The sequence below is a fragment of the Lytechinus pictus genome, chromosome 1, assembly GCF_037042905.1.
Source record: "Lytechinus pictus isolate F3 Inbred chromosome 1, Lp3.0, whole genome shotgun sequence".
Taxonomy (NCBI): Eukaryota; Metazoa; Echinodermata; class Echinoidea; order Temnopleuroida; family Toxopneustidae; genus Lytechinus; species Lytechinus pictus.
Window position 1 is genome coordinate 11,344,203 of NC_087245.1, and position 65,782 is coordinate 11,409,984.

The window sequence follows — 65,782 nt, forward strand, 5'->3', positions numbered from 1 at the left end:
AAATATTAAAATTCATGTGAAGGTATTAATATGTTTACTTAATGATATTTGGAAAATGCTAATAGCGTTTAATAATAGGACACAAAAATTAATATGCCCGGTGTTCCATTATTAAGACAAAATCCTGTTTCACATTATTTTCTATGTCAATGCCAGTGGTTATTGACCTGTTTACAAAGTTATTCAAATTTATGCATGTTTCTTGTCACAGAACATATTTGCATGGTATATTATAAAGTTGCAACTTTGGTAGCTCTGTCTGTGAAGTGGTTGGGTATTAATGATTCTATGTATTGGAATAGTAACAATTTGAGTTGTATAATATGCTGTTACTAGAGAATTCACATTCTTCCTATTGAAATGCAATTGAATTGTTTAAAGGTCAACAGAGGGGTGTTGAAACAAATTAAATATGTCTACATTTACATGACAAAATCACCTTTTCCACAAGTCCTCCAAGCACATCCAATTTTTTTTTCTTTTTGAAAGAAACAATGAAAAGCATGAATGGCTATAATTTCAAACATTGGTTATTGTATTGATTTATCTCTCACTCCAATGTCATTTTGTACTGAATCTTAACAAAAATGCAAGAGAATGTTCATATTCCAAGCTGTTGGTCAAATGTCCCTGGTGGGTGTTTCATAAAGCTGTTCGTAAGTTAAGAGCGACTGTAAGAACGACTGGTGATCCTTTCTTGTGGAATATTATATATTCATTGGCGATGGTTTAAGCGCGTAAGAAAGGTTTACCAGTCATTCTTAAAGTCGCTCTTAACTTAGGAACAGCTTTATAAAACGGCCCCCAGGTCTTTAAATTAAACCCTAGTGAAATAGACTGGTGACTTGATCCAAAAATTTTATCAAATTTCTATAAGTCTGAAACAGTAATGACATTGTTGTAAGGCTTAGATAAGAATTAGTAGGTCTGTCAGGTCATCAGTTGTTTGTTGTGTTTACAATTCACTTTAATCCATATGGTACACCCTTTTCAAAAGACATTTATTTACACCTTGAACCAGCATTACTGTTCTGTAAGGTTTGTATCACAGTAGGGAATCTAAGAATCTATGACCCCCCCAATATGATTATTAATGCTAAATACTTATTTATTTGTTTGCCACATTATTTATGAATAATATCAGTTGTAAGATTGTTTCTTAACAGGCTTTTTCCTGATAACCTGTTTGTTTCTTTTATATGTATTGTTTGTTTTTTTCAAAAGAAAGAATTATCAATCATACTCGCTGGGTGAGAAAAAACTTTAAATTTTGAGATAAGTGAAAGAAATATGCCTCCATGCACCATATTGGTCACTTGATTCTGAGGCAAACATTGGTGTAGCTGAATTCAGACTCAGCAGTATTCTTGGAAATTCTTTAGCAGGTAAAACACTCAGGGTTTATGAATAACTAGTTCTGATGTAGATTTGGTTTGCAACTGTCAAACCTGACAGTTTATTATATGTTATCAAAGTTAGGATGGGAATGTTACAGTGATCATCCAAAAATACATTCTGGGTTTGGACTTTGGATAGGACATCAAAATAATTTTCCCAAAACTTATAGATGCAAAGTCTTGTCACCCCAACAGGCAAATTTTAATTGTGCTGGTATCATAACCTTGACATACCAAGTTTCAATTTTATCTGAATAAAATGTTTAAATGAGGCTTAAAAACTGGTTGTGATTAATCCATCAGTTTATTTGGTTGTACTTTACAGTTACTATATATATACTTTTGTGCTCTCTGCAAAATTCTTTAAAAGTTTTTGCACTTTTTTTAACAAACTTTTTTGTTTCACCTTGAATGACCTTAGTATTAATGAAATACTGTAGGGAAACTGTGAATGATGAACTAACTCTTTAAGGGATATATTTTCACAGATGACTATACTATTGTGAATGCTTATAGGTTGCATGTAAAACAGATCGTGTATTATCTGAAAAGAAAACCTTGGGCTCAATGTTCACATTATTTATTTAGAATAATTTTGTTTGTTCAAGAACTTGTCATGTTATTAAGGCAGAATAAAGTTTTGGCTCTTGCCAAGTTTTGTAACCAAAGTTTACTTTTGTAAAAGAAGTATACTCTGTTATTATTTTCATAGTTCATGACTTGAATGGGGGGGGGTAGTCCTGTATATATAAGGGTTTCTTAACATCAAATTTTGGTGGGCTTTAGTTTCTACTTATTACTGATGACTTTGGTTTAATCATGGAGTGAAGTATGGAGATCACAAAAAGGAAGAAGAGTGTGTAGGTAGAAAGAGGATGGAAAGGAGAGTGAGAGACAGGTGAGAAGAGAAGAACTATTAGGGAAGTTGATGGCTAATGCCATGTTTAAGTGTTCAAAATCTTTCATAACTAAAGTAGAGCTTGGAAATGGTATAAGAAAATGTTTTAATAGGAGATATAAGGATTGAAAGGGTTGGACATGAACAAATGTTTTGAGACTGTCCAAAGGTGGAGGGGGTGGTCCAAAGTGATTTACAATAATGTACCTTTAGGACTGCGCTAAGAAAGGGCACATTTGCCTCTAAATAAATTTTACTCTTTTTCAAGTAGGTCCTTCCTGAAATTCAAAGTCAAAATCCACTCAACTAGACTGCCATTTTATTTTTCTCTGCTGCCATCTATTGTCAAGTTTCGTTCCAGAGTAACCCATATCTCACTCAAAACTTATTAGCAAATTTATTTGGAAATCTCAGAAAAGAACTAAGAACTATCAATAAGCCCTTGTCCCATACTTCATTTCTCTTTTAATATCTTGGTTTTTCACATTTTTGTTTGGTTTCCATCTGGCCAACAAACCTCTCTCTTGGTCATCATTATATGAACTTGCGTTTATACAATTCCCTCTCTCTTCCTATTCTCTCATGTTCTATAGATCTCTCCTACCAATGTATATACTCTCTCTCTCTACACACACATCCAGTCTTAACTCGGTGAATTATTCTCACCTCTTGTTTGTCTATTTCTTACTTTATTACGATTCTTCTTTGTAGACATGCATAAATCTTTTCCCTGTCCCCTCTCTCTATATCTCGTCATTCTCTTCTTTCCTCATCTCCATTTCCTCTTCTCTCTTCCCCTTCCCATTTCTTCCTCTTTGTCACTTTCTTAAATCAAACAAAGCAAAAACAGAGACAAAGTGCTATTTCCTGAAAAGAAGTATATTTGGTGGGTCAATTTCTTTTCTCTCTCGCTAAATGTCACAAATTCTTGGTTCGCTAACTTAGATGGAATAAATTGTTGACTACCGGTACATGATTTATTAACGAATCATTCACATTCACAGTAAATGTGTCCTTTTATTTATTTTTATTTTTTGCCTTAAACATCATGCACTTATGACAATCTTAAAGCTCAACCATTATATTTCCATGAAAATTTTTGTCAACAAACTAAATTCTTTATTTCAGTTTAGATCTAAAATCCATATTTTCTTTAATACCTGTGTCACTGCTTTTATGATTGTATAAGATAACCAAAGTACAGGTATCAGAAATTGCATATTATTCTAAATGGCTCTGGAGCTGAAACCAGCTGAAGTGTTTGTAGCAACTAATGAAAATATGTACTCATTTGTACAAAAATGTAAGCAAACATTCAGTGATTCCATCATCCTGGTCTAATTTAAATGAACTATGTACCAAAAAAAGATGGATGAAACTTCAAAGAATAAAGTCACTAAATAGCATCACAGGAGAACAAGAAATCAAGGAATTTCTTTGGTCACAAGATTGAATTGTGAAAGAAGCTTGAACTTGAACTCTATCTTATGGAGAGTAAAATGCACTGCACAAATCATGCATGCACGAAACTACAAATAAATATTTGAGCAAAATATGTGTATGTCATTTTGTCATATCATGAATGTAAAGGCAAATGAAGAACTACAATTTTCATTGGATCATTTGATTTTATATTCCACCCGACCCCCTCCGACAAAAATGAAATAAATATACTTTAAAAGAGGCCTTGCAATTCCCAATGGGTTTTTTTAACCTACATGTATCTCCCAACTTCAAATTCCTTTTAAAGTGCTAAGTATCATCTACCTCCTAGAGGGGAGGGACTCAATCATCCCTATGATAAGCTGGTGGTAAAATCCACCATTGTTTGATGTAATCTCACAGCCATTTGTGTGTTTCGATGCTGAAGCTTCAATCCAGATGACATCATCAACCAAAGTAGCAAAACCTCAGCTACAGAGGCCGAGTGTAGGTGGCACACCGGTGGCACACCATCATATCTGGAGGAAGAGCTCATGCTCGTTATTTCTCTTCTGTACAGCAGCAGTTATCATTTCTTCACCTTGCACATCTGACCATAATAAAAGAGAGATGAAAGTCTTGATTGTTTAATTTTACACCAACAAGAAAAATAATGTACTTTAAAGGGAGTTCAAGTGCTCAACCCTAAAATTGTTTGTGAAAAAGGAAAAGAAAAAGAGAATATGAAGCTGCAAAATAAATTGGATAAGGAATGAGTTTTTTTAAGATCACCAAGAAGAACTATTTAAATTTCAAACTATCTATTTTGATTTTTTTAATCTGCTTCTCTGACTTTTCACATTCTTTCTTTCAGACTAGTAACCTGATGGATTCCCTTTATATCCTTTGCTCTCCATGTAGTCTCAAGAACTTCACTAGCTTTAAAAACAATACCTGATAATCTTTATCATCTGGCCCATATTTAGTTAAGAGTACTATGGTGATGGAATAACTATAATCAAAGTAGTGTATGAGGAAAATTTCCAAACTGATTCATTATGGGCAAACATGAAATTCCAAAAAACTAAGTGTCAATCCAAATTATTTTGAAGTAGTCTGAACTCAGAGGTATATTTTCTTATGATGTACATGTAGAAGATTTTTTTTTTCTAAGTTGAATAAATTATCTTAATTTCATTATTTGTTTGTATCTCACCACTTTCTGAAGACATTCCTTGTAGACTTGAAACTCTTTGGCACAGTCATTTCTACCTACATGGTCCTTGGCAGAAACGCATCGACCGTAAGCAAGTGCCTTTATCACACAGAAAGAGAATCATAATAATTTTGGTTACTTAAAAAAGTTGGAAAATGAAACTGCAAAAGCTCCAATACCTAGGTAGAGAGGTAACAAGTAAGCTGAAAATAAGTTGAATGTCACAAACAATAATTGAAATCATCTTTAAAGCTGAATTTGCACACCACCTATCGTAATTTGTGATATTTTGCTTTACAAAACAAAAGAAATATAACATAATTTTTTCAGTGTATCTATTGTAAACTTTTTATACAATGCTATACAATTGCATGGTGTGGCCAACATCTGTGTATTTATTAGGAGTATATGCATTTATCAGATCAGAGCCCCATTCAAGAAAAGTTACTATTAAAGTTCTATTGCCATACGATGGTAACTATCATAGTTACGATGATAGACAGCAAATCAGAATCAAGGATTTTCTGGGAAGTTACTGTTGGATTGGATGGTAACATTGCAAATAGTAACATTATGGAGTGTTATACAGACTCTCACTAAAAGTTGGACGAGACTTCCACTTAATATGGCAGCCATCCAAATTGATTAAAAAAACAGTAGCCTATGTAGATGTTTTGATCTCCTGGTGCAGACAGATGTGGACTAATCAAATTCTTGTAAGGTTTGTGCAAAATACGATTTAATAAGTAGCATGAATTTGTTGCAACTCAGGAGAGAAAATGGCTTTTATTAAGACTGTGCAAAAAAATGTTAAAGGCATTCATTTTACAAGCAAGGGGTGGTTTTTTGTGTGTCATATCATCTGCACAAGCCACAATTTTTTAGTGTGACATCTCACTTAACTTCAAGTATAATGAAGGAAGTTGTGTCGTCACAGATATAATGAAATGTGGTTTAAAAACACAGAGATAAATACCTGTGGGGTGCATTCTGCAAGTGCAGCAGGAAATTGGGCCATTCTTTGCCTGGCTCTCTGCACACTTCCACCAGCACTGTTCATAGTTTCCTCTTATCTTCCTACTTCTTACTGTTTGAACTTGTTACAGCTTCACAGACAGATGTTCTTATGCACAAACCTACAAGATAAAATAAAAAGAAATCAAACCTTTGAAGTTTGAGCCCTGACTGAGCCTCTTCCATTCCACTTTTCTTTGAGGATTATTATTTTTTCTTCAAATGTATTTTCTTTACTTTTAATGTAATTTCTCTTTTGGGACTCAGTTCTTCCTCTCTTCTTTTATTGATTGTGAAAAGTTAATACATTTCTCTGTTCTTTCTTTTGCTCCATTATTCGTATGTACCTTTCATTGAAAATATATATATATCTTGATTACCCATTAATCTATCCATTTCCTCACAGCCATAGGCTTATCCTCAATTTCTATTTTCCTATTTCATATCAGTCAATTTTCTTCCCTTACAATAAAGACTGATTTATTTCCCAATAACTATCCTCCTGATTTTTAAAAGTAATTTTTGCCCTCTAAAAACTAACCTAACTCTATCAAATCAATCAAATTTTGACAAAGAAAGAATTCGAAGCAACAGTCCATAACTAACTAACTTACAAATACTACTACTAATACTAACAACGTCATATTTTACCCAGGGTAGCCACTTCAGTCCCAGCAGCCCTGCTAAGCACATGACCCTACCAGTTTGAGGGACTGCACGTCTATAGACGGTTGGTACAGTATAGACAAGACAAGACCAATTTTAGGGGATGAGAGCTGTTCCAAAAATGATGATCCTTGTTTTCTAGCAGCATCTTTATAATGATTTCTCCACACAAGAAAATTATTTACCCAACAAATGTCAATTGAGAGTGCTTGTCAGTGTAACCGGGAATTACAGGCCACCGCCTTCTTCCTATACTAGATAATGATGATGATGATGAAAATACTGCATGCTCTCTCTAGTCAAACCACCTCTATCAATGCCCTAGCAAGATACTCTTAGTAGATCTATACAAGTTACCAAACCTCCACTTTCTCATTCTGCAACCAGTACCATACAGCCTATGGAATAGCCTTAGGTAATTAGCCTTAGGCATATGAAATCTGCTGTTAGAAGTATGGTAGTCTGCAAAGAATCAGAGACAATTCAATCAAAATCCACACTCTCTTTCTGGAGGAGGAGCATCAACATCCTTACTCCATATCACCTATAAATATCAATGCAATGCCAGTTCTAACTTCCTGCATCAGGCTGTAATGATCTTTGATAAGGGGTCCGTAACACAAAGGTTAGCGTTTAATCGCTAATTTGAAAGAACAATTCCGATTGGTTCCCAGTCAATCTAATGAGAAAAACTAGTAATTCATGATTTAGCGATTGATTGCTAACCTTTGTGTTACCGGGCCCTGATCTCAACTCAACTGCTACCCTGTTCAGGCAAGATTTCTCACCAATAAAATGTCCAATACAGTCACTTGCCAGCTAAATTGTAACAAGGAAGATGAAGATGCAGATCATGATTTTGTGGGATCCTGTCATTCCTGTATATTTCTTATCCCAAAGAGAAGACCCCGAGGGGGGGGGTATTTAGATTTGGTTTAGACAGGGTGTGCAGCTGAAGGTTCAAAACCCATAACCATATTTACGGGTCATTTTGGCTAAAAAGGTACCTATTATTAGAGATTTATTACAGGGGCGGATCCAGGATTTTCAAAAAGGGGGGAGCACATCTTACCCTGGAAAATTTGACAAGCAAAAAAAAAAAAAATAGGTTATCAAAATGTCATTTTGTATTTGCACCTAAGTAGGCCTACATTGGAGGAGAATATGGACCCATGTTTAAGGCCAGTATCTAAGAGTTGAGGCCGTGTTTAGGCAGGCCAGTTTAGGGATTCTCCAGCATAAAACCATACCCCATGAATGAATGAAGTACATTTATTTCCAATAATAAAGGCATCAGTACATTTTATAAGCTTGAACAAAACAATGGAGGTAGCAACTCAGAAAGCACAGCTTGTGATGAGTGCACCGTGACATAAACAATAAATATAGTACATGAAAGAAATTTATCTTATGTTTAGGGATTTCTTCAAAAAAGCGACCCATTCCAGTGGCACATCCCCGTATGCCTTATTTCGTGAGTACCACCACCCCCCCTCCCTCTTTCCTATATTGTTCTTCCCCAACGCACGCGTCTGTAACGTTGGGGAAGAACAATGACAAACAAGATGGCAATGTAAACATCGGGCAAGTCTCCCCCGTCTTTTCATATTTTTCTCATTTTTTTATGAATTCTTGTTTAAACATGAAATCGCTGGGTAGAAATGTCGGAAATGAAGTTGTATCCCATTTACTAGACAGGAATAACCGTCGTTTCTGGGGATTTATTTAACAATTTCTGACATTTTACTATCATGAGCCAACGCAGTTCAGCGGAACCACCAAAATACAGAGACTGAAGCTTTTGGTCTACCCATTAACATGATATAGATCTTTTAGAATGAAAGTAGAAATCTCGGGGGCGAAAGTTTCAGGCTTTTTGGCGGTACCACAGATGGGATGGAATCCCCGACTTCGTGGAGAGTAAGCATACGTTAGTAAATGATTTTTACTCTCTAACGTTAATAGAAGCCTCCGAGTCCTGGCTAGCTGCCACTGCAGCTGTCGAGCATTGTCTAACTTAAAGACCCTGACCGGTGTAAGAACAATCATATATCAAAATAAAGGTAATGATTCATACAATACGAATATACCAAAAATATCATATATATCTCCTTCCAATAGTTAAAAATATTAAATAAAAATCAAAGAAACTGCTCCTCCAAAGTACGCTTCGATTGAGCACCCCCACGTCGCCTGGAAATGATGACGTCACGTTGTGTCAGGAGGTTTGTGATTCCATAGGTTTGTGTACAAAAGCATTGGGTATTTTCTTCCATTTCCATGTTATGAATCCATTTTTTTTTTCGTTTTCAGATGAAAATGGCACTCAAAACTATTTACTGTTCAAATTGTTGTAAACCTACAACTATTCACTACCTTTTTTGTGATTTCTTTGTTTGGCTCTTATTGGGCCTAAATTGCTATGTCAGGAAAAGTTGTTATACATAATCTAAATGCAGATAGAATTGAAATCTGCGCCAAATAAGCAGAAAATAAAATATGGCAAAAACTAGTTCAAAACTGCAGATTTCATAAATTCAAGCTTGTGGGTAAAAATATATGTGATATCCCTCTGTGATAGAAGTGAAGAGAATGAAATGCGTTATCTGGAAAGCAAAAAAATCACCCAGTTTTTTTGTGTACAAACCTATGGAATCCCGACGCTTCTTACACAACGTGACGTCACGGTCTCGAGGCAGGTGAAAAGCACAATAAAGCCTATTTTCTAAGCGGGGTTCGAAACCCGATAATTGGAATATTCTTAAGCAAAATACTCAGCTGGGAAGCGGTGAAAATGCATAAAGCATACCTTGGTGTATTTAGTAGCTTATAAGCTTTCGATTGGTATATAATTTATCAATTTCATTTTCGGGTCCGGTCTGGATCTTTAATTTACATGTAACAAAGTTAGTTTTGGCTTACGCTACTTGTCTAGACTTAGTTAAACCAGGCAGTAGACATACACAATGTACATGAAGCTAAATCGGTCGATGGTTTTAACTGAAGACAAGGCTAAACAAAATCCAAATGTTTTAAAGGACAAAAATACAATGTCTATATAAGAACTTAAAGAAGAAAAGAAAAGAAAAGAGAAAAAATGCAGGAAAAAATGAAACAAGAAAAGAAAAAAGAGAACAAAAGAAAAGAAACGAAAAAAAAAAAAGAGAAAAGAAAAGAAAAAGAATAGGAAAAAAGAGAAAAAAATAAAATAAGAGGAAAAAATAAAAAAAAATAAAAATAACAATAACAACAAGAAAAGAAAAAACAAGAATAACAAGCTGTTGAAAATGAACAAAAGCTGTGAGTGTGGCAAAAATAGTCAATCCTGACTGGTTGCCAACCAAGGAAAGAAGAACTTCTTTCATCCGGGGGCCGGGGCACATCATTATTAATTCAAATTCATCACTAGCCACACACGCCTGCAGCATTTGATTTATATCCCGATTGACTAATGATTGAGGAGTTTGCCTGCAGTACTAACACAGGAAGAAGAAGAAGATTCTTCTTCTTCTTCCTGTGTTAGTATACTAGTACTGCAGTGCAGGCAAACTCTTTTTAACTCTTTTTTTAGTTTTTAAAATTTAAGTTAAAAAGAGTTAAATAGTCGACACTGCACTGCATTAATTAATGCCTTTATAATGCCATGGCATTGCATGCGCATGTGTTGTGTTTGACTTTGACTAGTTATTTGGTAACGTAAATAAAGTACAAATCACGGTAAACTCACAATTTCTACTTGAGTCTCGAATAAGTTAGTAGGTCGTCCAGGACCAGGGAGGTCGTCACGGTTATACAAAAACAGCATTTGCAATGCATGCATGCGGTGCAGTGCAGTGAGTCATTCATTCACAAATTAACATCATCGCATATCGCCTCATATCATGTGACGAAAATGTGGGCGTGGTAGTTTATCAAAATTTGTTGCCAATTTAAATAATATATGAGTCATGTATCTTTTGACTATTCAAAATGATGAAAGTAAATTAATAAGATTTTTAAAAAAATATTCAAATGAGTTATATAAAATATAAATTATAAAAATATTGTGTAAAACTGTTTAAAATGAATTTTGATAATTGATTACCGATCGTAAAAAACGAAGATTGCACGAGTCTATTCTAATTTTCAGTACATATTGCGTTAGTTACTATACCGTCGCTTCTTCTTCATCGAGAAAAACCTCATGAACAGAAGTTAAAGGTTCATCATTGTGGTCTTCATTGGGAAACAATGGCGCTCGGTGCATTGTTTTACACAGTTGCTCTTGTGTTCAGCCTTTCCTGTTTTATGTTTCAGGTAAGTCGTGACTAACTCGCGCTCGCAGGCGCAGGAGGACGGCCCGGCCAGCGCCAGCCGCCGCACCCGACCCAGGCTCAGCTCTGAATGCTGGCGTTTTTCCTAGCTGCGGCAGCCCGAACACGTACCGGTAATGTGTCTAAAGACTAGTAAAGACGTCGTGTCGAGGTCCCCGGGGCCGGGGCAAGCGTTTGTCCTAGTCCTGACCTGGCATGTCCGCGCCCGCGTTGCAACCGCAGCGGCACCCTCACCTCAGCTCGCGCTCGATGACTTTGGCATGTTTGGGGGAAGAGTTCCAGGCCAGGCAGGCGCAATGCCTATGCCTATGCTATGGCTATGCAGTTTCGCACAGCTCAGTGGCCTGTTGCATGAACGAAAGGGTCTTTCGAGTTTCGTAGAACCATTCTACGTAAGAACGAGATATCGCTCAACTGTTTCACAAAGCCGATTTGGTCGATACGAAGAATGATCCTTGGAAAGACACCTCCAGACATGTCCTACGTAGCAGGCATGATCTTCTTTGCACACCGCCCGCCACCGTCGGCATTGAGAGAAAATGCGTTTACGGCAAGCCACACTGACATATCACCTTTAAACATTTTTTGGGTCATTTGATTGCTGCACTATAATGCATTTTATCTGGGATGGCGCCAATTTTTATATTGGGACTGTCATCAATTTCACGGCAAAACGGATGCGATTTTAACTTCTCCGTGGTAATCTATAGCCTAAAGCTATAGGCCCATATAATTTGTTTAAAAATATATTTTCTCACATTTTCTCCCTCTTTTCCAGTTGTTTTTTCTACCAAACTTGAAATATCGAAATGGGCGGCATTCTCTCTGACCCCTCATGCTTTATCATTAGATAAACAACATGAAAACAAATTTTTCAAAAAGAAATTATGTATAGTAAAGAAAACATGTTTATAAAGGCGTTCAGCAAAAAAAAAAAAAAAACGCGATATCGATACAAAACTAAGTTACTAAACATGCTAAATCATTTATCTATTTTTATTTCATTTTCATAATCATTATTTTCTTTTTTGCTGAGATTACTTTCAATCAATGAAAATTGTTGGATTTGTGCTAATTAAGGACGTTCCACAGTTAAAATGAAGTCCATGTCATTTTCACTAAATTTTGTAGAGAGTTACTTTATCTATCTATCTATTATACTGTATCTATACATTATGAAAATTCAAAAAGTAACATAGGCTCATGTGCTTATTTTTTTTCTACGGGTCTTCAAAGTCACCATATTTGAATGATATGCAATCTTGCGCAATCAAAAGAATTATGCCTCTCTTAGACCTCACGAATTCACCAAATGAGTTTAAATCATCTTTACTCAGTGAATACCGCATCAAAGATTCAAACTTCATCAAATTCTCGAGATATATAACAAAGTGTATACCAAAGTAAGAGAAGGTCTTTTAATTGGTAAAACTATATCTATTTGGAGTCAACAGCACCCTCATTTGGCAAGGATGATGCAAAAACTCGGAAAAAACAAATCTTCAAAGACGTGAATCTACTCAAAAATTAAAAGTATTTGTAAGCTGCACTTTATTCAAAATCCATGTCATTTTTATCAAATTCTGCTAAATTGTAGAGGAATGCATATCAAAGGTGTAGCAAAGTTAAAAATATGAGGTCTATGTCCTTGTTTTTTAACTGTGAGTGTCTAAAGTGAGGCGAGTTGGCATGAAAATCGCCCAAAATGCGTCCAAAACGTGCAAAAGTCTCTTAATACCCTCTAAAATGCAAATGGTTCTGTAGTTTGCCCCAAAACATTCAAAATCCATGTCATTTTCATCATACTCTCTAGATATGTAGAATAATGTATTTTAAAGACATTAAAATCTTAAAAATATGGGGTCCATGTGCTCGTTTTTAAACTACGAGTGTCCAAAGTGATGCGAGTTGGCTTGAAAATCGCCTAAAAAGCGCCGAAAACATGCAAAAGTCTCTTAGTACCCTCTAAAATGCAAATGGTTCCATATTTTGCTCCCAAACATTCAAAATCCATGTCATTTTCATCATACTCTCTAGATTTGTATAGGAATATATTCTAAAAGCATTAAAATATTAAAAATATGGGGTCCATGTGCTCGTTTTTAAACTATCAGTGTCCAAAGTGCTGCGAGTTGGCTTGAATATATTGAAATCCACCTAAAATGCGCTGAAAACGTGCAAAAGTCTAATATCGTCTAAAAGCAAATAGTTCCGTAGTTTTGCTCCCAAACATTAAAAATCCATGTCATTTTCATCATTCTCTCTAGATTTTCTGAGGAATATATTCTGATGACATTTAAATATTAAAGATATGGGGTTCATGTGCTCGTTTTTAAACTATCAGTGTCCAAAATGTTGCGAGTTGGCTTGAAACAATCTGTTATGCGCCTAAAACGGGCAAAAGTCTAATACCATCCAAAATGTCAAAAATACGAATGGTTCCTTAGTCCTGCTCCCAAACATTCAAAATCCATGTCATTTTCATCTTACTCTCTAGATTTGTAGAGGAATATATTCTGAAGAAGTTAGGACATTTAAACTATTGGGTCTATGTGCTCGTTTTCAAATTATCAGTGTCCAAAATATTGCGAGTTGGCTTGAAACAGCCCAAAATGCGCCGAAAACAAGCAAAAGTCTGTTATTACCGTCTAAAATGCGAGTGGTTCCGTAGTCTTGCTCCCAAACATTGAAAATCCATGTCATTTTCACCATACTTTGCATATACAGCGCGTCCCCAAAAAAATGTCCCTCTGACATAGGACTGAATTAATTCATAAATGTGGTAGGATTCTCAAATAAATTTTCATGAGTAGAAAGCTCATTTCATGATCTAACTTCTATGAAAATTTAATTGGTCGCGCTTCAGCGGTTTTGAATACACACTCTGTTACGTAACAGTGGTGCATTTTAGCCCATTCCAAGTTTGCAGCATTAATGCATTTCTTCATTGTCTATGGCATGTTAACCCCCATTTTTACATCCAGGATCTGAGCAGGGACATTTCCCTAATCATATCCAGGCTCATCAAAACTTGTGCATGTTCAGAAGGACAAGAAACATTAAAAAAAATAAGTTTGTTTGATGATTGATAAGGGGAATCATTGCACCAACTTGAAAGAAAATGTGAATGATGGATGAGTAAAATAAGCTTAAAAAAATTAGAATCCACAAGTTAATCACCCTTTGCGAAAAGGAACTTTACCTAAGAAAAATTTGATTTTTTTTCTTTTTAAAAGTTACATTGAATTATTAAACTTGGCCTCAGTAGCCTATTCAGTAAAAAAAAGTAATGAAAACAAGTATGCAGTATTGTTGGAATTATGCATGAACAGACAAAACATGTTGTCTCAATCATTGTGCATCCCCCGTTATCAAACATGAAATGAACTGTCAAATTCTGTTTTTGCCCTTCTGAACATGCTCTAGGTTGTGATTTGATGAGCACGGTTAGATCATGGAGATTTCCCTGGTCAGATCAGGGAATTCCTTGGTCAGAACAAGGAGATAGAGGTGATATCTCCTTGGTCAGAATGGTCAAAGGAGGTTGATATGCGAGAAAGTGCAGAACCCAAAGCAGTGATGCATGCATGCAAACTTGGAATGGGCTGAAAAGCACCACTGTTACATAATAGGCTGTGTATTAAAAACCACTGAAGCGAGACCAATGACATTTTTATAGAAGTTAGAACATGAGATGGGCTTCGTAGTTTCATACATTTCATTGAGAATAGTTTTTATTTTTGGAAGTAATTTAGCCGCATATCAGAGGGACATTTTTTTGGGGACGCGCTGTAGACACTTTAGCACCTGAATATTCCAAATGTGCAAAAATTAACATGGGTCCATGTGCTTGATTTTTTGCTATAGAGCTTAAAAATTAACCCAAAATGGATGATGTTCTTAAGAATTGCGCATCCAAAATAATATGGCATTTTTAGACCTCGCGAGATCGCAACATTGAGTTTAAAGCCCTACTACTCAGTCAAAATCCATGAAAATGTCATTAAATTTTGCAATGTGATTAATAATTGTATCCGTAAGATGGATAATCTATCTAAATTGCTGTCAATTGTTTGCTCATTTAAGTCTAACAACACTTTCAGCTCTTAGAAATTACGGGAAAGATACTCAACCTCAAAAAATTCAAATTTTAATAACAAACTTGAGAAGTAAAAGAAATGCTGCACTTTATTCAAAACCCATGTCATTTTCACCAAACTTTGCAAAGTTGTAGAGGAAGGTATACCTAAGAGGTGAAAACATTAATAAATATGGGTTCATGACTTGTGTTTGTTTTCAAACTATTATTAGAGCAAATTTGCTTCTTAAGACACCTGGCGGGTGTTTCATAAAGCTGTTCGTAAGTTAAGAGCGACTTTAAGAACGACTGGTGATCCTTTCTTATGGTAGATGATATTCACCATTAATGTTTATTGGTGATTATTTAGCACGTCTCGACTCCTTTGAAATGTTGAACATATATTTTTCTTAAATTCTTGAAGCTTATGTTCTCAGTATATATAAACTTCCATTTATATAGTTATGAAATATTACCAACGTTTAAGATCATTGTCATTTTTAGCATTGTTTCTGTAAAAAGCACTTTATTTTTCCTTTGCGGATCTATTTCACACATTTTTCTATGTTTTAATGTTGCAAATTAAGCACTAGGCCTACTTTACCCACTTGACATGTTTGTTGCAGCAATTTTCACATTTTGCTTGTCTTCGTATAATTTTCATGCAAAGTTATACTCTAAATACTCAAATTTGTATTAGTATCTGACAAATAAAATAAATTAATTCAATTTTTCACACGCAGCCTCTCATTCCTTTTTAGTCTCATACAATCAGACACGTTGATTTTTTTTAACTCCATTCAAACCCTATTTTTACCTCAACAAATAATATTTAAAGCATAATTTCCAAAATTATCACTATAAATAAGTATTCTATATATAAAATCAGAATATTGAACAAATACAATGTCGAATTTACTTATTTACATCAGTTTTTATGTCGGACAAGGGTATCTTTCGTTGAAATATCAATGAAAGGTGTCTCTAAAAGGGCACCGTGTTCTAGATAAGGGAAATAATGAAAATTTCTATTTTATCCAGTTACGTTTGTGAATCTTTGAATATTTTTCTTTTTTTACCTCATAAAGCAAGCTCCATACATCAATTCTACAATCAGTAATACATAAAAAATTATTTGATCTCCATTTATTGAAATATATGATTTTATGAAAAGTCGTCATTCCGAAATAAAAGGTTCAGGTGATGATGAAGACTAAATATTTTTCTGATACTATCGATATCAAACGATGTCGTGGACTTGGAAGACAAAATTGCCTTCGTGAAACGGAAAGCGCTGATTTGTCGCCAATCTTCCTATCTCGGAAGAATGGTCCTAGGACGTTCCTACGTATCGCTCATCTCGTCATGCAACAGGTCCCAGGACGATTAACATATACCGGTATACTTCACCACCAGTATTCAGTAAAATGTCATCGCAAGTCTCATTTCAGCCCTTTTCACCTCATTCACACACTGGTCATGACATCGTTTTGAGGGAAAAATAAAAATAAAGTTCAAGTTTCAACGCATTTCTGACATATGATTGAATTATGATCCCGTTATCCAAATTTAATGATTTTGGTATCAAATTAAAGAGAATAAAAAGCTCCAAACAACCTAGATCTACTTAGTTTACTTTTTTTGGTTACTGCCATTATCTTGATGTGGTATTGAAACACTTAAGGAAGTTCAAGTCAATGGCTTGTATCTTGTGAATAATTATGTACCATATTTAGGTATGTGACAAAAAAAATGAAAATCATCAAATATGAATAAATTTGGTATCATTTGAAAGTTCTTAAAAAGACCTTTCAAATGATACCAAGAACTCTAATTTTCATCAAGAAATTATAAAGTTATTCCAGTTTAAGTCACGCATATTCATCCAAATTTGTGGTCATTGTCTTAATGTAAAGTCAATGCAGTACAGAACCGATTTTTGTGACCATTTTGAACCCAAGTCTTCAACAGGCTCTAACTTCTTTGTTTTTTAGCCCTATGAAGTAATTTAGGTATCAATGGAAAGGTGAAAGATGGCTCAATCGATGTGTAATCGTTTCATCTTGTAATTTTTCTTCTTATCATGTGTAAAATAATTTCTTCTAATTTTAATTAATTATGCAAATTACGTAAAATCACAATTACTCGCCTCTTTTTTTGCCAAATGAAGGTGATCATGATAGATAATTTATATAATTTAGTTGGCATCAAAACAGCATCATGTAGATAATTTCCTAAATAAATTTGTTTAAAGTATTGTTTTTGTAATTTCTAATGTATTTCCTTGTTTTTCTGATATAAATTACAAGCTCTTTTTCAACTTAAGTATTGTAAATTTTGTATACATGTATGTACGGGGGTCCTTTTTTACGTATAAAAATTATTCCTTTTGTACTTTGTATGACCAAATAAAAATACAAGTGTGCTTTTTTCTGATGTATTTGATTGTTTTACCAATTCCTTATATATTCTATTGTTTCAACAATTTTATATACAAGTATAATATGTAGCTTTTGATTTTAGAAAAATGGACATTTGATTACATTTTTTTAGGAGGGATGAGCAGCTGAGTGTAAAATATGTTATGTAGCATTGTATGCAATTTATTTCAAGTATCAAGAAGTATAAAATTTAAGCTTTAATATATTCTATCAGTTTTCAATGTATTTCTTAGATTTGTATACATACATTGTATTACAAAGGCCCTGTTTGAGCTCTCTTTTTTTAAAGAAAAATGAATAAATTCAAATTATTAGTTGAAGCCAAAAGAAAAGGAAAAGAGTGGTCTATTTCTTTCGAAACAAAACAAAAAACAACCAGGAAAAAAAGATAACAAAGCTCTAAACAACAAAACGGACATCAAAGCTCCAAACAAACATTAAAACAAGAGAAACAAAAGTGACACAAACTTGTACCAATCCCATCCCCATTTTCCAGTTTAAAACACAACCCCCACCTGCACCCCTAACAAAAAACAAAAAAAGTAAATAAGAAAAAAATAGTAAAATTAGTAAAAAAAACAAAAAACATAAATACAGGACTTAGACCCATCTGGAAATGAAATATTCTTTCCTCTGAGTTTTCATGTATTTTCTTACAAGAGTGAAAAAAAAAATTACAACAACAAAAAAATAAACAACATATAGTTCGTGCATTTTAATAAAAAAATCAACATAAGATACATGTATTCTCCTTTCAAAAGCAAATCCAGTCTCCAAATAATGAAACTTGACCCAAAAAATTGAAAAAATAAACAATACAAAAATTCAAAAAAGAAACTAAAAAAATATTTAAAAAAAAATAAACATAATTTTTGCATTTTAATGAAAAAGTCAACATTTATGATATTCCCCTTTCAAAAGCAAATCCAGTCTCAAAATAACGAAACATGATTGAAAAGTTTCCAAATATTTTTTTTTTTCTACAAAAGAATAAAAAGAAACACGATAGATTTTGCATTTTAATTTAAAAAGTCAACATTGATATTCCACTTCCAAAAGAATCCAGTTTCCAAATGATGAAACATGATTGAACAATCAACCATCTTGACCCTATAACCTTGGGAGGAAAGAATGTTTTTGTGACAAAATGTATACATTAAAATCAATATCAAAATAATAATCTACGGTATAATGACAGAAATTTTCAGAAAAAGGCACAATATTATCAAGTATTAACGATTCAGATCCAGTTCAATCCAGCATGAACGACTCGCTATCGACCGCTCCCGTCACCAAGCCCTCCCCATCGGGTACTGGTAGCTCGACTGCCGAGAGACCGACGGGAGCCAACCGCATCGGGCAGCTCGACTGCCGAGAGACTGGCTGTGACAAGGGTAGCTTGCGGCTCTTATATCTGGACTGCACTTCGATAGAATCTTATCTTTTAGGTTTTATTTTCAAGATAAATAAATTTCAAAGGAATAAATATACATAATTGGAACTTCTACCTACCATCAAAATATTTCGATCATTTACGTATCCAAAAATTTGATGAACTTTCAAGCTCCGATATCCACACTTCACAGGTGAGTATCCATATTGTAACTTATATGTACAGAAAGTGCACATCTTCAACTGTCTGTAAAAAGGCACGAGATTGCATGAACTATGTGCGCATGCGCATTAAACCCCATTTTCGAGGAGCCGCCCAGACAGAGGCGATGTCACTTGCAGCAAAACCCGCGCGAAACCCGTGCAGCCAAAACTAGCGCTCGCGATGTGCCCGCATTCGCACATACCTAACATATTTTTGTAAACTAGCGGGTTTTTTTAGTTCTATTGATAATGGCAAATCCAATGTAAATACTCACTTTTCACCTTTCCTTTAGGATCAAGCACTGTCAGAATCGATTTCAAAATACCCTTACCCCCCCCCCCCCCAGAAAGCCCAATGAAAAAAAAATGCAGAAAGCCCAATGCAAAACTGCACACGAAATATCTGCACTCTGTGTGTGGTCGTGTGTTTCAGCTGTGTGTGTGTTGTGTCAAATTATACTACCGAGCCTATTGGGAGAATCTGGCTGAATTTCGAATATTTGATTATAACTCAAAAAACCGATTCATGGATTACTATGAAATTTGGTAGATTTCTATTTTGCACTATTTTCATCAAGATATGAGAAAATCAGACAGTTTAATGAAGTGGTTGATGAGATAGACAAATCTTGCGGTCTCCCTATCAATATTCCCACCGCTTTTCTGAATATCGCGATCAGTAACGCCAACGCAACAGCTGTATTTCGGCTTCCAATCATCTTGATGACATTGATCGTTCGAATACTTAGTCAGACATTACTTCACTTGGCTTCGCTGTGCGCTCGCCGTAATGTTGATATTAATAATAATTGGCATTTATATAGCGCTATATCAATCTACGACTGTTCAAAGCGCTTCACAATTATTATTACCCGGTCACTGGATTCATAGCATTCCAAGCAGCCTGTTAGGCGCAAACTTGCTAAACCAACCACAATGACGGTTGTTTCCTACCGGTACCCAATTAGCACTTGGGTGAGAGTGGCAAAGTGTGGATTGACGCCTTGCCAAAGGGCGCTAGGCCATGATGGGATTCGAACACACGACCCTCTGATTACAAGGCGAGAGTCAGAACCGCTACACCACGGCGCTTCCACCGATATTGACTGAAGTTAGTGACCAAAAGATTTTTGGCCTACGGCATGCCGACAGTTTGTTCGCCGCATGTTCGCATGATTTGGTTGCTAACTTCAGTGACGGTTGTTTCCTACCGGTACCCAATTAGCACCTGGGTGAGAGTGGCAAAGTGTGGATTGACGCCTTGCCAAAGGGCGCTAGGCCATGATGGGATTCGAACACACGACCCTCTGATTACAAGGCGAGAGTCAGAACCGCTACACCACGGCGCTTCCATTGATATTGACTGAAGTTAGTGACCAAAAGATTTTTGGCCTACGGCATGCCGACAGTTTGTTCGCCGCATGTTCGCATGATTTGGTTGCTAACTTCAGTCCATATCATAACGGCACATCAACATTACGGTTCGCGGCAAATCCAAGCGAAGTGATGCCCAACTGAGGCAAACTGAGGCACTAGTTCACTGCAACTACCCTGCCTGTTGGGAATCTAATGTAGATCTACATGTACATGTATGGTATGCCAAATGCAGTACACAGCACACACTTAAAAAGTTCATTAAAATATCACTTTTGTAACTAAAAAAACTAATACAGTTGCAATTTCTTTTTCATTAGTAACTTGCAGATAATTTTTGTATTCACCCGAGCGCTCAAAAACTTGAATTTTGAGCATGTTTTTTTGTACGCCCTCTATTGATGGAAAGTAAAATGTCAAGAAAATTTTCATTTTTTAATTATAAAAAAAAACAATTCAGAGATTCAAATTTACTTAAGAGCCCAGTTATATGATGAATAGCTGTAATGGAAACGTGACAGTGTCAAAAAATCAAGCATTTGTCCCAAAGAAAAAGAGAAAATAAGCCAAACATTGCCAACCTTATTTCACCACACAGGGATTAGTAACAGAGAACAAGGTTATATCATAACCTTGTTCATTGAATGAGTGAACTGAGGATTCGCACGACGATGTCAAGATCGAAGCCGAAATATAGCCGTTCCCGATCGCGATATTTGGAAAAGTGGTGGGTATATTGACCTCGAAAAAGACTGAGAGACTTGCTATGACATTTGTGAACAATGATATTATTGGTAGTGAGGTATGCTGGTAATTGGCCGGTGCGAAAGTGCATAAGCGCCAAGTTCCATATTCCCTCCACTAAAAATTGAAGAAAAAAAATATGGAGAAGGTTTTTTCAAGAATTATCTAACATATATCTAAGAGATTTAGGAAGGAAAAGGGCAAGACTTCCATATGTCCCCTCCACTAAAATTGAAAAAAAAATAAAGAGGTTTATCAAGAATTATCTATCATATATCTAAGAGACTTAGGAAGGAAAAGTTGGATACATACCAAAATATGACTTTATTCTGTCAAAATCTCGAGTGTGTGTAATTCCCAAATGGCATCGATTTATTAAGTCAGAAAAATGAATACCCAATACTCTTCGAGAGAAGACTAGTTGTAATATCGGTTGATAACCTTTATGAAACCCATGGCTTTCAACAATTCCTGCTAGCTCAGTAAGTAAGGCGAAAGACTGGAGATGCCTCGTTCTGTAGCAAGAGGTTCGAATCCAAGTTCCAACCGGAAGTAAGAAAAATAAAAAGAAGAAAAAGAGAGTGAAAGAATGGGTTCTGGAGAAGTATTTTTCAAAATTAGTGGAGGGGACATAAGAAAGTCTTTCCGAACATATATGATGGGAGAGTGGAAATACGGCTTTATTCCGTCAAATTTTCGAGCAGGACCGATTGTGTGTAGCCAGGAGACTACATAATAAAGTTATCCCACAGACGTGCTTAATCTCCATGGAACCAGGGACGGCATGCAATTGCACTACACGCACCGTCATTTTTCCCACGATTAAAGTTCCTCACAAGTACACATTTTCTTATCTCTTGTGTAATCTTTGCTGCACGCTAACAAAAATTCATGAATTAGTGATACCTAAGAATTTGGTTGAAGTTACATGTTTAATATTAATTTCTGCCATTTTTTTTAAAGGAGAATGAAACTCTTGGAGCAAGTTAGCTTTTGTGAAAGCAGAAAAATCAAAGAATAAGATCAACAAAACTTTGAGTAAAATAGGACTAGCAATAAAAGAGTTATGAGCATTTGAATGTCGAGATCACTAATGCTATGGAGATCCTCCCATTGGCAATGCGACCAAGATCTGTGATGTCACACACGTACAACTCTCCCATTCGGACACTGAAAATATACCCCAAAACATCTCTTTTTGCTCATTCTAATCATATGACAAACGATTCATCAATGATATAATGTTGTGAAACCTCTGTACTTGTCATCTCATAAAGAAAACACCTAACCTTGTGATAGACTCTATAAAAGTGAGAATATAAGTGAAATAAGTACTAAAGTAATGAGGGAGTTGTACGTGTGTGATATCACAGATCTTGGTCGCATTGCCGATGGGAGGATCTACATGGCACTAGTGATCTCAATATTCAAATGCTCATAACTTTCTTATTATTCATTCAATCTTCCTCAAACTTTCAACAATATGTTTCTTTGATTTTTCTCTTTGATATGGATTCAGCTAGTTTCAAGGGTTTCATTCTCCTTTAATGTATATGAATCAAGTGTAAGCAGATCTTTATTGAGAACAAAAAGATAAGGGAAAGACTTACATGTACATTATGTAGCTCTAGGCTGATCCAGGGGGGGGGGGGCAGGCGTATGAGTCTATGAGATTGTTATATTGATTTATAAGAATAAAATTTTGGAGTGAATATTAGGACTCCCCCTTCAAAGAAACAAACAAAAATCAACTTCGAGCAGCCGATCAGGAAAATGTGGCTGAAAAAAAATTCTAGGCCCCCCTATAGGCAAAGGCTGAATCTGCCCCTGTGTACATGTATCACCATTAATTACCAGTTTGTTACATAAAAACAGTTTGACACTTTTTTTAATAATTAAATGTTTGATTTGAAGAAGTAATGTCATTACTTGGTTAATAAAATATTGATGTCATCAGTAAATAAAGTATGTGTTGATTTATCAGAACAATATGGGAGGTCATATTAGAAATACATGTAGAAGAGGACCAGAGGATTGACCCGGTGTGGCATGCCGCATGAAACCTCTTTGGGTCAGACAAAGTACAGTATAAAAGAAAATTGAATTCTATCATACAAATAACTTTTAAACTACAAAGAGGTACATGTAGTCAGTTTTACATGTGTACACTGTATATCATTGATGAGTATCAAAGTTTGCTTGATATTTCCCTGTTTCAATACTGCAAAATAATTCAGTTTTGTAATTTAGTCTTTATGACTTAATGGACAGACCTTAATAACCTATTTGTGGTTTCTGGCTTTAACATATTTTTCCCTGTTGCTTTCAGATGGGCAGTATGATTTATGAATTCTATTATTTTTATACAGATCAAGAGATATCCACAACTTTCTGTTTATTTTACAAGTAGTTTTATACGATTTTGCTTCAAATACATCGTATAAATGGGTAATTTGTCAAAAGTAAGGGTCGTATCACTATTTGATAAGTTAGAACATTATGGGCAGTATATTGTTTCTATGTTGTTTGAAAAATAGGGTAGTGATACCGGTATTGTAGAATAAGCCAGTCTAAGGAACATTCAAATAAAAAATGTTGGCAAATACATTATGTATATCAATGAGTGAAATGGATCTGAATGAATAAAAAAATAATGAGAATATATTATATTGAGAAAGTTACTCATTTTAGCAGAAGTCACTCATTAAATAAACCTGTTTGTGTTCAGAATCATGTTCATGTTTATAAATTTCAAGCAATTTTCAAAGAAATCTAAAACGCCATAAACATTATCTTCATCTAACATCATTTAATTTTTATCATAAAAGATAAAATATTACATGTAAGTTCTCAAATTATTTCATATTTACACACAAAGGGGCATATTAATGCACATTCTGTAGTACAGAGACATGTAGAGCAAAAACCAACTTGTTATTCATACTGTAGAAACATGTATTGGTCATTGGAAAACTGCATGTATGCATCCCTGAAGTGGAGAAAGAACAATGCCATTTTTAAAAAAAATTGGCCATACATGGAATAGCCTTTTTTGGGAGGAAATTATGAGAGAAGATAAAGGAAGTTCTTGGTCATCATGTGATTTAAAAAGAGTGACAAACCAGATTTATTTTCATACTGGCACAGAGAAACATGTGTAAAAAAGCAACCTCCAGAATATGATGTCTGTGTTCTTTATAGAAATATACTACATACAGTAACAAGTTCCTGTCCAGCTTTGGAAATAATTATTTCCCAAACTGTAAATACATGTACATCTTGTACTTGTTTCATTTACTATTCATGTAGGAAGTACATAAAGCACACTTCACAGTGTATACATGTACATTGAACATTACATGAACAACCCTGCAGGTGTTGAAAATAGTAGAAGGAAATGGTCCTTGTTTCATGTATTTGCAGTTACATGTTTCAATTTATTGCTGCAGCACATGTGTAGAGGTATCCATAAAATTATTGACTATGTTGTGTAGACTTTGATATACAAAGAGCACTTCAAATGACTGCAAGTGCTCAATTATTAAAGACTGCTGATTTACAACCCCCCCCCCCCCCATTTCTTTCAATTTGACTCTCATAATTTCTTTACCCTTTGGGCAAAAACAGTCATTGTTTTATACTCGACCATGAACAGATTTTGCATGCATCTGATAAAAGAGAATAAAGTGCTTGATCTATCAACATGGAATCTGTATCATTTTTTTAACTATAATTAGTAGTATCACGTTGTGTAACTTTTTTTTGGATAAAGTGTAGGAATGTTCTTTGTATAATACCATAACCATTCACACCTATAGTTAAAAACATGATTATTATGTTCATGATTATTCTGTTCATACCATTTTGAAATAGCATATTATTTTTTCTTAATTTTTCTGAAAAATGACAAAACAAGTTGCATACTTTTGATTGAATGCATTTTATTTACAGTACTGCAGTGTACTTACATGTATCATGCAACATGTACATGTATGTTGATGTGTTATCCATATTTGGAGACATTCAAAATCATTCACACCCTTTGTTATTTATTTTTGGTCAGTATGGAGGTAGGATTTGTTTAATACTTGTATTGTATTGATCATTTACATTATCCAAAGCTTGTTGAGTGGTCAGTACACAGAGTACATACCTACATGTATTCAGATTTCACATCAAAATGTTGCATTCTAAATTCTTAGGTAAAAGAAATTGTTCAGTAGTTTATTAATAGACTCTGGATAATGTTATTCAATATGGCCTTTGTATATATACTGCCTGTTTTGCCTTTTACTGTAAATATTCAAATATATTTATTGATAATGATTTTTTACAATTTTTCTCATTTATAATATTCCAACAGGCTGATGCATATATTCACAAAGAAGGCTACTGTATGTGGTATGACCAGTGTGGAAAAGATGCCCTAACCCACAAATCCCTAAACTGCCTTTACAACAAACCAGCGAAAGTTCTTGATGACCAAGCTGGTCTCCAGATCCTTGAGCAGCTGTGTCCAGAGATGGTGGCAGCCAATAAGAATGAAACCAAGACATGCTGTTCTCCATCCCAGCTTCAGACATTCCAAAATAACATGAAAATTCCTGATGAGACAATGAGTAGGTGTCCATCATGCTACAAGAACTTGGTCAACATCTACTGCCATTTGACATGCAGTCCAGACCAGAGTATCTATGTCAATGCAACAAAAACCATGCCTTACCCTTCTACACCACCACCAGCAGCAGCAGAAAACACAATACATGATAAAGACTCTGGTCAACGTAGCATCACTGAGGTTTCTTACTACATCCTGAACGAAACTGCTCAAGCAATGTTCAACTCTTGCAAGAACGTTAACTTTCCCAGTAGTAACACAAAGGTTCTCTCGTTGTACTGTGGCTCTTATGGAGCAGCTCACTGCACTGCACAACGCTGGTTGGACTTTATGGGGGACAAGAACAACCAACAGACACCCTTTCAGATTGATTTCAATCTGGGTGGTGCCCCTTCGCCTATGGAACCTATGGACACTAGGGTTTATGCATGCAATGAGTCAACCAACAACAACACGCAACCATGCAGCTGTCAGGACTGCCCCAGTAGTTGCCCACCCTTACCGCCACTTCCCCCTCCCCCTCCTCAATTCCTCATCTTTGGTGTTGATGGTTACATAGTTGTCTTTTCTGTTGCATATGCAGTCTTCATTGCACTGTTTATTCTCTTCAATGTCATCTGTATGTGCTGCAAGAAGGGAGGTGAGAACCTGAGCGATTGCTGCGATGAAAATTCAACAGCAATTAACTCTGTGAACGATGGCCAATTGCGGGAGATTTCTGAGGATGAGGTTGGTTGCAAGGCCTCCTGTGGAATGGCATTCCAGAAACTCTTAGAACTGTGCTTCAGGAAATTGGGTACCAATGTAGCTAAGCATCCACATCTTGTTCTTGTCCTTGGTGTCATGGTTGTAACAACAATGACTGCAGGGATTGTCAGATTGAAGGTGAGTGTTTTTAGACCAATCTCATATTCATTTATCATTCTGCAAATTTCATACATGTACATCTGTGATGGTCAGTTTTAAGGCCAAGTCTGCCTCCACTGCAAGTTGATTAAATTAAAATAGAAATTAAACAAACATTTACATTTCATAAAGGTTTGCCTTTTTACAAAATATTTCAGATTATAAGAGATTCAGTGATATTAAAGACTTTCTTATTTTTATATATGAAATATGAACGATTGAATGTTATTATTAACAAAATTTGTTAATGTGTTTGTTTGGTTTAATACTAATATTGGATTTGTCATTAGTATTTGACACAATCGATCCTGGTATCATGGTCTTATATCATTTATTACTAACATGTGTTATGGGCAAATCATTATAGGTGCATTATAATGGCTCGTCTCAAAGGACCTCTACATGTACATGTTTATATGTATGTGTGAATTGTAAATTTGTTGGGGAAGACGCGGCCTTTAATATTGATTTGCAACGTCTGGGGCATTGTATTCATGTGTATCTTGAAGTCAATGTTATTTTTTCAATATAGGTTGAAGTATGTGAAGGTTGGAGTTTATGTACAGTTCCAATTGCATTCAATGTCGAGCTCATAAATGGTATTAAATTGATAATTATTGATGATTGGCAGATCTCTTCTTATTTAACTACTCACAGGTAATGTGTAGTTGGTGTTTGATTATGGTTTCTTAAACATTATCTTTATGTATATAAGGTTACAACTGATCCAGTAGAGCTGTGGTCACCACCAACCAGTGAGTCTCGCCTTGAGAAAAAGTACTTTGATGAGAACTTTGGTCCCTTTTACCGTACAGAGCAGATCATATTGACTGCACCTGAACGCAAGCCGTACAATGTCTCCCGTAATTATCCGAACCCTTCTACAACCACCTACTCGGGCATTCTAGACATTGATCTTCTACATCAGGTATGGGAATGTCAAATACAGATACATGTATATTGCTCTTTACCAGAATCACCTTACTGTATTTTCCAGGTGATGGAGGGGTGATGACGATGGTGATGATGATGATGATGACAATGATGATGAAGATGATGATGATGATGATGATGACGATGACGATGACGATGACGATGACGATGATGATGATGATGTTGAAGATGATGATGATGATGATTTTGTGTTGATTCATATTAAAGTGTAGAAGATATTGTTTAACAAAACAAGTGCATGCGTAGTTACCAAGAGCATGTATAGCAGTTCCATAAAAGAGCACTGTTGATCAAATGCCTTGCTCATGGGCATACATGTACATGTAAGAGCCATGGCCGGGATCGAACACTGGACTTTCACGTGTCTAGTCAAGTTCCTTAGACCATGCAAGATATCAGGGGCAAGACATAAGAGACTTTGTTTGACACACATACATGTACTTTACAGCAGTGTTTCCACTTTGAAGGAAATATCCTGAATTCCAGGAAATTCTGGGAAATCTGAAAATGACAAATAAACACGATTAAAGTTGCAACTTGTAATATTCATGTTGTATTTAAAGAATCGTTTACCTTGATACATAGCTCAAGATTTTCAGCTCACTCCGCAGTCGCATTTCTTAGTTTTGTTCCTATTTTTGAAAGAAATAATTAATTCCTTGATTTTGGTCACTTGGACCAAATTTAGGCTCACTGTACATGTATTATTCTCTGATGTTTGTTAAAAATCAAACTTGAAAATTCCAGGAAAGTGAATTTTGGGAAATTTGGGATTCAGTTTCAGGAAATTTGTTTTGGATCTATGGAAACACTGCTGTACAGTAAGACACACAGCACACTTTGAATTCTCATTGACAACTGTGTGATTGAACTCGTTTGGACATTTTAACAAGTTTTGATGTTATGCATTCATATCGTCAACCCACAAAATAAGACAAATAATGCTCCAGTTAAGGATTGAGATCTTATTGGAAATCTTATACTTGTACATGTAATTACAAATTAAATCTAATGCAAATGTGGCACTCTATTGAGTACCCTTGAGTGTGCTTGTCACCAGCACACTGTCAGTTTGCTACATACTACACATATGGACAAAAAACCTAGTGGTTTTTGACATAGGGTACTCCTATTTTCAAGCAAAAATTTGACTTTCAAGCATGACTTTACATGTTGAGTATGACCTATGTATTTCTATAGATTATGTATTTGGAAATGTTAAAATACCAATTTTATTGTTATTGTTATTCTTTATTTATCCTCTTTATAATACCTAGGCTCTTGATCTTCAGACTGATGTGGTGAATCTTAAGGTGCCTTTTGGTAATGATAGCTTTGTAACACTGAAAGACATCTGCTATGCACCTCTTGCTCCAGAGAACACACACTGTACTATTGAAAGTGTGCTCAACTACTTCCAGAATAGTCATGAAAATTTAGATAAAGTTAAGATGGACCCTTCACAGTTTTTCATAGCTGCCGATTACCATGAGCATATCATGTCATGTGTTGGGTAAGTTTCGAATAGTTTCAAAGTTTCTTTGATTTCTATTTGGATATTGACATATTCCTCCATAATGTGATATAAGCTTTTTAATGTTATGAGAATTTTCATCTCATTGAGTATTTATGGTACAATGTACATTTACCTTAAGTTTCTTTTTATTTTTTTTCTGTTGAGTACAGACTGCCATTGGCATATTCTAATTCACTATCCTTTTTTTTAATGTACTGTACGTGTGAACATCTTCATACAATGAGTTGGGAGTACAATCTCAAATTATGCTATGCCACGAATGTCAAATACCATTTATTTCTTTTTATGAAAAAAACATTATGAAAAAAAAATCCTGCTGAATATTAATCATACCTGTACATTTACAAACAATTATCCTGGATTTTAATTATTTTTTTTATTTTGTATGTTTAATCCTGACCATGATATTATGCTGCTGTGTTCCTTTTATAGTGCCCCTGCATCTCTTAATGATACCACTGCATTACATATGCCTTGTTTGGGTACCTATGGTGGTCCAGTATTTCCCTGGACAGCTCTTGGTGGATATGAAGGTAAGTAGCGCTTGAGATACTTCAAACTTTGGAAATTTACTGAATGTGTATATTGTTGTTACAATTCAATACAATTCGTCAAAAATATTGTTGACTAAAGACTCCTCACATATTTCTAACTTTAAAAAAGGTTACATTTGTCAAAACAAAAATAATTTATATTGTAGTAATAATTATTTTTGATGCAGTGATATACATTTTGTATGAAATAACATGTAAGTTGTAAGTTATGTTTTTTATTGTGATTTAGATTCATTCCATTGAGTAGTGATAATAATAATAATGATGCAACTCCTTTATGATTATTTGTTTGTGTTTGTCAATTTGTTTGTTTCCTCTGAATTGATAATTAATTCAAATGTTAATTGACAAGGACAATGACTTTTTCATTTTCCTATGTCATCCATATGAGGATTTTAAAAAACTCAAATAATTACAATGTCTGAAAATATGTGATGAATTAACAAATAAATGTATCTTGGAATCGATTATGTACAGTGATTAAAAATTATTTTCACTATTTACAAATATAATTATAGGTACAGCCATGAACAGATTATCAAGAGAAGATTAGAAAAAGTAAATTATGATACAATTAGTACATCTGTGACAGTAAATCATTAATGCAGATATAATAAAATATTAGTTATTGGTTCCTTTTTAGGCATTGCCCTTGAGTGCTTGTTGGAGCAGCATGTTTATTGATTATTTATTTCTGTGTACAGGTGATGAGTATAATCTCGCTGATGTATTGGTGATAACCTTCCCTGTGGTCAACTACATCACTGGTGATCCAAGGCTTGAAAAGGCTATGGCCTGGGAGAAGGCATACATTGAATTGCTTAAGAATTACAGCAACTCAAACTTTACCGTTGCTTTCCAAGCAGAGGTGGGATACTATGAGATGAACTTTGTTTTGTTGCTTGAGCATATTTAGTTTTATAAGAAATGGTGTGAAATGGGTCAAATATACCATGGGGGATGTGCAGCAAAAAAAATAAATGTAATCAAAGCAAATTATTCAAAGGAAATTACATTATGAAGCACCCAAGGAGAAATAGAAACAGAAAACAAATTCAGTAACCTACCAACCATATTGGTGGCTTTTAATGGCAATTAACAAAATACTTGGGTTTAATGGATTTGTACATTTGTGTAACTTGTTTACTCGCTACCCACAATGGACTCATAAGCATTGCTAGTAAGTTACAGGAATTGAAAGGATTACACTGGCACAGGATGCTTCATAACTGTCCATCCCTATTATTTTGTCCTGCCTTTTACTTCCATGCTATTTAGATGTAGCATAGTGATTTTTTTCTTGGTGATTTGTTTGAATTTCTATCAGAGATCTGTTGAAGATGAGATCAATAGAGAAAGTCAGTCTGACATCCTTACCATTGCACTCAGCTATATCTTCATGTTTGCCTATGTGACCTTTGCCCTTGGACAGATCAACAGCTGCAGAAGATTGATGGTTCGTATTTACATTCATATCCATCTCCTTTTTTTTTAAGTTTATGCCCAGAAGAAGTCTTTTATTTTACCCTACCCTTTAATAGGAATAATCCTTTGAAAAATCACAAAGATGTACACTCAAAGAGAAAATACTTAACTAATATAAGCGGACTATTTGCTTTTTGTCCTTTTATGGCATATTATTTGTTCAATATAGAATGTTATGATAACACTGATATCACCCAACCACTGTAGATATGAAACTTCTGAATAGATATGGAGGACTTTACTCCAAACTGATAATCATATTTATATTTCTCTCTATCTGTCTAAATGACCTCTTCACTCCTTCACCTTTCTCTCTTTCTTCCACTTCTTTAAACAAATATGTTTAAACATAACATGGAAAGGGAATGAAGCAATATTTCCTGAAAACAAGCAATTTGATATCTTGTTTGTTTTAATTTCATATTGCATGTGATCAGTAGTTCCATGCAGTTTTTCACTTGTGCTGTGAAATGAATTCATGGTGAATAGCTAAAGAAAAGTTTGCCGAAAGACTTTTTTATTTTTGCTAAATCTCTCCCACATATTTCCGTTGTGATAGTATCTGTCCATCCCTATTATTTTGTCCTGCCTTTTACTTCCATATAATTTGTATGAAGCGTTTTATCTATCCAGCCATTGACACATTTTTATATTGTAATTTTGAAATGGTCTCATTCTGTAATATCAATAGTTTTTGTTTGTTTTGTTTTTCATGTATTCCCTATTGTACTTTGTGTTCAACACAATAGCCATTTAGAGGGGCTAATAGCAACTTTTGAAAGCTATTCTTAAAACATCATTGCTGAATTGCCCTCTATCACATACATTTATTTCTATGGTAGGGCTCATTCAATGTACATGTAGATATGACATTGCTCTCCTTCTTTACATGTATATCAGTCAAGGAGAGATAAAGATTTCAAGAATGTAAACATTATGCTTCATTATCACACAAGGTCAATGCTTCAAGTATCATTAGTGTGTGTGATTAAGAGTGATAATATGCACAATATTCAATGCTGTACCAATTTCCTCCTGGCAGCTAAATCTCTACAGTCGTTTAGTGGTAGCAATACATAATGATGAATCTTGTCATGTCATTTAACCTTCAATGGGCTTTGGTCAATGTTAATGGCTAATTATTCATCCTTCCATTGGTGCATTAATGTCATTCATTGACAGTTGTTTCAAAGTCCATTGCTCAGGTACCGGTACATGCCATGTACTTCTATACACAGTGTAATTTAATTGTACTATCTTCAAACAGTTTTCTTTTACAAGACATACATGTAGGACACTAGTATCAAAATCAAAGATTATTAGATTAACAATGATTGAAGGATATTTGTATCAAAAGAAAGGATACTTGAAATTATAATGGTTTTTCTTCCACAGGAAGTTAAAGTGTAATGTTACCAGCCATATAAACTACCAATATTTTTCATAATCTGGACTGCCCTGTATTGTAAAATAACCATAAACCCTCAAACTTAAAATTTCCAGTGTAATTCATTTTGAGATAATTAGTTCCATACTCTCTTGAATATTTAATAAAGAATTGTATATATATTTATCCCAGTCATTATTTATTTTTATTCAGTGTCACTTTCATATCCATTCTAGATTGTTTAACCCTTGTATGTGCTGATGTTGCAATCTTGCACATTCGTACATATTCCACAATCGTAATAATTAGTTTTCTCCCCTACCTTCAAATTAGAGAAATTAATAAAAGGCAATAGTTTTTTGATAACATCTATATAATAATTCTTAATATTAATGCTACAATATGGAAATCTTGAATTAAGGAAAATAACATGGAAACAATTGTCATTATTATCCCCCCAAAAGTAATTCAGCATTCACAGAGTTAATCAAAGTTGAATCAGATGACAGTCTGTCATGTACAAAATGATGCCATAAATAGAGCTAATCAAACCAGATTGATTTTGTTGGAATTCTGAACGACAGTTAAACATGTTGTTCTGAATCTGTAGCTCGCTATAATAGCCAATGGGACGCTCATGTGACGCTCATGTGACACTCTAACAGTAGATATTGGTTTATCATGATTTATTAAAGCTGAGAACTGTAGAAACATCCTGGAAATGTAATATCAGAAGTCTCACATGTGTTTCAAACAGTCTGAATAAATACGGTGGTGCTAAAAAGTTAGTGACCCCATTAGAAAATGCTGCACTCCTTCATGCCAACTGTTGAATGTATATAACAACACTACAATGTTCGGCAAGGCCAGAGAAACAATATTTGGTGAATGTTATATTTTATCACCGGATTTCACAATTAAATATCTAAAAGATGGCAGAACTTCAACACTTGTTCATTATTCATTATCTGGTGGGGTTCACTAGGTTTTTAGCACCATTGGATTTGTTAAATATTTTTTCCCCTCTCATACAGTAGATAGCCTTAATTGGAATTAATGATTTAGTAGTATACCACACAGTGGTTGTGACAGAGATGATACTACTATCACAGCACAGAAAAAAAAGCTAATGGCGCAGTCACATTTCCCCGCTACGGCGCATCAAAAGCAGCTATTTCAACATTTTTTGTACCAGCTGCATATAGGTGGTTTAAATTAAAATGTATAAAATGGCTGTTTTTGACTGGCCATACAGCCGCCGTAGGGGAAATGTGACTGCAGCATAAATGACATATCAGTCAGTCTGGAGTGTGTTGCATTGGTGTGAGTGTAGAATTAAACTTTTATGAGTAATGAATGGGTTTTGCATTTAGCCTTGGCTCGCATAACCCAAAATATAATGGTCTTATACTTCAGCACATTTCCGATATACATTTCAAGTTTTACAAGTCGTGAATAGTGCTTTTGAATGTGATAGTACTTACTCTAATTTCTTGCACTTGAAATCTTTGCAATATTCAATACATGTATGATACATGTACAGTGTAGCATGTAGGTTTTTTTTTTTTTTTGAAGGAGTTTTTCTTGCAACTTTACTGTGTAATTCCTCTCGCATGTATGTCATATACACTTCTTGACCAAAATTCAGAAATTCCATTAGAATTTTAGTCAATTTACAAACACTGGCCTATTTTAATTGGTGTATTACATATAGAACACCAAATTATGTATTCCCTGAGTCATAATATGCAGTATTGTAAATTTTTGTTGTACTTTGGACCAAAGTGCACTGTTTATCATACAAACACTAGATACTTGAGCTATGTGTATGACTTCATGATCACATGTGATAAAATAACCTTTTACAAAAAGGAAGCGACTGGAATGGGTGTGGGGTGGGAAGTTTTTTTACTTACGTAAGGAAGAATTTATGCTGAAATTTTCCCACATAAGCTTTGCATGTATATACCTTCCTATAGGAAAAAGATATAGCAAAATCTCTTTATGTATTTTAGACTACTTGTATGTATGATAAAGAAAATGAAATAAACATAGTGCATTACATAAATGTATGTTACATGTTTGAATTTCATCCATTGTATACAAGTATAGCGTGTTTTTTATGTTGTTCAGTATTATATATTTGTATTAATTTTTGTACAAACACATGTAGATTCAATATAAAAAATCATGTACAGTATAGCATAAAACATCTCATAGGGAGAACATTACATGTACATGTATGCTAGGTCTGTGCTTGGTACCATGTCTGTTTGGGGTGCAAGGATATATTGGGGAGAAATTCAGAATTTCTTGTCAATTTGTCTGTTATCCTCAAGTCTGACACTGGGGACTTGTTTTTATGTAGAGCTAACAGCCTTACAAACTCTCTTTTCAACATTTTTGCACACATCACAAACTAAAAACCCAAACTCCAGTTTATCTTTAGAACTTACATGTACTTGTTTATATGATAAATGCCTCTTCAGAATTAGCTGACTGGTCTAGAATAGTCAATGTACATAAATTAGTACATGTATATCTAGCACTTGAGCTTTGAAGCTCTTGTTAGAATGCTTCCTTTGGAGTGAGGACCAACACTGAGGTCCAAGTAATGATTAGGGGTGTTGTAGCTCAGTGGATAATTCTCCGGACTTTAAACTACAAGGTCCGGGGTCCAAATCCCACCACAGCACTTGTGTCCTTTTGCAAGGCATTGATCTACGTTTGCCATTCTCCACCCAGGTGTACATGTAAATAATGGGTACCCGGTAGGAAGGAATTCCTTGAATGCTTGAGCGTCTGATCAGGATAGCCGTGCTAAAGCCGGGGAGATAGTATGCAGCGCTTAGAGACAAATGTCATTTGTATTAAGCACTATATAAATGTTGCATATTATTATTATTATCATATTATTAATCAGTTATTTCGTTCACCCTTATTGAGTGAATACAGTTCCTCCCAGCCAGTCTGCTTTATAAATGTCATTTTATTCCCAACATGGTTCTTTCAATTTTATTTTTGTCAATATACTATTGTGTATGTATTTTCTATATATTTCATGTTTTCATTGTAAGAAATGTACAGATTGGTTTTGATAGTTCTGGGTTTTTTTCTCTCTCATTCTTATAAGATTGATTCTAAGATCATCCTAGGTCTATCTGGAGTGATAATTGTACTCATGTCTGTAGCATCATCTATTGGTGTCCTAAGCTGGGCTGGTGTTCCTGCAACCCTCATTGTCATTGAGGTAGTACCATTCCTCGTCCTAGCCGTTGGTGTGGATAACATCTTTATTCTTGTACAGAGGTACCAGGTATGTTGTCCAAGTGTGTTTTGTTTTATAAAAAAAGTCAGTCTACACCTTTCTTTTATATTGGCTATATAAAGGTAAAATGAGATGAATATTTTGTAATAGTTGTGATTCAATATTCCATGCAATGTTACAATTTAATAGTTCAAAAAGAAACAACCCTTAATTTTTATTCTCAGAATTCATTTGTATAGTTTTAAGCAAAATACATGTTTACAAAAGCAAATATGGAACATTCTAGTTGTATTAACATGGACACACTATAAATGGAATTTACCAATGTACATGATAAATACAGAATATCTCTCATGAAATAGGCCTACACATCATGTTTTAATCTTATTGTAAAACTTGTTTTGCCCCTCTTTAACAGAGAGATCAGCGGTTCCCTCATGAGAATCGTGCTGAGCACATCGGTCGTGTCTTGGGTGAGGTTGCTCCGAGTATGCTTCTCACTAGTTCATCAGAGTCTATAGCATTTGGTCTTGGTGAGTATTAATAATAATAATATAGAGTATTTCTAAAGCGCCAAATCCACATTGATTATGTGCTCAAGGCGCTGAAAATATACTCGGTATATTATTACCCGGCTGTATAGGCGCTAAAGCATTCAAGGAATAAATCCTACCATGTACCCATTCACCTCACCTGGGTCGAGTGCAGCACAATGTGGATAAATTTCTTGCCAAAGGAAAGTACACCATGGCTGGGATTCGAACCCACGACCCTCTGTATCAAAGTCCGAAGACTAATCCACTGGGTCACAACGCTCCATATTATATCTGTGCATTGGAATGTTTCTCTGCCTGTGTCCATCATATCAGTGTGGCATACATATTTCGCTTGAGATAGTTGTTCATCCATCCTATGTTGTGAGTGTGATATTTTGAGACATGATTGACAGATTTTCATGTCACTTTATGTCTATTCTAACATGGCTGACTAGTCATCTCATTTGATTATAAATCATAAGGTTTAATGTTAAAAGTCATAGCTTGCTGAAAATCTTTAAAATAATATTTTTTCCCTTTCACACATTATTTTCAAGCGAAAAGCTTATCAATTTAATGGTGTTCCTGATTTTAAACTCACACATATGTGGCAGACTACAATGATAACCCATGAATACAAATATGAATTTAAAAAAATAATACGAAGCTGTAGCCATTTATGAGTTCTTTCGTTCTGTGCTAATATATAATGATTCCCTGAATGTGTACCTGAATTCAATATAAATTGATTTTCTACAATTATATTTATACAGGTGCCATGTCTAGTATGCCAGCAGTGAGAGCATTCTCTATGTATGCTGCTGTAGCTGTGGCTATGGACTTTCTTCTCCAAATCACTTGCTTTGTTGCTATGATGACTCTGGATTCATCACGTCAAGAGGTATGTCAATCTTACAGGACCATTATCTTGTACTTATGTATAGAGTTGTTGAAATATGGATTAAATTAATGGCCTATGGGAAGTTTAATTTTACATATAGATCTTTGATTTTTTTTTTGCATTTTTCTTCTCAAACTTAAAAAAAAAGGAGTTTGATAGAATGATTAGTAAAATAATGTTCTTGAAAATCAGTGGTCCTCTTGCGTCGATTAGGATTTTGGTCAAATATCTACACTTCTTAGACTGTAGGCCTGCTAATTGCTTAAAAATCTGCTTCATTTACATTTTTAAATTTCAGGCCAATCGCTATGAGATCTTTTGTTGTTCTACTGACAAGGATGCAGGCAAGCAACCAAAGGAACCTGGTATCTTATACAGAGCAGTCAAGAACTATTATGCTCCATTCCTCTTCACGAGAGTTGTTAGAATCTTAGTGGTGAGTTCATCTATTCTCCAACTTTCATTACCGTGTCTCAGCCAATAGAAGTTGATTTACCCTCATAACATAAAACCTTGTAACATAAAGCGTAGTGATTGATCGTAAGGCTGATTTTTTTATGGAACATAAACAATAATCAATGCAATCAATCATAGAAATTAGACCAATATTATTGTTATTGTTATTATTGATATCCTTTTGCTGTTGTCATTGTTCTGTTGTACAAAATTTTAAAAGCCTCTTTTACTTGCTCTCAGGATCAGTAACAATAATGATTTTGAATGAAACAGAGTAAGAAAACAGTTCCTATACAGGGAGATTCTTGTGGCTTTTTTAATACCGTAGATTTACTTGTTTACATATGCCACCCAACTTGAGGAAACAGAAGTGATACAGAAAAGTGAGGATTCTAGAAAAGTGGATCCTGTTTCTGTATCTTAAAATTCCCCTGCAGGAAATCCTTCATAGTATGTTCCTTGTTTTGTTTTCATGTAGCATATTGTTGTTTTGTGTATTCTCTCTTTTCAGTAGATCTCACTTCAAGAAGTTATCATGTGATTCACTTTAGAAACCTCAACAATGACACTTTAATTAATTCACAGTTACTGTATATATTACTTTCAGGTGCTTATCTTTGTTTTTGTCCTGTTTGCTGCATGTGCGTTGATACCATCATTACCAGTTGGTCTCGATCAAAAGCTTTCTATGCCAGAGGTGAGATACATTTCTGAAGAATATGGGCATTTTTGGATGGTAATAGTAATATAAAGTGCAGTAATTATCTATGCATGTTCTCCTGCATTGCAAGAGCCATTGGTACAATCCATGACATCATCATACTATATTAGGGGGGTAAAACAATAGATCACCCCCCCCCCAACAATAAATGGGTTTTGAATTTTTAGTTTTAAGTTGTCTATTATTGAGGATTGTCAAATGTTCAGAGGAAGTTTCAAATTGAATGTAAGTGATTGTGCCGTGGTGGCAGGAAAGAGGAAGTAGTTCATGCTCATGAATTTTTTCAACAGCTTATTGGCTACGCTAGCAGTTTATATAACAATATAAAAAAGTGTTGGGATTATGTAGATTACATTAGATAACATTTTAACAGAATTGACAGATTTTCAATTTGCAGTCATAAACTTTTTTTTTTTTCAATTTAATTTGTATTTATTTCATTCTCGATAAAAACAATTATAAAGCAGGGTATGAGAAACAATATATTTACAAGCAAGAGTAAAAATGAAAATGAAATGGTGAACTGCATAAATAAAGCCAAGTGGCCTTGTGTAAGCACAGTTCTCAAAACATTAATAACATGACATGGTATAGAGAAACAATAAGATAAAGAATTAAACATGATATATAAACAAGAAAAAAAACCAGAAAAAACAAGTAACACTGGGATTTTAGATGGAAATTTACATCCCCACCCCCTCCCTCCCCCCAAAAAAACCTATAGCATGATATGCTGATGCTTAGAAAAAATCATATTGGTAGATATGTCTTGGTTTCAGAGCGTACTTTTGAATATTTTCCTACAAGCTTGGCTCGCACAAAAAGTGTTATATGTATTTGTCTAGTCAAAAGCAATTTGTGGTACAGGTAAAAAAAAAGGAAAGAAATAGCAGAAACACTGATGATGTATGAAGGGAGAGATAAGAGCACAAAGAAAAATGAAGAGTGAATCAAAACATTCATATTTTACAAGGATATACATGTCTGATTTGTTCCCCTCTGTCATGCAGGACTCTTACATGGTTAATTACTTTGAATCAGAAGGATCTCTTTTAAATGTTGGTCCACCAGTCTACTTTGTGGTGAAGGATGGTTATAACTACACATCAATAGAAGGACAGAACAAGATATGTGGAGGATCAGGATGCAATGATAACTCTCTCACATCACAAATTTATTTTGCCGCTGAACTTTCAGAATAGTAAGTTGTTGTTAAACTCTTTTCTATTAAACTGGAGATGAGCGGACCATGCCTTGTGTCTGCAAATTTAAACAAAATATCTCTTGTTGGACCTGACTTTGTAAGGAAGTATATGTATTCTTCCTCTACACAATTATATATTTGAAATGTAGCTTTGATGAATAAGAATGAACTATGCATTCGCACTTTATGGTCCTGTCATTTTTAAGTCATTCATTAATTTGAGGAGAGAATTATGAAAAACCCGAGGGCATTAATTTGGTTACAGAACCATTTCCCATTTTGCAAGCAACATTAATCTTTCTATAATACGTGATAGTCCATTACACAATTACTAATCTCGTAAAGTGGAAAAGCTGCCATTTTATTTTCCACGATCCTAACCTGTGATGAGAAAAGTTGTGACAAGTTGTTACTGCAAGCAGACTGAAGTAATGTTCCTGTGATATAAGTATTCATATCCAAATATTGTTCTACTTGTCATATTGTTATCTGGATATTTCTTTGTTTAAATAGCACAAGTATTGCACACCCTTCATCGTCATGGATGGATGATTTCTTTGATTGGGTGAAACCCAGTGGTGAGCTAGCATGCTGTAGGGTCAATCAAACAGGAGACTTCTGTCCTGCAACTGGTAAGTTATTCTCTATCAACCCATTCATCCAAATATCTGAGATAACCCAAGGCCTGTCTTTAGAGAGTTGGGATAGTTTCAAAACAAACTCAATCTGAGATTGACGTCCAATTGTGCAATTAGGAAATATGGTGATCGTATAAGCATCCTAAATCTTCTAGCAATTCTCCTGATGATAAGCATGCATCTATGTCATGTGATGAAAGTATGCTACAAAGTTATTAGCTTGGTATTCCACAGAGTCATTTCACCTCAGCCATATACACTTTTCATGTATTGACAGATACCACAGACAACTGTACCTCCTGTAGGCCGCTTTCAGAGAAAAACGCAAGACCTACCTCACAGCAGTTTGAAGAATTCCTGCCTTTCTTTTTAGAAGATATCCCTGGAGTTGCCTGTAGCAAAGGGTAAGTTTGTATGCATGTAGGTAGAAATAGTAGGAGTAGCAATAATAGTAAGAATAGCATGATATTTGCTTCACTATCTTCATGTATGTGTCTTATTTATGTTTTTTTCTGTATTTGTCTATTTGTTCACACATCTGTTTGTCATAACTTTGAATATATATGGATTTAGTTTGTGAAACTTGGACAAAAGAGTAATCAAGTATCAGTAAACATATGTCTTCCTATTCATCAAGCTGTCTAGCTTGTATATTAATTTATCAATACAGTATGTCATTAAAGAGCACTTTCATTTTTTTCATAGCTGTACTTAATTTTCGTTATAATCTTCCTGTGTTAGTTATAAATTATATCACTCTCCACGTGCAAACACCTAACAGTCACATAGAAAATGAGAAGTTTTCAGAATTATCTTGAATGTCTGTGCTGGGAGTCATGAAAATAAAAACGAAATTCCATGTGATGGGACAGACATAATCATACATTTTATTCAACATTTCTTCAAGTGATGTAAAATATTTGAATATAATTGGAGACTGGTAATGGTAGGTTTGTTTGTTGCATTGGACACACGATATTTAAAATGGTGTGTTGGGCCTAGATTAAATAGACTTCTATTCATTCCAATTTACATGTCCCTAATCTACAAGAAACTGGTATTTGTCTTTATTTTATAAAAAATTAATTTATATTTTCAGAGGCAAGGCTGCTTATGCTTCAGCAGTGAACTTCACAGATTCAACTAAGAATGAAATCAGGGGTGAGTAAAAATATGAAAGTATATACCTTATTGGGGTTAAATTCATCCAATATTTCATTGGGTTTTTTTTATACTTATTTCTATTTCTATGATTGCCTAGTCAGGTTACTGGTATACGTAATTGTAGTAATAATGGTATTACAAATAGTGATAATAATGCAGTTTATGTAGTGCTTGTATATAATCCGCAGAGTGCTTGCTTAAAGTGCTATGTTTCATTATTGCCATGGCTGTAGTTGGCCACTATCGAGGTGCTCAAGTGCCTGGTACAACTTGGTCGAGTTCAGCACAACGTGGATGAATTAAATTAGGAACAGCACCCAAAGGAAAGTGATTTTCATTAATACTTTAGTAGATTAATCTTTACTCCCTTTTTCAGGTTGTCTGTCCGTCCTGTTTTTGTACTCTTGATACCTAAAGAACCTTTTGACGGATTAACTTCAAACATAATCCAAGTATGGATATGGGAGTGCTGATGATACAATTTGGGGTCATAGGGCCAAAAGTCAAAGGTCACAGTGGTACATTTGAACTATCTCATTGTATGTTGTCTTTATTTGTAGCTACTTACTTCATGACCTACCACACCACCATGAGGAATTCTTCCACCTACATAAATGCATTGAAGATGGCTAGAGAGGTATCATCCAACATTACAGCTATGATGAACATCACTGACAATCCAGAGTTTTATGTCTTCCCATACAGGTGAATGTTTATTGAAATATATTTTGTCTCATTTGTGTAGCAAGAGCGAGATGGAGGCTTTTTTATGCATAGAATATGAACATGCAGAACTTTGGATGAACTGAATATGCTAGCATATATTTTTTTTCTGTATTTGAAATGTAGGTTATAGTAACGATAAAATGTAATTCTTAAAAGTAACAATTGATTCAGCAGGATGTATGGAATATACTCTCCAATTCAACATTCACCCAAGGGGTAGGGGAAGGTTTTATCATTAAAAAAATCACTGATGATGTCAGGGACCACTGAACTTTTAGGACTACAATGGAATTTCATTTAACAGCACAGACTTAGTATTGGTATCAAACTAAGCCTCTGTAGTTGTGTACATTAGCCTTTCAAAGGTACTGTCATGCATACAGTGGTAGTATTTGATTTAAAAGCTACACTTACCAACCATGCAATAAAACAACCCCTATTCTTATTTTACTTTTAGTATCTTCTATGTGTACTATGAGCAGTACCTGACCATTGTTCATGAGACCGAGGTATCTCTTGGTATCGTCATGGGAGCCGTGTTCTGTGTGACCTTTATTTTCTTGGCCTTTGACTTCTTTGGTGCACTCATTAGTACCTTGACCATTGCAATGATTACTGTAGATATGATGGCTATGATGTATCTGTGGGGCATTAACCTCAATGCTATCTCGTTGGTCAACCTTATCATGGTGAGTATTCTCATTACATTTATATCTTCCTCTTTTGGCCCCCCATAATTTTAGCACAGAGTTAGACCGAGGTCTAAGTTAAACCTGACTTCAGAATGCAGGCCATAATGTTTTGTCAGTAAAATATTTCTGAAAATATATATGCACATGTTGTGTCTTATGATTATGTTTGCATACTTTTTATCTGAGGTATTTGTAATCAGTTTGAAGATTTGTTTTACCCCTTAGGTGTATATGTTTAAAATATGCATGGGAAAGGGGGAAGTGGGAGCTTTAATACCGTTGTGTATATGGTTAACAGGCATGAGCATTGTTGGATTCTATAAGCCTGAATTCAAATTATTCATGTAGCTACTTTAGCTCAAAAGCATAATAACATATCTGCCCATTGTCCATATTTGATAGAGACAGTTCTATATTTTGGACTTGGTTTTTAAAAAAAGAGCAACCTCTGATCCTATTTTTTGTGAGAAATCTGTCTCTACTAATGTACTCTACAATGTCCCTATTTTCAGGCTCTTGTTTTTTCCATTTGTCCCACTTTCTTTGTTTTAGGGGTTATCAAATGTCTGAATTCCCCATATGTATATAATGACATATTTTGTGTCTCATTTCAGTCTGTTGGTATATCTGTGGAGTTCTGTTCACATATCGTCAAGGCTTTCACTCTCAGTACTAAGATGACTAGGTTGGAGAGAGCAGAAGATGCCCTGTCTCATGTTGGGAGTTCAGTAAGTATCCAATCCATAATGAAACTGAAATGTTAAAAGACATGTCTGTTCATGATACTAAATGAAAAGGTTGTTGACTATTACTGTAACTTATTGGCTACAATCTTTCATATATCATTGCTTGGTATTTTATGGAATTAACCATTTCAATTGCAATTTACCCTTGTAAAATTTATGTCTTTAGTTTACTTTTGAAAGTGTTTTCCTCTTTGTATGGTTTAAGAATGTTTTCTGTTCCAAGACTGCCTTGTACCAGCATTCACTTTCTCATTACATCAGTATCTAATATTTCAGACAGACATGCCTGTAAGTTGACATATTTGTAGAAGTGACTTGTTTGCAAAGGAAACTAAAGAATACAAAATAACATATATTTAATGTCACATTTTATTGCCCTTCTCAATTATTATCAATAGTTATTTGTTCCAATTCATTGAGAGTGAAAGAATAATGATTTACGTGTAAAATTCAATTTGTCCTTTTCTAAAGGGGGTCAAGATCTTTGTCACATTTCTGTATGTTTTGAATAATTTTATTTTATTCCCATTAGGTACTGAGTGGTATCACATTGACAAAGGCTTTTGGTATCATCATCCTAGCATTCTCCCATTCTCAGCTCTTCAAAGTTTATTATTTTAGGATGTATCTTGGTATGGTTGTATTTGGAGCTACTCATGGACTCATCTTTCTACCAGTACTACTCAGTTATATAGGTAAGTCTGACCCATCTACATCTTTTCAAAAGTTCTTATAGGTGTTTCACAAAGAGTTAATCGTAATAGTCTTGCATATATGTACCTTTTGAAACTGTAACGCCCATGTACGCAATTCTGAAATTATGAAAGTGCATGTAGGACCCAAAGTTGCTCTAAAACATTATTTCGTGTACAAATCCAATGCAAATTCTGTTTCCATTTAAAACAATTAAAAAAGATTGACTTTTGAATTGAGCTTTAGATAAAATGAAATTAACCTTAAAGCTCAGAATTGTTGTTTCATCTTTCCAACAGCAGTAGTTTCCCTATAATTGAGAGTAATTGTTGTTTCATGTTTAGGTCCTGGTGTAAACAAGGCCCGTATACTAGAAGAGCAGGAGCAGGGTACAAGAAACCGAGGAGCGGATAATGAACATCTCATCCCAGCAAGGGATTCTCAAGGATATTTCTATGCATGAGGACATCACATACTGCCTTTTTGATATTGTTTTAATGATCTAAGAAAACTATTTAATTCGATTATGAGTTAATATATTGAGTGTGTGCATGTGCTCCAATGATGAAATGACCAACATCTGGAAATGCATCAGTGAGTTTTTACCTGCCACATGTATTTTTTTATACCCTTCTTTTCCAAGAACTATCATTGAAATCTTGTTTTTTCAGGGGTAATTTGCTGCTTATTTGTGTCATTTGTGGGGATAGTTTGTATATGGTTATGTCGGTATCAGGATTTGGTTGATACTGTTTCCATCTGATTCACAGTTGTTTTTTTGTTTAACTAATCTATATTTTTATTGATTATAATCACTATCTGGTTGCGCTAAACAGTTTTATATCTTTTTATATCATCTAGATATAGTGATTATTGTGGAATGAAGAATGATACATAAACAGCTTTCTCTGAGAATACCGATATTTCTTATGTTGTGTAATGTGTGGTTGTGTATCAGTTGTAAAACTGATTTGGAATCAGAAAGGGTATTGACTGTATGAATGTTTATCTTTCTAGCACTTTTTGCATATATTGATTTATGTATCAGCATATGTAAAATGAGTTAAATTAATGAATACATGGAATATTATAGTTATAAAAACATTCTTGTATGTGTATTGTAGTTAAGTCAAGATTTGTTTATGTATATTTATATGTTCATGACTTGGCGATATTAGGTGAATTAAGTTGATGAATATTGCATTATTTCTTAGCATTTCTGATAAAAGCATTTGAAGAATTGACAGCATAAAGTCCGTGTCTTTGGTCCTTTGGAAATGGGGACTTTTTGATTGAATATCTCTTTCTAGTTTGCATCATTTTTCTTCAAATATAGTTTTCTGGTCAGTAATCTATGGTCAATCAGTGGTCAATGATAGTTTTAATGTAATTCCAGAATCAAATTATCTGACAACTGATTGATTTTATTTTTTGTCAGTTTTGAATTCAAAAGAGGGTTTTGTTTGGATGCAACTTATATTTAGATATTCTCTGATATACAATCATAATGGCATATGGTTCAGGTATGGTTTCATAAGTTATTATCATGTCTTTTTAGTTTTGTACATTCTTTTCTAACTGAAAACAGCATACACAGGTTTCATTCTTACCAAACATTTTTTTACAAAGTATAATAATAATAATGATACAAAGTATAATGATAAGGCTTTTGTCTCTGTAGTTTAGTGTTATTTGCTTTACGTTACATTATATTTATCCAGTATTAAGTAAAGAAAGATAAGTCTTTGACTGTTGCACCAATTGACTAAGAGTCAAAGTAATTTCCTTTACTGAAGTGATTTAATACATCATGAAATGTCATCATACTGTAGTGTCCATGAATTATTTAATTTTCAGTTCCAATGTTGATAGTTATCTCCCTATCTTTCTTACCCCCTCTATCTTTGAATCACTCCCTTCTATCTTTTCCTTCTTCCTGTTTGTGCATTTGTGTGTGGGTGAGGGGGTGTGTGTATGTGTGTTTTCTCTATATATATATATCTCTCTCTCTCCCTTTTTTTTTTTTTAAATTAATATTTTAAATACGTGTTATCATCAATGTGTCATTATATATATATGTCATATTATTTCTCATGTTACTTTGACTGGACCTCTAGGAAGAACAGAGCCATTATATCAATGGCTCTGAATAGAGTGATCCATCCGTATATTTTATGTGCATGTTTATATATTCATATTTAATATAATATCTTGTGAAATGTATTTTATTGTGATTTTTATACGGTAAATAAAACCAAACCAAACCTCTCTTTTCCTGTAATCATGGTGTTACCAAGTTGGACAGAATATTATTTCCAACATGTGATCCCATGTTTATCCGTTGCTATAGGATTCAAGTAATGCAAACAATGGATAAATTGAATGTGTTTTTCTGCAGTATAGAGAGAAGCAGGCACTGTTACTATACAGGGGTGTGAGAGTTCAGATTTTTTTTTTCCAGCTTAATTTCAGCTTATTTTTGGCCTTCCTCTGTACAAAAAGTATGGGAGCTCTTTCTATTTCAGACTTTTTCAACACTCCTCAGCTTTTTTCAGATCTTTTTATTTGTGACCACTCACACCCCTGCTATATGTAATATGGTATTCTAGGATAATATTCACTTTGTAGTAACTTACTGTAGTCTGTCGTACACACCATTTACAATTTAAATATGTAGGATAGGCATAAAGGGCATATTTATGATACACTATGTTTTTTATATCTTGTGAAGTAGTGAGGTTAAGAAAGTGAATGATTTGACATTCAAATATATATCATGACCTTATTAGAATCACAATGTATCTCTAAGTTTTAAGGCATTTTGCTTGCTAAAATTACCAGATGTTGTTCATAATATTTTGTTATTAAACTGACGATGAGGTAGAGACCTTTCTCTTTATTTCATTTTAGATTGAATAAATTTTACAATCCTATTTTATCTAATGCCATATTACTTCATGATATTATCAAGTTAATATTTAAATGCCTTAATTAAACACGTTTATGAAGTATTGTGTCATTGTCATTAGGTATCTTGTTCTGTATCTCTGCAGACATACATTTACACTATGGCTAGAATTATGATCATTTTGATCAACCGTGATATGTATTTATTTGTTTTTCAACAGTTGTAATGAACAAAAGTATATGAGATATAGAAGCAAGACGTTGAATTTAAAAGATGCATATAATTTTTATATACTAAGAAAATGTAGTGAAGAGAGATTGTGCCATACATGATACCATTATTGTATGTGTACTTTAAATGAATTTATTTACTTCGAAGAATTGACATTATTCTAGATATTTGATAGGAAATGGAGTTGTCATGTATATGCATGATGTAGGTATTTTCAGGCCATGCTTTGGGATCATTCTGTAAGAGTGCATAGTGATGTTGAATCCTTGCCATTTACAAAAAAACTACATTACCTTTGGTAGTGACAATGGGCACCATTTTATTGTATTATCTGTATTTCTTATGCATGTGGGATGGTGCTGTGATGGCCATTCCATGGGTTTGGATAGGATATGTATTGGTAAATAGCAGGTTGAGCACTGAGCAGGTGGCTGTTTCAGGTGCTGTTCATGAAGTTCAACGCTGCTTTATGAATGACCAGAATATGGTCAAGTGGTCATGATTCTTTTGTTTTTTAATATGTTGATGATTTACTCATGTATATTTTAAAAATGAGAAAAAAATTCCAACATGTGCACTTCTGACATTTTACAAACGGCTGCACTACATGCTTGCAGATTCAAATGAGCTCATTCAGTGATATTTTGTCAAATGGCAGCATACTTATATCATTCAGTCTTCATTTCAATACACATAAGTTATTCTGTTGGAATCAGAATTGATATGAAAACATCAACATTTATGATTATTGTCTCACTCATTTGATTCAAAGGCTTTTTGACTTATCAAGATGATTTTGACTCCCTGCTCAGCTTGTTATTGCTGTGGGCACGTCGTCTGATTTTTCTGACGGTTCTGACTCTTGCCTTGCAAACAGAGGGTCGTGGGCTCAAATCCTAGCCATGGCGAGTTTTCCTTCAGCAAGAATAGTATCCACATTGTGTTGCACTCTACCCAGGTGAGGTGAAAGGGTACCCGACATGATTAAATCCTGAGTGCCGGTGATGGTAGCTCGAGCTGAAAACGGGGTAATGATAGCAACACTTTGTATCCTCAGGCAAAAAGCGCTTTATGAATCCAGCTATTATTATTATTATTACAGTTTCCACTCAAGCTTGCCAAGGTTGAATTCAGGTTACATGAATAGTTGGGCATTGCAAGAAACTTGCAACCAATTGCAGAACAAGCGTAATCGACCATGCAATAAAGTCAAGTTGCAAATGAACACAAATCAATGTCAAATTGGTTTTAATCAAGGACTTACTCTTGATTGGAATTAAACATAAGTGTCCAGTATTTCTTTTAAGAAACATTAGATAATGGAAGAGGCAGTCTTTTCAATACATTTGATGTAGCTAATGATGCAAAATTGACTTACCATACATGTATTTAGGACCTGGGCCATATTCTTATAATCATGTAACAGTATCCTGTTGTCGAATTGGTTTTGGTAAAAGCAGAAACACTGGAAAAAAAATCAGCAAAATCAGATTGGATTAAAACAATCATCAAAGAGTAATAGAGTTATGAACATTGAAAGTTTTTAATCTTAGTGACTTAGTATTTATTACAAATTCTTTTTACGAGTTTGGTCATTTATATCCCCCCAAAATAAGAATATGTGCCAACAGATCAGTACAAGATTTTACATATTTCTTGAATGTAAATGCATTTTCATATGTTGATTGTCGTTGTATAGAATTGAGACATTTCTGAAATCAAATTGAGCCTGTACTTGCATCATGCTTTTGATTTCTAAGAAATAAAAATTTGCTATGATGTATATTTGTTGGATCTTTTTTACTTTTGTCACATATTCATTTTTAAATAATTCACTTCATGATTGCAATTTTGTTAATATAGTCTGCATTGTAGTCCAAAACAACTACATGAGTGCGTTTATAGGCCACTTTTATACCCTAGAATCATGATCTGAATCATGATTCAAATCATGAATCTGCAGAATCACGATTTCGTTTAGTCAAATTTGAAAATAAACGTCTTTCAAATCACAAACATGAAACACAGAAAAAGGAGTGTTTGGAAAGACATTTCTGTAGAATCACGAATGAAAAGGTCGTTTAAACGGGGACATCCCGATAGTCCGCGGGTCCGATAGTCTGCGGGTCCGTTAGTCCGCGGGTCCGATAGTCCGCAGTGTGTGTAAAATTATGATCAGATGTATCAAATGTCATCGAGAGGTCCAAAGGTCAAATGATACGAGACCATGGGGTTCTATCAGGTGCGGATCCATGGGGGGCCGAGGGGGCCTCGCCTCACCCCCCCCCCCCCCCCCCCACTCCCAGCTCAGAAAGAGAGAAGGAAAGAGAAAGGAAGGGGAATGAGGAAAAGAGAAAGAAAGAAAAGGAGATGGGAAAAGAAAGAGGGAGGTGTTGACCCGGACGTCGTTTTGATGTTCGAACTAGGCGGCGCCGAATTGATGTTTGAACTGGGAGGGGGCGCCAAATTGATGTTCGAACTACGGGAGCGCCGAATTGATGTTCAATCTAGCGGGGCACCAAATTGATGTTCGAACTAGGGGAGCGCTAATTTGAATTTTGACCATAATGCGACATATACATGTTTCAGAGGGGGGGGGGGGGCAAAATTATATTTCACATGGGGGCGTTCAACCGAGGGCGCCAAATTGACCTTGAACTTTGAACATTGCTCGTATTGCCTGTTTATAGTGAAATATATGTCCTGCCCAAAAAGCTTAAATTAATGCGGCTGAATTAAAATATCCCGTTTTTACGATAATAAACAAAAACAATGTTCTCGAGTTTTAAGTCTGTTTAGCGAAATAGATATCCTGTTTAGGGTCACAAATAGGGGGTTAATATCAAATTCAGCTCGAGCTACGCGCTCGCAATATTTGATTAATGAGGTGTGTATCCTCTGCATCGATCCCACGTACATAAGTGTTAGTGTTTTTCAAGTTAACATACATAGGCCGATCCAGGAGGGAAATATTTTGCCCCCCCCCCATGGTGGCGCAAAAAAGGGTAAGAAATAGAAAGAAAAAAAGGACAAGCAATTAGAATAGGAATTATACCTTAAAAGAGTCCTTCTTAAGTCAGTATATAAAAAATTTGAGCTCGCGCTTCGCGCTCACATCAATAAATTGTTTAGTTTTATACGCATCCCGACCTCACAGTTTTTTTTATGCGAACGAGAAGCACAAGCTGAAAATATTTGATATTCTAATATTATATATTAATTCTATAACAAACTTCTTAAATTCCCCCATTTAAAAATTAAGGCATTAAGCGTTGCCCCTGTCCATTCGTCCGTCCTTCCTTCCGTCACCCCACTTGGTTTCCGCACAATAACTCGAAAAATATTAAACGGATTAAAAAAAAAATTGGGTGTGTAGGTAGATGACACCAAAATACAGTCTAAGTTTGACTTCGGAGTCCGCAGGTCAAAGGGCACAGCTCATTAAATATGCGAGTTGGTTTCCTCATTAAAGGTCAAGTCCACCCCAGGAAAATGCTGACCTGAATGAATAGAGAAAAATCAAACTAGCACAGTGCTGAAAATTTCATCAAAATCGGATGTAAAATAAGATAGTTATGACATTTTTAAGTTTCGCTTATTTTTCACAAAACAGTGTTATGCACAACTCGATGATGTCCATCACTCACTATTTCTTTTGTTTTTTATTGTTTGCCATTTTTTATAGATTTGACAATAAGGACCAACCTGACTGAACCATATAGATTAAACAATGCTAATTCCACATGTTCAGGGAGGAATTAATCGTTGTATCACTTGACAATGAGGAGAAAATTAGAATATTTCATATTTCATATAATAAAATACAAAAGAAATAGTGAGTGGATGACGTCATCAGTCTCCTCATTTGCATACTGACCAGGATGTGCATATAACTGTTTTGTGAAATTAAGCAAAACTTCAAAATGTCATAACTTTCTTATTTTACATCCGATTTTGATGAAATTTTCAGTGTTATGCTAGTTGGATTTTTCTCTTTTTATTCAAATCAACTTTTTATTGGGGTGGACTTTTCCTTTAAATATGCGAGTTGGTTTCTGCATGATAACTTATGAAATATTCAACGGATTAAAACAAAATTTGGTGTGTACGTAGATGAAACCGAAATAAAGGCTAAGTTCGAATTCAGAGTTCAAAGATCACAGCTCATTAAATATGCGAGTTGGTTTTCGCATAATAACTTATGAAATATTCAACAGACTTACAAAATTTTTGGTGTGTAGGTAGATGACACCGAAATAACAGGGTAAGTTCGAATTTGGAGTCCGCAGGTCAAAGGTCACGTCACAGCTCATTATATATGTGAGTTGGTTTCCGCATGATAACTTTGGAAATATTCACCAGATTTTAAAAATGATTGGTGTCTGGGTAGCTGACACCAAAATAAAGTCAGGTCACATCAAATGACCTGACTGTCATATCTTCTATCAGAGATTATTATTGAATGGGTGAGTCTTTAGGTCAAAGGTCTAAATTTGTTCATTAATTGTACAAAAGCATATTTGTCTCTGCACGATATTAAGTTCAATTATATTGAATGAATTTCTTATTGCGTTAAGCGGGGGCATCTGTGTCCTTTGGAGATTTCATATTTCTAGTTTTGTCATATCTTCAACTTCAACTTCTAGTAAATGAACTAACCGTGGACAGCCATGATATCTCAGTTGTCGTTGAGTTAACAATGTTGAAATTAAATTGGAGCTACGCTAAAATTCACTTCCGAACACCATTTTCGATAAACCTAATACAAGATGAATAAAAGTTTTTAAAAAAAAAGTATTATAGACTGAATTCTAGAAGCAAAAGATTGATTTTGAGAGCCGACACACGTGCAAAAATGTTGACCTATATACTTCCGCTGTCAAACTGCGCACTGGATCGGCCTGAATCCGAGAAAAAACAACATTGGAATGAAGCTAGAGGTCGTCTAAACGTTGATTCTGTGGTATTGTGGTTCATGTTTGTGTTTTAATCATGATTCAAATCATGATTCTGGATTGAGGTTGCATAAACGCAGTCTACATGTTCTCACTTCATATTATTGGAAAGCATGTGAATAAGCATAATCCATAATGCAATATTTTTCTCAGTATTTTGCTTTAGGACTAAAATTTGCGATTCTCGATAATTATATATGATGTCATTTTATATGAACGGAGATGTATGTGTTTGCATTTTGAAAAGATCGATTATTTTTTCCTGTTCAAAATTAGAATTCAAAATTTAAAATCAATTCACATTGAAATATTTCATTAAACTTATTTCCTGTTAAAGCCACACTCTAAAAACTTTCTAAATGTTTGATCAACTTTTATTTTCTGCTTATCACAAACATGTTGTCTGTTTAAGTACTAATTTTTTTTTAAAGACATATAATCACAATTCTGTCCACATAAGATAACATTAGATGAGTAGTACAATGAAACCCATATATTATTTTTTGCGAATTTAAATGTTTCTCTTAAAAACAAATACTTAATTTTGGCTGTTAATTTGAAATAGGACACAAAACTGGCGGGTATACTCGTAGTTGTATTTTTTACCGTATATATAGCTTCCCAACGGTGTATATGATTTAGTTTATGTTTCCGCTTCTTCTTAGATTCCACCTAGCTTTTTTAAATCCCAAGTACAGAAATTTGACTTCTACCCCATAGCATAATGAACCAAACCGACATTTTGAGGGGGCCAGCTAGGCATAGCATATGGGGAAAATTTCTACAAAGTTGCGAGCGAGCAAAGTATTGGAATATCTGATGCTTGGAAGAAGAGAATAAATGAGGAAATCTTTGACAAAATTAAAGATATATTCTTCACAAGACGTTCTTTTTAGTATAGCAACTATAGAAAAATGTTAACCTCCGTAAGCAGTGGCATATCTACGGGGCAAGGTGTAATGTGCCCCAGGTACTTTGAGGGGGCACATAAACTATAAAGAGACAACTGAAAGAAAATATTAGAGGATTTCACCCCTCCCCCATTTGAAGGCGAATTTAATGCATCAAAACTTGTCATTTATAGGTTTTGAGTGACACAAATTTTGTAAAGCTTTTTGCTTCATCGCATGATTCCTCTCAGAACCACAGAATTTGGAGTCCCTAGTATAGTTCTGAAACTTGATTTAACCCTTTCTAGGCCGGGGTATTTTGGGATTTCATATGGCCGCGGGGGGGGGGGGGCTCCCAGGTCCCCCTTGAGATCTCGGCCGTCGAACGCGCGATCGTGCCGAAAAATCTTTCTCACCAAGAATAAGACTTTAATAAGACCATTGATGGTGTTTGGTAGCTTCATAATGGGCCTTAGTCTATCTCTCTCACCTGAGACATAATCTACAAAATTGTATAGTAATTTATTTCATGCGAATTGCTATTAAGTGATTATGCTAATTTATGCGTAATTAGTATGCGATCGAAATCATACTTTTCCCTCTAAGTCTAACTCCCTAAATAAAGCTCCAAATGTTCTAATATTTGGTATAGATACTCTTTGAGGTTTTCTTAGCAAGTGAACATGAAAAAATTGCAATATCAAATCATTTTCTTATGTATTCATTGTTTTTTGCAATTTCTTATGTATTTCCTTGTTTTTACCTTTTGTTTTTCATTGTTTTTTCAATGAAATTTGTTGGGGACTCTTCTGAGATCATAAAAAGCATAAAATAAATACATTTAGACCAGCAAAACTAAAAATAATCATACATTTATGAATTTTGGTTGAAAACACAATTTGCATTGACTTTGTACACAAAACCACGTTTTTGAGCAATTTTTGGACATGCACTTACATAATGTTGCGTAATTTCGGAACCACGTACCCGGGTGACGCAAAATTGGTCTCAAAAGTTGCGCAAGACTTGAAAGTAAAAAGTCTGCGAGTGGCGCGGTCAAAAAAAATTCGCGCGGCGAAAATATCGCGCGATTCGTTGAGGGGGGCCTCCGATGTAGAGGCCCCCCCCCCCCCGGCCTAGATAGGGTTAAAGGCTTCATCAGGGTCCAGACTTTGTAGGATTTATAAAAATTAAGAAATCGCAATACAGAAAAAAGAAACAGGAAGAAATAAAGAACAAATAATACATCCAGAGGACTTTGCATTCACAAACTTTACTAATATCATTTCAAAATTACTAGTATTGATTTCATATTTATTTCAGGTCCATGGGCAAAATGTGCAAAAAGTTGCACTTTACTAATTCAAAGTTGAATTGAATTTCCATGCTTGATCGCAACGTAAAAATTATAATGGAGATACTACGGTACTGCAGTCCATCGGGAAGGGGGTTCAAGTGAAGAGGGGAGACAGAAAGAAAGTAAGAGAAAAAGAAAGCAAGAAAGATAAAGAAAGAAAGAAAGAAAGGAAGGATCGAAGAAAGAAAGAAAGAGGGGGAGAGAGAGAAAAGGAAGGAAGGACGGAAAGAAAGAAAGATATCGATTGCGGTACCAAACACTTATTTACAAAACATATTCGTATTATATGTTGGAATGTGGTTTATTGGAGCCCAGTATTTCCTCTTCAAAGTTTGATAGGATAGTGAGAAAGGTAAATTCTGTTTTCTTAATTATTCGAGCAAGTTTCCGAAATTGGGTGGATAGTTTTTGGATACTAGGGGTTACTAGTATACGGTATATGATTAAAATCGCAGCAGCAACATGTAACACTAAAATAAGATGATAAATGGTGATACGGTAGTTTGGAATCGTCCACTTTGAAATGGGATTATAATAATACATATTTTAAAGGTAAGTCTATAGTGTATTATATTATATTACAATCACAGCATAATGTAATAATTTTCTAATTCATATTACATTAAAATATTCAAAAAGATTTCTTCTCATGTTAATCTAATCATAATTTTGTAATGTTTTGACAAAAGTAGAAAAAGTCCCCTACACCAAGGCAATAAACTCACTCATTCAACGACTACCGAGCTGCTGGATCGTGATACTAGATAAGCACTGGTAATATCTCTCTTTATGTATCCTTTTCCATTGTTTACATGATTATGATTTTACAAGTCTCATATTTTTGCATTTTATATTACATTTGTCTTAATTAAAACAGAGCTGCGTTACTTTAAATCTTGCCATTTGTAGTCGGAAGAGAGACGGTCGCTGAGCCTTTTTTTAGCCAGGCTTTCAGTTTCACCTGGCTTGGTCGTTCGGCGGTTTACGTCTCACGTCCTAAATCTGACCCGGAGGTATCCCGATGACGAAGACAAGACATTTCGTTTACCGGTACTGTGCTGTGGCCGCGGCACTTAAACTGTTGTGAATTGTCATGATTGTGGCTGGTTAGATTTGAGGAGTAAAAATGTATATATTTTAGCTATATCGTGGTTGTGGTAAACCCTCCAGCTTTTATTTATGTCATCCACTTGCAAGCCAGCGAAGTTTAATCTTGTTATGTTAATTGACAATGTGTGTTAGTGTAGTCTAGACTGTACAGTGTTGAAATTACTTTTTACGTCGACTTGGACGGCTGGCGTTTCTAAGGTGGAGATTGGTTGACGTTACTGGAGATTCCCCCTAAAGGCCCTAATGAAATATTAGAACTAGCTCAATCTGGCATTGAGTTGTCTATCAACAAGACTTTCCCACAAATAAAATTAAATGAACAACGATAAATTAAATAATCATTTAACAATTAATATCAATGAAGAAAAAATACAAATCAATTTTTTAATAAACAATGTTAAACATTAAATGAATTTGTAAACAAGCTGGACAATCTGCGATGCTAAGCCATGCATTGAATCATGAAAAAAAGAATGGCTCTCAAAAACTGAAAATGGCTCTGGTAAAATGAAAAATGGCCTTCAAGTTTTTTTCAAAATGGCTCTCTAAAATTAAAATAAAAAGTAATTTTTAGATGATTCTTATTGTTGATTTGGATTGAATATATTCTGCGAACCTGGGTGGTGTTCATAAAATTGTTCATAAGTTACAAACAACTTTACGCGCAACTGATGTTACAGTAACTATTCTTACGCTACATCTAAATGAATACGAATCAGATTAGCACCCAAAACATATTCCATTTGCTCGTAACGTTGATTGTTAATTAACGAACCACTTCATGAATCATCTCCCAGTCTCGATACACCTTACATAAATTTTCCCAATGCCATCAAAAAATTATATTTTGGCTACAGCCTCTTACTCTCGGATTATGGAAGGGGGTCTAACTTGTCAGAGTTTGCGAGACCAAAAAATATGAGGGCTTGGGATGGCAAAATGGCCATTAACTTTATTCTTGGCTAAAAAAAGACCGGATGTGATGCTGGGGCAGATCCAGGATTTCATGGGATCGGGTGATGCAGAAGACTGTTCCATATTTTTAGGACAAGTCTTTTGTGGTAAAATTTCTTGTTGGCAAGAAATGATCATTGTTGCAAAAAAATAATTAGCAAAGAGTGTAAATTGAAACCTTGATTTACTGAGCCCTTTTTAAGGCTGTTACTATCTTCATTGTTTATCTACATTTCTTAATTACATTTTTAGTAGGCCTACTTTGTACATGTACCTTTAAAATGAGCCCCCAAATCTCAATGTCTTCTCTTTGTGATTACTAGATCATTTATGTCTCCATAAATTTATTTTTGTAATACTGAAATGTCTTTTTTTTCTTCAGAGTCTGGTTGAATTGACAATGGAAACTTCAGATCATGAAAGAACTTTATTTTAAGTTTATTCTAACAAGGACTGCCTTGCCAGCACAGCTACAGGACAATAGGAAGCTCTTGCATACCTTCTCTTTTGAAAAGTCACAAACACATGTGGATTCAAATATGAGTGATTTCTGTAAACTGAAAACACATTCCTCTAATAATTGCACGTGGCCAGGAATTGACAAAATTTAAGAACTTTAAACTACAAGAACCAAAATGGATGACAGCAGTACAAGTAGTAAAGGCCGGTGCTGTAGATGTTCAGTCACGACCTGTCGCTGCATTGTGGCAGAATTTTTCTGTATGTTTCTCTTCATGTTTATTGCTGGAACAACAGATCTCAATTGGACAGATCGTCCACCCATATCAGAATTACAGGTGGCACTGACCCTTGGTTTTGCAAGTAAGTGCATGATATTTTTCTTTTTTAAAGAAATTATTTATCATTTATGTATTCTGATCTTGAGACTTTAAACTTTATAAAACACGAAGTCCAACTCAACAATAAGTTATTAGATTAAGAAAAAACAGAAGCTAGGAAGACAATGATATCACTCACATTTTTTGTATTTTTTTTTTTACATTTGATTATAAACTATAAAAATTACAATATTTCTGGATTTGATGATAAAAAAGGAATGCCACCAAATTGCAATAAATTGCATTGTACATGTACTTTATTAAGGATGTATGGAGCACTATTTTTATTTACTTTTAAAATGTTTCATTTTATTTCTTTATCATTTCCACAGTTACGACATTGACACAGTGTTTTGATGCAATCAGTGGTTCACATCTGAATCCAGTTGTTACAATGGGTTTTATCATAACGAGGCAAGTTGGTGTCATCAAGGGGCTTGTCTTTCTTGCTGTCCAGTTTGTTGGAGCTTTCACGGCTTGTCTTCTTCTACAAGGGTGAGAATTTATCTGATATGTTTTATTAAAGTGGTACTTTAGGCTAAACATAATGATTCGAACAGATTAAGGAAAATCAGACAAACAAAACACTGAAAATTTCATCAAAATCCGACAAGGAATAACAAAGTTATGGTATTTCAAAGATTTGCATTATTCCGGTGAATAAGTTCTAGGCATGTCTTCATAAATTTGTATTTTATTACAGTATATATGAAATTAGGTTTATTCAAATTCCGTCCGATGTGTGCGGGTTCTGTTTTTTTTTTCTATTCCGGTATTCTGATTGATAAAACAATGTAATACATAACAAACAGTTTGACCATTTCTTCTTCTGTTGGGGGTATTTGTTTAATTACTATCATAACTTTGAAAATATATGGATCTAGTCCATGAAACTTGGACATAAGGTTAATCAAGTATTAGTGAACATCCTGCTTGAGTTTCAGGTCACATGACCAAGGTCAAAGGTCATTTAGGGTCAATGAACTTTGGCCAAGTTGGGGGTATTTGTTGAATTACCATCATAACTTTGAAAATTTATGGATCTAGTTTATGAAACTTGGACATTAGGTTAATCAAGTACCACTGAATATCCTGTGCGAGTTTCAGGTCACATGACCATGGTCAATTGTGCACTGTAGAGAACCCATCTATTTTATACCTTTTATTCATTCTGTCTTTCTGCTAAAATGAGATAACAAATTCCATATTTCATTTTATCATGATGAAAATTCATATTTGCTCCCAGAGTTGCTCTTTAAGACATGTATCAAGAATTAGATCTTTTTATGAAATTGAAACAGTTCATCCTTTTTTTTAGACCTGTACAATCTCACGTTTTTTTTTAAATAAGACAAATAACAAAAGTGGAGCATATACGTGTACATTGTTTATGCAGGAAATGACCTTTCATTGTCACCAAATTGTATTTTTAAAGTTCTAACTAATTTTAGAAATGATTGGTAACTGTTAGAATGAAGGAGGAGCCGTGGTGTAGTGGTTCTGATTCTCGTCTTGTAAACAGAGGGTTGTTGTTCGAATCCCGGTCTGGTGTCCTTTGGCAAGGCGTTAATCCACACTTTGCCACTCTCGACCCAGGTGCTAAATGGATACCCGGTAGGATGTGAAATTCATTGTAGCTTGTCCAGTCCTGTGTGCGCCTCACAGGCGACTGACTGGAATACTCCTCAGGGAGTGGAGGATGTGCACACATTGTGTGCGGGAATGATAATCGACTGATTAAATCCGATGACCAGGGTATTGTATATCTGTAAAGCGCTATATATAAGCAGATAATTATTATATGGTAAAGATTATGTCAGTTAATGTAATAGTACACTGTATGTAAAATTATCACTGTATACAATATTCAAGTACTGAATATTATTGGGAATAAATTAGGAAGATAAAAAAAGAGCTATGTACACTGATTATTATGCCAGAGTTGTAATGATTATTTTGTAAAGTGATGTTTGACTACAGTTTTTGCACCAGTCCATACATGAAAATGTACCAATAGGGATAATAAATAGAGGCATTTTGTAATACTATATGCAATAGTATAATATTCTGAGGTGGGCAACAACATTGCTGCAGAACTCTAGCTGACTATATGTAGGCTACATGTACATGTACGTGTATCTATATTAAACGACATAACCAAACCTGGGATAAAAAGGACTACATGTACATTTTACATTATTTTCCCAACATGTCTCAATGGCGATTCCAAGCAAAGTGGAAATTTTCCGTAAATTTACATTGGCTCTTTTTCAAATCTGGATCAAAATTTTCTATTTAAACTCATATGGAAGTTCATAAATACAAAGGGTGAACACGATTAACCTAAAAAAAATGTTCTTACTCATCTCTTTTTACGAGAATCCGAACCATCCAAAAACATATTCATGGGACTATTTTAAGAATTTGTTTGTTTTGTAAAATTTTCAGTTTGATGATCTCAAGGCCATCATTTTACACCTAAAAGAAAATTTTCAAATATATTTACGGGAAGGGTTAAAAAAAAATGTCTAATTTGTGGTGCCGGACAGAGTGTAATGCTACTGACCAGAGTTATTGTATCCACAAAAGAAACTTGAAGTTTCTTCCGAATTACAAAGGTTTTATTTCGGACCTCTATGTATTACCGTATATATGTTTTGCACAGTATTGAAATTGGCAAAAGTGTTTTGATTTGAAGAACTACATGTAGTAAAAAGTAATCAGTCACCTTTTTCCATGTCCTTTTTGTGTATTATGAGACTAACTGATTTTGGGGACGTTACATGGCCTCCACAATATACAGCAAACAACCTTTCTGTATACATGTACATGTATTGTTTTAAAGCCTCGTTTGTCAAGATAAATTGACAGTATCAACTTGACAGAAAGACTTGCCCATAAAAGCATCAAGTACTGTGAAAACGGTGGAATCGCCCATTATCATCATAACAAACGTGTTGCTGAAAACTACACAGTAGGGCCGTCTGCACCAGCCCAAGTTTTCAATTAATCACGCTATTTCTGATCCAGCAAATCATCCCGATATGAACAATGTCAAGATCATTTGTAGTGGAGATGCAATAATCGCGATTAGAATTGCTCTTGCGTTGGTGGAGATGGGGTTTCTTGAATCTTGAGATTAATCACTATTAGTGGCCTGATCTGGCTAAAATCTTGAGATTGAGCAAACTCGGGCTGGTGCAGCACTGCCTATTTATTTAAATAATTGGAAAGACATTACATGTATATTGCCTACTTTGCATTTGCGTGATTATTTGTGCCATCAACACTTATTGTTAAAAATGGTGGTACTTCATTAATAATTACCCTTTCTCCTGTTCCCCTTCTTAATTTTAGTATACTTCTTTTTTCCTTTGTATCTTTGCCTCATTCCCTAAATAATTTGTTGTATAGTAGCTTTTGGGGGTCCACTCATCCAATCAGCTGCTGAGGATCTAAGTGTGTTGTATATACATGTATTCATTACAAATTGTTATTTTAAATGGACATTGTTGAAAACACTATTTCAATCATAATCAGCATTAAATTAATTGATATTAATAAAAGTATTTAAAAAAATGATATTTTGGGGCTACATGTAGGAGAAACACAATAGGCCTACATGTATGCGTTGGAATTGTGAGCAAGTTTCGTCTGGAACTGCATGCATACAGGCGTAAAAAATTTGGTCTAGAAAGTTGCACAAGACTTGAAATAAATGTTGTATGCTGAAAGATGCAGTGTCTACTTTTTGCATTCAAAACATCAAGGGGACAGAAGATTCCATTACAGGCCTTCTTCCCTCTTTTGTGCCAACTTTGCATACAGTCCAAGTGAACCAAAATAATGCTTCCCGGGTCGAGAAGTTGGGTATGAAAATGAGAAAGAATCTGTTGAAAAGTCGCTTGAAATCCTATCTCATAGTGACTCTCCATTTCACTTGCAGTCTCGTTTGTGATTCATGCTTCAATACTTAAAATTTTGAATTAGTAATGCACCCTCTGACAAATGTAGTCCTACATTGTATCAAAGTATCAAAGAGTAATGAAGGAGACAGATGGTGATTTGAAAAGGATTTCCTGGAAAAGGATTGAAGCTACATAAATGTACATGTATAGTATATAATGTTGCTCAGTCATATTTCTGTTAAATGCAAACATGTGTGATTTGATAATCATTACTTGTTGCATGCAGTTAAATCAAATCTGAAGTCTCTGTCTTGGTGATATTCTGCAACTTGTAATAAGTTTCATTTAAAACACATACACACACATTGCATTGGACTTTAGACAGTGCATTATGTGACAGAACTTTAAATCTTTAATATATTTTAATTATAGATCTTTTCCTCTGCTTCCTTTAATGCATACGTACATCTAGGTCTATCTGTTTAGAGTCTTGCCTGATTGATATACATGTACATGTAGGCCTGCATATTGTCGAGATATTTTCGAGTTGTAGGCCTACATTTTTTTTTTAAAGAGTTTATTGACCCATTACCTTCACATGTGTTCCTGATTTAGGGTTGTTATGAACTTGCATTCCAAATCACCATTGGCCTTCATGCTGAGGAAGAGGAGGGTCTGTGTAGTTTGAACCAACAGCCTCATTTCCATTCAAAGTACTCCTATTTTTACTTTGATGATGTGCCGTATAGGCCCTATGGAGTTATTTTTGTTACATACTGTATGCTCTGAACTACAGATGTCATATGATTCAGTCATGTCAGTAGAAAATGCAGATTTTAGGCAAGGCTCAAGATTGGGTGGGCTTGTTATTTTAGATGAAATGGCAAACAGAGTCTGTGTTTAAAGACTACAGGTCCTGAACTTCAGATATGATCACTCTTTTGAATGAGATGTCGTGTGTCAATAATCAAAATGTATTATACACATGTAGCAATATCATAACAAGTGACTTGCAGGAAAGGATGTAGCCTACACCGCAATGCTAATTAATTTTACCATGGACTTACATGTACAATGTCCATGATCTTTAATACCAACCCCAAGTTGTAAGTCCATGGTTGTACATTTACAAGTATGTAAACATTTTCAATTTTAATTTTTGTAAGTCCTTTCCAAGATACAAATACATGTAAATGTGAGTGTGAGTAAAAAGTGCAGATTACATGTATGTAGTAGGCCACTGAAGTGGGGGGGGGGGGGAGGGGGCCGTCTTCAATTTAATTGTACAAAAACAGAAAAATTACAATCTGATTGTGATTTTTTTACATGGTCATGCAGCCACCATTCTGCAGCCCATGTGTACATGTAGGGCTTTAATCCACACGCATGTACGTTTGCCCAAGTATGTTAAACGATTGAATCCTGGGAAGTCGACTCTCATTGTGACTAGCAAGTTTTTTAATCAGGCCTAGTTCTCTGGTAAGACCAGCCATGAGAGAAGCTCTAGTTGTGAAAGATTTTATTTCCTTAAATTGAATTTTGGTACAATTTGTTTTCCTTTGTCTGAACAGGGTAATAGGCGCCCAAGACTAAGACCCCCTTCAATTTTAACAAAGCACATCACAGTTGGGGTATGGTCAAGAGGTCAGATCCTCAACAAGTTGGGCAACATCATTCATTTTTACAACCAAATCAATACCAAACCAACAAGTAGCTATTATTTTTTAAAATAAAGTCAACTTTATTTTTGTTTCATGCAAATGCAATGTTTATCGGCTACAAGTATTGATATTGCCTTCAGTAGCATTTAATCAGGATGATATTGCATTACCGGTATATGTTAATGGATTTTAACCCATATTTTGGCTTTATGCTCATCTGTTCTACAGGTACTGCAGCTCCCTTCAGTTGCCTTGCATGGTGGTACTGTACAAGTACATAATTCTATATTAAAGATTCTCCTGTTTTATTTTAATCTAAAGAAAACATTTCTGATGTTTTTACTGCACTTTCTCCTCTGAGTGCACTTTGAACTTTGAACTCTTCCCAATGTGTGAAAACTTCCTGTAATGCTGAGTGATTGCCAGAGGCATGGGATTTGTGGATAGATAGGCCGTGGATGTACTAGAGAAGTGTGAGGTTCCACTTCCCTGGATAGAGTCTATGGAGTGGTTCTTTTCAAAGAATTTATTGAGGGCCATGGAGAGGGCATATAAACATAATTTGTAATAGAAAGGGGGGAAAAGGTAGCTTTTTTATTATCCTTACTCCCCGGCCCCCCCACTCAGTGTTATTTAGGGTACGCCTATGCTCGTTCCCTCCCTTTGAAAGCACCCCCCTATCGAAGGTCTGCCAAAATTTCTGAACCCCCTTTCGAGGGCTTTTCGCTGGCTTTTTCTGCCTTAGAGACCCCCCTAAATCCGGAACACTGCTCAATGTACCCCCTATCTCAGGTGAGCTCTCATTCCAACAACAGGTCCGTACTTTACTTTTCAAAATGAAATAATCCTGAATTCAGGATTATTCAGGCTCATTCGGATATGCTTTCAAAACTAGCAGGAATTTCAGGAATTTGATCCCGGGATTTTATCAATTTTTCTATGTTATTCAAAATATTTTATAACCCCCTTTTAAAATTTCTCAGGAGTCCAAAGAGAGAGATAAAAAAACACCCCCTTTTTAAAGAAATCTCTGGGTGAAAATACAAATACACCCCCCTTTTTTACAAAATCGCGGGCAGGACTTGTCCCGCGAAAAATTACCCCTTTACCGGACATTTTGGGAACACGCATGCGGTCCTTCCGACCCCAGAGTGAGGGGGCCGGGCCTTACTCGTATTCATATACCTGTAATAGCGCAGGAATACTGTACATTGTTTATGGTTCTGGGTTTAAGAATGGTGTCCACCCCTCCCCTCATACATGTGCAATTTTTAAGTTGTAGGCCTACAATACAAGTCAAATACATTGGTTTCAATGATTTATACAACAATGCAACATTTGATTGTGGGTTGTTGTCAAAATTTGAAAGAATTCCAGCATGTCCTTGAATACTTGATGGATTTAGCGCACATGCGTATAGCATGTCCTGTTACAGCTCTGTGCATATATAGTATTGGTATTCTTTACTGCCCTATACCTACATATGCACAATTGCAGATGGCATACAAATGTACTTTTACTTAATCAGAGTGACTGAGAAGCAGTACATTGGCTAGTCTGTAATAACTTACATATTTCATGATTTATCATGCGAAAAAGGGGTACTCCAGGCTGAAAATAATATGATTTGGACAGAAAAAGAAAAATCAGATAAATTAACAAACCACTAAAAATTTATCAAAATTGGACAAGGAATTAAAAAGCTATGGCATTTTAAAAATTTGCATTATTCTGGTTAAAACAGTTCTAGGCATTTCAATGGGCAAACTGATGTCATATTCCCACTTGTTATTTGTATTTTATATTTGTAATTAGGTTTATTCAACTTTTTCCTCTGAGAACTGAAAAATTGGATTGACAATTGAAATAGTGCATTGATTAGATCTTCATTGCTGCAACTTATTTGATTATAAGGGAGACGTATCATTCACTCATAAGTGAAAAAATGAAATAATTTTGATTTCATGTAATAACATAAGAAAAAGGAAAGTGGGGGTCCTGATGTGACATCAGCCCACCTACTGAGTATTCATGACATCTATATAGCTGTTTTCCCAAAATTACAATAGTTACATTTTAAAGTTCAATTACTCCGTTATTTATACTTATATTTTCAGCCCGGATTACCCCTTTAATGGAAACTGCTGTGCCTCTTTTTCTTTAGATTTAATCTCTTGCTCTTTATCTCCTTCTTTCTTTATTTCTTTCTGTCTATCTCTCTTTCGTTTGTTCTCTCTCTCACTCTTTCTGATTACTATTGAAATTAACTTTGTTTTCATAGATTTACATGTAACACTTTTTAGATTCCCTTTTCAACCACTTTATAATCTATTCTAATCATTACAACATTGCTTGAACATTACATACCATAGCACTGTATGTATTATGCACTTGTTGACTTCAAAGTTCAAATTTATGCAGATGTTGCCAAGAAAAAATTAATGGCAGTTATTCTTGCAGAAATATAAAACAAATATGCACCCACAAACAATACTCTATTGAAAAAGAGCATCATGCATGATGGCTTGAGGTGAATTTGAAGGCATGCTCTACTGCGCATGAGGCATGTTATTAAGATCTATGATACATAATAAACATACCACATGCCTCAGAATGAGAGGAAC

General features: G+C 34.8%; 1 protein-coding gene and 2 long non-coding RNA genes across 3 annotated transcripts; 2 read left to right on the forward strand and 1 right to left on the reverse strand.

Moving 5' to 3' along the window:
• Positions 1 to 3,158: 3,158 nt before the first annotated feature.
• LOC129258502 (uncharacterized) lies at positions 3,159 to 10,489 on the reverse strand. Its single transcript, XR_008584300.2, has 4 exons — positions 10,341 to 10,489; positions 5,910 to 6,069; positions 4,934 to 5,032; positions 3,159 to 4,327 (listed from the first exon to the last, which is right to left on the reverse strand). It is a non-coding gene; the product is annotated as an uncharacterized LOC129258502 (long non-coding RNA).
• A 14,311-nt stretch (positions 10,490 to 24,800) lies between these two features.
• Positions 24,801 to 49,267, forward strand: LOC129257326 (NPC intracellular cholesterol transporter 1-like). The gene is made up of 20 exons (XM_064095978.1): positions 24,801 to 26,662; positions 27,399 to 27,611; positions 28,915 to 29,150; positions 29,607 to 29,707; positions 30,433 to 30,596; positions 31,056 to 31,184; positions 35,734 to 35,916; positions 36,287 to 36,401; positions 37,178 to 37,305; positions 37,604 to 37,741; positions 38,369 to 38,458; positions 39,493 to 39,683; positions 40,200 to 40,318; positions 40,602 to 40,728; positions 41,424 to 41,485; positions 42,049 to 42,193; positions 42,672 to 42,903; positions 43,521 to 43,634; positions 44,185 to 44,347; positions 44,690 to 49,267. The coding sequence occupies exons 1-20, from the start codon at positions 25,556 to 25,558 to the stop codon at positions 44,806 to 44,808; spliced, it is 3,876 nt and encodes a 1,291-aa protein (XP_063952048.1). The 5' UTR covers positions 24,801 to 25,555; the 3' UTR covers positions 44,809 to 49,267.
• A 6,138-nt stretch (positions 49,268 to 55,405) lies between these two features.
• Positions 55,406 to 59,478, forward strand: LOC129258578 (uncharacterized). The gene is made up of 3 exons (XR_010294696.1): positions 55,406 to 55,460; positions 57,133 to 57,572; positions 57,922 to 59,478. It is a non-coding gene; the product is annotated as an uncharacterized LOC129258578 (long non-coding RNA).
• Positions 59,479 to 65,782: the final 6,304 nt, after the last annotated feature.

Coding starts and splice junctions, on each gene's coding strand:
- LOC129257326 (XM_064095978.1), top strand. CDS start 25,556: ATGTGGTATGACCAGTGTGGAAAAGATGCCCTAACCCACAAATCCCTA. Junction 42,194..42,671: donor TTTTATGTCTTCCCATACAG/GTGAATGTTTAT, acceptor TTTTACTTTTAG/TATCTTCTATGTGTACTATG. Junction 44,348..44,689: donor AGTACTACTCAGTTATATAG/GTAAGTCTGACC, acceptor TTTCATGTTTAG/GTCCTGGTGTAAACAAGGCC.